The sequence below is a fragment of the Pristiophorus japonicus genome, unplaced genomic scaffold (genome assembly GCF_044704955.1).
Source record: "Pristiophorus japonicus isolate sPriJap1 unplaced genomic scaffold, sPriJap1.hap1 HAP1_SCAFFOLD_755, whole genome shotgun sequence".
Taxonomy (NCBI): Eukaryota; Metazoa; Chordata; class Chondrichthyes; family Pristiophoridae; genus Pristiophorus; species Pristiophorus japonicus.
The window spans coordinates 17,347-89,435 of record NW_027254672.1 but is presented as its reverse complement, the minus strand read 5'-3'; the positions used below and the strand labels follow the sequence as shown (position 1 = coordinate 89,435).

General features: G+C 47.3%; 1 long non-coding RNA gene across 1 annotated transcript; it reads left to right on the top strand.

The window, feature by feature from the left end:
- Positions 1–42,769: 42,769 nt before the first annotated feature.
- On the top strand, positions 42,770–70,536 carry LOC139256767 (uncharacterized). The gene is made up of 4 exons (XR_011592196.1): positions 42,770–42,822; positions 43,986–44,141; positions 59,473–59,547; positions 70,426–70,536. It is a non-coding gene; the product is annotated as an uncharacterized lncRNA (long non-coding RNA).
- The last annotated feature ends 1,553 nt before the right edge of the window (positions 70,537–72,089 follow it).

Sequence of the window (72,089 nt, the reverse complement as noted above, 5' to 3'; positions counted from 1 at the left end):
CGGCAGTACTCGGCAGTACTCGGCAATACTCGGCAGTACTCTGCAGTACTCGGCAATACTCGGCAGTACTCTGCAATACTCGGCAGTACTCGGCAATACTCGGCAGTACTCGGCAATACTCGACAGTACTCGGGAGTACTCGGCAATACTCGGCAGTACTCTGCAATACTCGGCAGTACTCGGCAATACTCGGCAGTACTCGGCAATACTCGGCAGTACTCGGCACTACCGACGCCTTTTCGACAGTCGGAGGATCTGTACTGAAAGGCTGCTTCAAGTGTTTGTGAGGAGAATCAATCTCTGAGTGATTTTTAGGGCCTTTTTGACCCTTGCCAATTATCGAATCACATTTGTATCTGTTGAGGACAAATGAAGGGCATTTCTAGTGATTGATAGTGATGGGCCTGTAATTTCTCAGCCAGTATTGGTCACTAATCACATGCTGCAGACTGACGATGGGAGAAGGTATATTGAAGAGCATTATGTGTCCAATCAAAGAGTTGGCAGACTGGTGCAGAGGAGGAGACCTTACACCCAACGCATTTACAGGGAAAAGTGATCATAGCTGAACTTGTCCGATAACATGTGCGTTAGGAGGCTGCGATTCCGAAAGGAGGACATCAGTGAGATAGAAACATATAGAAACATAGAAACATAGAAAATAGGTGCAGGAGTAGGCCATTCGGCCCTTCTAGCCTGCACCGCCATTCAATGAGTTTATGGCTGAACATTCAACTTCAGTACCCCATTCCTGCTTTCTCACCATACCCCTTGATTCCCCTAGTAGTAAGGACTTCATCTAACTCCTTTTTGAATATATTTAGTGAATTGGCCTCAACTACTTTCTGTAGTAGAGAATTCCACAGGTTCACCACTCTCTGGGTGAAGAAGTTCCTCCGCATCTCGGTCCTAAATGGCTTACCCCTTATCCTTAGACTGTGACCTCTGGTTCTGGACTTCCCCAACATTGGGAACATTCTTCCTGCATCTAACCTGTCTAACTCCGTCAGAATTTTAAATGTTTCTATGAGGTCCCCTCTCATTCTTCTGAACTCCAGTGAATACAAGCCCAGTTGATCCAGTCTTTCTTGATAGGTCAGTCCCGCCATCCCGGGAATCAGTCTGGTGAACCTTCGCTGCACTTCCTCAATAGCAAGAATGTCCTTCCTCAGGTTAGGAGACCAAAACTGTACACAATACTCCAGGTGTGGCCTCACCAATGCCCTGTACAACTGTAGCAACACCTCCCTGCCCCTGTACTCAAATCCCCTTGCTATGAAGGCCAACATGCCATTTGCTTTCTTAACCGCCTGCTGCACCTGCATGCCAACCTTCAATGACTGATGTACCATGACACCCAGGTCTCTTTGCACCTCCCCTTTTCCTAATCTGTCACCATTCAGATAATAGTCTGTCTCTCTGTTTTTACCACCAAAGTGGATAACCTCACATTTATCCACATTATACTTCATCTGCCATGCATTTGCCCACTCACCTAACCTATCCAAGTCGCTCTGCAGCCTCACAGCATCCTCCTCGCAGCTCACACTGCCACCCAACTTATGCCAGCTCATCAAGGGAGATCTGCAGTCTACCAGCACCATCAGGACTGCACTGCCTGTTGAGGTTAAGGTTACTGCGGCACTTTCCTTCTACGCATCGGGCTCCTTTCAAACCTCAGCTGGCGACATTTGCGGAAGCTATCAGCACGCCCGACACACACTGCTCCATTCGACAGGTGACTGAAGCCCTTTACGCACTCAGGATGGACTTTATAAACTTCCCTATGGCCAGGAAGGCACAGATTGAGAGGGCTTTGGGTTTCTCGCAAATAGATAACTTTCTCAAGGTGCAGGGAGCAATAGACTGTACGCACATCGCCCTGCGAGCACCTTTTCAGGATGTAGAGGTACTTTGGAAGCGAAAAGGATTCCACTCCCTGAACGTGCAGCTCGTTGTCAACCACAAGCAAATAATCCTGGCAATAAATGCAATTATCCAGGCAGCATCCATGATGCACACATCTTGCATGGGAGCACTGTCTCTGACCTGTTTAAGAGTCAGCCACAAGGTCACGGTTGGATGCTGGGGGATAAAGGATATGACCTTGCCAGCTGGCTCATGACCCCCCTGCGTAAGCCCCAGATGGAAGCCGAGAAGTGCTACAATGAAAGCCATATAGCGACATGCAATGTCGTTAGAAAGTCAATTGGAGTGCTTAAACAGCGCTTCAGATGCCTGGACCACTCAGGAGGTAACCTACAATACCACCCTGAGCAGGTCGCGGAGCTTAATGTGGTGTGCTGCATGTTGCATAATCTAGCTGTCAGGAGAGGACAACAATTGCAGATGGGACCACCAAAACTATCCGCTCCACGCCCTCCGATATTCGTGTGGACATTGCGGCAGTGTTTCTGGTCAACCCACCAATCGCCTGGAGGAGCTGTCGACCGATATGGACACTGTCCCTGGACAGTGTCACCAGGTCCTCAGTAGGATCTGCCTGTCGCAGTGCATGCCTATCTCGCCGAATCAACCTCCGTGGGGTCAGCGTGGGCACTGTGCACCTTGGAGTGGCCTGCTGCAAGCCGCTTGGCCCCGCTACTTCATCCGCCCATGAAGACGTGGCCGCAGGTACAACAGATGACAATTGGTCATCTTCCTCCTCCTCAGTAGTCTCCTCTGGACCCGTGGTGATGACCACCTGCAATGGCACAGGCTTCCATGGAGGGGCCTCCCTTCGCACCTCGGGAGTCTCGGGACCTGCAAATCATCATTGAGGTTATTAGAACAGAAGGGTAGACAGGAGAATGCTTGCGCTGTACTGGCATATGTACGAGGAGCAACATTACTGCAATAAATGTGAACAAGAGACGTTACATATGATTACATCATTATGGTTGTACATCTATGCCCCAGAGAGCTGTGGAGGCTGGGTCATTGAATATATTTAAGGCAGAGATAGACAGACTTTTGAGCGACAAGGGAGTAAAGGGTTATGGGGAGCGAGAAGGGAAGTGGAGCTGAGTCCATGATCAGATCAGCCATGATCGTATTGAATGGCAGAGCAGGCTCGAGGGGCCGTATGGCCCACTCCTGCTCCTATTTCTTATGTTCTTATGTTCTTTAACTGAGAGTACTACAGAAGCTGCATGCATAACATGGCATTATTATTATATTATAATGAAATGCCATTAAATGACTTTAAATGACTCTGGTTTACCACTGCTTTACACATTAGTCACGCTGTGCAACAACGGGACCTGCACCACCGCGGGTGGCAGAGCGACTGTGACTGCCCACTAGTGCTGCAGCACATTCTGCCAAGTCAGTCAGGGTCTGTATATCCGGTGTTCCTCTGGTCCGCCTGATTCGTGGATATCTTCCTCTGCATGGCATAAACCAATAGACTAGGTACTATTACGGAAAGACAACAAATTCTAAAGTTACATGCTAATACGGTTTCTATCCACAATGGATGCATGGTTATAACATCTACGTTCAGAGAAAATATTTGGACTTGCTAAAGGCTTTTGACAAGGTCCCACACAAGAGATTGGTGTACAAAATTAAAGCACGTGGTATTGGGGGTAATGTATTGACGTGGATAGAGAACTGGTTGGCAGACAGGAAGCAGAGAGTCGGGATAAACGGGTCCTTTTTAGAATGGCAGGCAGTGACCAGTGGGGTGAAAGGTCAAAATTTTTCCATAATTGTCCGAAATCATGGGCCACCCCAAAGGCATACCTGGAGTCGGTATAGATATTGACTTTGAGGTCTTTGGCCAAGATACAGGCTCGGGTGAGGGCGAATAGCTCAGCTTGTTGGGCAGAATTGGCGGTTTCAAAGGCGGCAGATTCCAAGACCTGATTCTCCTGGTTTACTATGGCGTATCCTGAGATTCGTGTACCTTCTGGACTAATAGAAGAACTTCCGTCAACATACATAATACAGTCTGGATCTTCCATTGGTACATCAACTAAATCTTCCCTGACTGATGTGGCCTCTTGAATTAAAGATAAACAGTCATGACTGGGTTCTTCCTCATCTTGGGGCGGCTCAGTAAGAAAACAGGCCGGATTAATTGCAGTACAGTGCCGAAAGGTCAGCTTAGGATTGTTTAGTAGGTAGATCTCATATCTGCTTTGCCTGGCCATGGTAAGGTGTTGAGTCTGCAACTGGCCCAGGAGGGCAGCTACGGAGTGAGAGGTGTTAAGACAACGGTAGCACAGTCTTTCAGGATTGTACAATACAGTTAAAAGGGCCGGTCATAGAGGGGCCGGACCAAAGCCGGAGCTTGCAGCAGGGCTGTCTTTAGTTCCTTAAAGGCTTGGACGTCTGCGGTTTCTATTTCAAAGCTGCCTTCCTTATTTGTATACGGGGTGAGGTGCTTAGTCATCAGGGCAACATTAGGGATCCAGGATCTGCAGTAATTGATCATCCCCAACCACTGGCGCATTTGTTTAGCCGTGCTAGGGACTGGAAACTGGCAAATTGGTTCGACTCGGCTAGCCTCCAGAGCTCGGTGGATACTCGGTATTGCCTGTGATTTCAGTGGGTACTGTCGGATAGAGGGCCAGTCCACATTGCCCTGCACTGGGATCTCAATCGGATCAATGGGAGTATAACCCACTTGGGAGGGGTCCTCTGCCCACACATGAGGATCCACATAGTCAGGTATGTCAGAGCCAGTATGATGCTGCAGAGTTGTTAAGACCTTCTCGGGGTCCCCGTGGAATTGGACTGTTAGGCCATGTTTTACAGTTTGCACATCCCGGCTGGTAGGGTCAGCCTCGTCTATAGCCTGGCGCACCATAACTCCCAAATCTTTAGCGTGGTGGGGAGGTAATACTTCACGAGTAATATGTGGTGCCACCGTTGGGGGCTGTCCATTTCCACAAAATCTGCCTTCCCTTCCGGTCCAGTCACTCTAGCCCTTAATAGAATTTCCTTCACTTCCTCTTCGTGATCCTGATAAAAGTTCTGCAGCTCCTGATTCTTTCCACTGGGATCGTATGCTAGGGTCACGTGATAGGGTGCCTGCGGCAGGTCCAGAGACCACCACTGAGGGGTTCTAGTGGTATAATACTGCCGCTTCAGGGTTCCTTGTTTTACCATAATCCCATCATCTCCACACTCCAAATGCAACTGGAATTTGCAGAGGAGGTCTCTAGCCATCAAGTTACAGTCCAGATTGGTTGTGATAACAAATCGACGTTCCACCGATTCTTCCTGGTAACCCATTTTAACCGGTTCTGACACCAGGAATGTAGAGACTTGTCCTGGGAATCCTGACAGTCCCTGTGTTTCAGTGAAGGCGGGGAGTTTAAGCTTTGATTGTACAGAAGAAATGAAGGCTCCCGTATCTATCAAGAAGGGTTGCCACTCATTCCGAATTTTTAACAATATCATCGGTTCGTCATCCGGGGAGGGTCCCTGCACAATCAAGCTACGTAGTCAATACGAATAATCGGGGGACGGTTGGCCAAAGGGGTTGTTCTGGGAGAAGTTAGTGCAAGATCCCCGTCCTCTTCCCCCCTTGCCCCACTCCTCTTCCTCCTCTTCCTTTTTCGTGCTGACGGGAGGGACAATTTCTATTCCAATGTCCTTCTTGCCCACAAATAAAGCATCCATCTCGTCTTTCCCAGCCCCGACCTCTTCCCATACCAGGCCGGGGACAGTAGGGCGGTCCGTAATTAGCAGGGCCCGGGCCATTTGGGTGTTTGATATAACCGTATCCCTGTTTATCCACCAACCCTGCACGCAACACTGCGGTTCCATCTGGTATCCCCTTGGGTCGGGTTTTGGTCCTTCCACCCGAGGCGGCTCTTCCTTTCTAGTCACGTATTCAGTCTTGACCCGGGTTGGGGGCGCACCTCCCCCCTCTCCTTTCTTTTCCTGCCAATAATATTTAACCGCCCTTTCCATCTGGGCTTTACTGTTATCTGCCCAATTCATATTATTTGTCCGGATAGCGTGAGCAACCGAATAGGGCAGGCACTGAAGTAGGATAGCGCAGAATTGAGGAGAATCCTCTCCTGCCCTGAAGGCATTATCTCCTGATTGACTTCCGTATATTTCAATAAATCTTTCCATGAATTCATCGGCAGTTTCTTCTCGTTTGGGTTTAGTTTCTAATACTGCGGCCATACTGATGGGCTTCTGAAGGGTCGTGGTGAGAGCATTAGTGTTTAGGCGATCCTGGACATCGTTAGGGTGAGCAACCAACAATGCATCATGAGTAGCACGTCCTAGGTGAGTTAGAAATCGGGCTTGCTCAGTTGGGCTCAGGGTTGGCTTTACGAGGGCCCACAGGTCCCTTGATTCTGCATTATATCCATGCATGTCGAGGTCACTCCGTGAAATCGGAGGTCAGGGTTAAGTTGGGTTTGTGGATCCCTTTCAGCTTATTTATCTTAGCCTTTTAACTCTTCAATTTGTTTTGTTTGAGTATCTATTTCTTTATTGTATCAGGCAAGTATTATTACATAAGCTAGTTCTGTTTTTATTTTTATTCTGACTATCGCACCATTCCTCTGTTAGGTGGGTCTTTTTTCTATGAAGAAATCCAAATTGATAATGTTCAGTATGAAACAGCTGTCAATGGAAAGGGTTAACTCCTTTACAGGTTTGTAAGAAGACCTGATGTCATTACGTGACTTCGCGTAACCATCTGAAAAAAAATCTTTTCATCAGGAAAGGCAGCATTTGATTAAACGCCAATATTTTTTAACTTCTTATTCAAGTACTTGCCAAAGATATTTTTTTTAATTGATTTAAAACGAGACCACACATTTTTAATAGCTATTTGTTTACTGAAATTCAATTTTGTCATCAGCCTCAGTGAATGCAAAGCCAACCATTTTAACTACGTAGTCTATCGATACCTTTCTCAGAGGTCCCAGTGGATCTCTGAGTACATTTCTCGTGCATGCACTCTTTCTTTAAGATGTCTACGGTTTTTAATATGTCCTCCTTCTGTCAATGAAAGCCTTAATTTAATGGAGTTTTTCTGCCAACTCGACAGGAGTGATGCATTTTTTTTTAAACTGCAATGGAACTTTTCTCATAATTTAAAATCTCAGAACATTTTTTTTTCAGCACCTATTTAGTACGTTACGTCTTTTTTTTCATCTTTTCCACAACTAGAGGGAAGTCTGGCACGTAGGCTGTGGACTGCTTTTCGTTATCTCAATTGTTCCAGCCTCAAGGTCGTGTTATACTATTTCTTCTAAACTGCAGATTTAATATAATATTTTTTTTTTGAATCCTTTTGAATCCATCTCAGTTGTTTTGCTGTGCCTTCTCTGAATATCTCAAAATCCCGATTCAAACTTTGTAATGTAATCAATCATTGCATGTTTTCTTTCGACAAGTAAGTGAGCATGTCAAATCCTTTTTTAACCACCGGGACCATGTTTTTTTTTCTTTTTTTACTCAACAAACCTATCCTTTGTGCATTTCCTGGCTCCGTAACTTATCATCCGAATATACGTAATTCAATAAGGCTCACACTCTTAAACTTCCCACATACAGGACAACACTACGAAGGGTTAAAAAAACTTTCATTCTGTTTGAAAAAGTGGGTGGAGCTAAAACAAACCACAACTCCCCGGCTTTCTTTTCCACAGTAAAAATCACATAAGCATTTCTCATTTAAAACAGACATTCACAAGAGTCTCTCTTCTTTCCTATTAATTGTTTTGGCCGGCTCTATTTTTGGATCCATGACCTTTCAGGGAATTCGTAGTTTTATCTAAATTACCCATCCTGTGTCGCTGCACGTTGGATCAGGGTCCTAATTAGTCCTGATTGTCTCCACGTCGCCCCGTGGTGGTTTCAGTTATCTTACCCAGAGTCTAGGTGGACCAAGTGATATACAAGATTGACGCCGTACCTGGCGTAAGTACAATTTAAAATTTACACAGTCCCGCGTAGTCCCACGGCTTAATTTTACGTAATTCCCTAACCTCCGCGTTTCCCTACGCGGTTCGCGCGATTCTCTCTCTCTCTCCGCGTTGCCGCGCGGTTTTACTTGGGCCTCGAACCCACACAGACATTGGACCTCGAACCCAGTCAGGCTCTGGGCCTCGAACCCAGGCAGACTTACCTATTCTAACCTATCTTTCCAAGTCGCCGCTTGGTTTGCGTCACCGCGCAATTTCCCTATCTCTATCCCTATTCTAAGTTTGAAAGGTATTCACCAGATTGTCCTGGATCTCGTTCAGACACTACCTGAGAACCAGCGAGTGGCTAAACTTTCCTCAGACTTTTGAAACCGGGGGAAACTGGAGCAGTATTGAAAGTATACTTACTCCAGTGGCCACTTTCCCCTCGTCTCGTCCAAGGCTAGTCTGGCTCTTAATTCGCAAGTTTTCAGCAGTCGTCCATGGAGATCCCACTTCTGACACCAAATGTTGATTTCTGGATTATTTTCCCTCAATCTGGTTCAGTGAAATCACTGAGTCGAATACCGATTGTGCTTTAAACAAAGCAAGCTTTTATTTAAAAAGCAAATCCCGATCGGGGACCTTATCAGACAGAAGGAATGCAACTCTGATAGAACGCACTCACTTCCTACGGACAAAGTGACTTTACATTGTAAAGGGACGAAGGTTATACATTTTCGGTAAAAGATAACAAGATAGGGCTAGAGTGACATCCTAGTTCAGCCTATCCCTTTTGATCCCTCTTTCCCTTTGTCCACTCATAAGCCGACCTAAGTATGGTCTGATTTTAAACAAAGACCTTCTGTTAATGTTTCAGGTTAATAACATGATTTAATAAGACCTTGAGGTTTTTCTGCAAGCTGTGGGTTTTGTTTCAATATGTGTTAGTGTTGTAACATTTTGCAGTCTCGAGTCTGAGATGTCATGGCTATTCCTCCATGAATTCTTTGTTAGCTTATACTGTCCATATATAATTCCCATGTTCTCAACTTCTCGACTTAAATGTCTGTATACATTTAATATCCATGTTCAGTATGTATTCTCACCACCACTCTGCTCATGTTGATTTGTGCAGTGAGAATCACCGAGGTGCTGGTATCTGCACTGGTGCCTGCAATGCATGTAACCTGTGATGGTACATCCTCCGCAGGTATAAGGTCCTCGAGGAATCTTCATCCTCCCTGGGCAGTGGCTCGGGTTCTTCATGTGATGGCACTGGGGCGAGAAGGAAGAGATAATATTTGGAGATGGTACTTTGTAATTGTTGATATGCCCATGAAGCACTTGATCAGGTGATGATGTTGTGAAGCCCACTGTGGGTGATGTTGCTTTGTGGGAGGTGCAGGTATGAAAGATTAAAGCAGTCGCCCTGCTCCGCCAACCTCTCCATCTCCAATGCTCACAGTGCTTGAGATGTCACGGATCACCAGCGCCTCCTCTTAACAATTTCCTGCAGCCCTCCTCTGGTCCTGGCCCTTTCCCTGGCATTCTGCGCTCTCTTCATCCTGCAGCCCTGTGAGTGGCATCCGATGGGTGCACTGCATATGGTGAAGGTGAGAATCAGGCAGATGCATAAGGAGTGAGAATGGCATGCCTTTGAGGAACGTGGTCACGGTGCCACCTCAGGATGTGTAATGAGAGTGGGTGGAGGTGATTTAGGTCAGATGAGATGAGAATTGCGGTTACTGACAGTGGTGGAGTGAGGAAGAGGGTGATGAGCTTGTGAAGGGAGTGAGGATGAGAGGAGGTGTGCGTTGGAGGATTCGGGTGCAGATAGCCATCGACTGACCTTCCCTGACCTAGTCAAGTCATTGAACCGTTAACAGCACTGAATCTACAACCTCCTGGTCACACTCCTGCTCCTGACTTCTGCCGCCTCCACTCACACCTTGAGCTGTGACAGCAGCTTTCCTTTTCCTGCTGGTGGGAACTAGCCCGTCCCTCCTGGCTCTGACAGCCCCCAGCAGAACATCAGGGGAAGCTTCTGTGAAATGGGGGCATAGCGGCAACCTTCCCACTTTCCGCAGCCTCTCACAGTTCCTCTTCTTCTGTCCTCTGTGTAGAAAGCGCGAACCTCTTCCTCCATTTCCGTGCTGAGCTGAACCTTGGAATTGGCGCCGGGAAATTGCATCACGCGGGTCTGCGTCACTTCCACCGATGCACAGAGAAGATGATGAACCCGGGAGCTATATTCAAATGAGGCCCGGCAGTTAAAATCAGCCAGATTTCCTGGTCTGGCGATGCTGCGGGACAGTCGCTCGTTATATCCCAGATACAAGCGTACTATGCTTCAACAAAGGGGACTACAGTGGGATGAGGGCAGAGTTGGCTAAAGTAGACTGGAAACACAGACTAAACGGTGGCACAATTGAGGAACAGTGGAGGACTTTTAAGGAGCTCTTTCATAGTGCTCAACAAAAATATATTCCAGTGAAAAAGAAGGGCGGTAAGAGAAGGGATAACAAGCCGTGGATAACCGAGGAAATAAAGGAGAGTATCAAATCAAAGACCAATGCGTATAAGGTGGCCAAGGTTAGTGGGAAACTAGAAGATTGGGAAAATTTTTAACAACAGCAAAGCATGACTAAAAAACAATAAAGAAAGGAAAGATAGATTACGAAGGTAAACTTGCGCAAAACATAAAAACAGACAGTAAAAGCTTTTACAGATATATAAAACGGAAAAGAGTGACTAAAGTAAATGTTGGTCCCTTAGAAGATAAGAAGGGGGATTTAATAATGGGAAATGTGGAAATGGCTGAGACCTTAAACAATTATTTTGCTTCAGTCTTCACAGTGGAAGACACAAAAACAATGCCAAATATTGCTGGTCACAGGAATGTGGGAAGGGAGGACCTTGAGACAATCATGATCACTAGGGGTTAGTGCTGGACAGGCTAATGGGACTCAAGGTAGACAAGTCCCCTGGTCCTGATGAAATGCATCCCAGGGTATTAAAAGAGATGGCGGAATTATAGCAGATACATTCGTTATAATCTACCAAAATTCTCTGGACTCTGGGGAGGTACCAGCGAATTGGAAAGCAGCTAATGTAACGCCTCTGTTTAAAAAAGGGGGCAGACAAAAGGCAGGTAACGATAGGCCGGTTAGTTTAACATCTATAGTGGGGAAAATGCTTGAAACTATCATTAAGGAAGAAATAGCGGGACATCTAGATAGGAATAGTGCAATCAAGCAGACACAACATGGATTCATGAAGGGGAAATCATGTTTAACTAATTTACTGGAATTCTTTGAGGATATAACGAGCATGGTGGATAGAGGTGTACCGATGGATGTGTTGTATTTAGATTTCCAAAAGGCATTCGATAAGGTGCCACACAAAAGGTTACTGCAGAAGATAGAGGAACGCGGAGTCAGAGGAAATGTATTAGCATGGATATAGAATTGGCTGGCTAACACAAAGCAGAGAGTCGGGATAAATGGGTCCTTTTGGGGTTGGAAATCGGTGGTTAGTGGTGTGCCACAGGGATCGGTGCTGGGACCACAACTGTTTACAATATACATAGATGACCTGGAAGAGGGGACAGAGTGTAGTGTAACAAAATTTGCAGATGACACAAAGATTAGTGGGAAAGTGGGTGGAGGACACAGAGAGGCTGCAAAGAGATTTGGATAGGTTAAGCGAATGGGCTAAGGTTTGGCAGATGGAATACAATGTCGGAAAGTGTGAGGTCATCCACCTTGGGAAAAAAAAACAGTAAAAGGGAATATTATTTGAATGGGGAGAAATTACAACATGCTGAGGTGCAGAGGGACCTGGGGGTCCTTGTGCATGAATCCCAAAAAGTTAGTTTGCAGGTGCAGCAGGTAATCAGGAAGGTGAATGGAATGTTGGCCTTCATTGCGAGAGGGATGGAGTACAAAATCAGGGAGGTCCTGCTGCAACTGTATAGGGTATTGGTAAGGCCACACCTGGAGTACTGCGTGCAGTTTTGGTCACTGGCTTTGGAGGGGGTACAGAGATGATTCACTTGGCTGATTCCGGAGATGAGGGAGTTACCTTATGATGATAGATTGAGTAGACTGGGTCTTTACTCCTTGGAGTTCAGAAGGATGATGGGTGATCTTATCGAAACATTTAAAATAATGAAAGGGATAGACAAGATAGAGGCAGAGAGGTTGTTTCCACTGGTGGGGGAGACTAGAACTAGGGGGCACAGCCTCAAAATACGGGGGAGCCAATTTAAAACCGAGTTGAGAAGGAATTTCTTCTCCCAGAGGGTTGTGAATCTGTGGAATTCTCTGCCCAAGGAAGCAGTTGAGGCTAGCTCACTGAATGTATTCAAGTCACAGATAGATAGATTTTTAACCAATAAGGGAATTAAGGGTTACGGGGAGCGGGCGGGTAAGTGGAGCTGAGTCCACGGCCAGATCAGCCATGATCTTATTGAATGGCGGAGCAGGCTCAAGGGGCTAGATGGCCTACTGCTATTCTTAATTCTTATGTTCTTATGTTCTTATGTTCCCGCCCCACGCGCTCTGTTCCCGTCTCTGCGTTAATATCGGGGTCGGTGATTCAGGACATGACACAATCTGAAGCAATCAAATCACACCTCTTTTTAAAAATCCTTTCAGATACAACCAATCAGAACTTCATAACTACAGCACACAGGACACTAGATCCAGCAACAGAAAAGAACGGTAGGTCAACCAATCAAACCACTCAAAATACTTTTGTAAAACATGTTCCCCTGAGCTCTCTGGTTACACACAGGTAAACAACACAAGTTAAAACGTAACTGATAGAAAAATGCAGGAATATTTTAACCTCCCAATAAAATGGCCCACCCCCTGACTAAACTGCTCTGTGATGATTTTCTGCCTGGGGCTTTGTGGTCGGCCTCTAACTGGGGGAAGCTGCACTGCTCCTGGCCGAGCTCGCCCTGTCGCTCACGCGGAGCCCTGTTGATACCCACCCAACACCAGCACACCTTTTGCCCTTCAGGCCTGCCTCCAACCCAATGTTCCACCCCCTCGATCCCTCCCTGCTGTGTGTCAGCCATGGCTCAGGTCAAGTCCCTCTCCAGAGACTTGAGCACAAGAAGCTAGGCTGACACTGTTGGCCAGTACAGTGTGATGTTAAAGAGCTAAGCTCAGGATATGTTTAAAACAACTAGCTGAAATTCAGGGTCCGTGTAAGGCCGGTTACCGCCGTTTTGCGACGGTCACGTGGTGAAATCGAGTGGCCGCCATGTTGCAGTCCATTGGCCACCCCGACCCAAATTCAGCCACAAGCGCGTCATCAAAGCACGCACCGCCGCTATCCCGCACCTCCATTGCAATCTGCCCCAAAGTTACTTTAAAAAATCCATGAGCCGCTGCATGGTGCCCCCGACAGCTTTTTCTGTTGGTGCACCTTGTTCTGCCTGTGTGCAGCACGACAGCGTGGCGGCCCTTCAAGGGGAGGGCCCACTGCCGCGGCCACCATGTTTTTATTTTTGCCGGCCGACTTCCCGATCGGCCGGCCAATTATTGCCCCGGGTTCAGCCGGGCCGGCAACAGGGTCAGTGGCCTGGCCCCTCCCTGGTGGCCCAGTGGACCGATGTTTCTGAATGCTGAATACTCTCACCTTAAGTGAAGGGTAGAGCGGGGTTACACACACGCGTCGTGACCTCATCGCCACTTCCATTTCAAGTTATTACTTTTTGTTGTTCCTCATCAGTTCTGATCATCAGTTATTTACTATTCACAGGTCTAAAGACAAGTCCGGTTCTTATCCAGTCCCCAGAAGTTGTGACGGTGCCCGAGGGTGGGATGGTGAAGTTTCGGTGTACCCTGGAGAGCAGCAATGTGAATGTGGATAAATATACTGTACACTGGTACCTCTCACAGGATAGGAAACACAAAATATTTACTCATTATGTAGGTGGCAGGGTTGACCGATCACACAGTTTCTCTGAGCGGTTTCAGCTCTCCAGAGATGATGCCAGTAACAGCTACATTCTGACCATCAGAGGTATGCAGCGCAGAGACAGCGCTGACTATATCTGTGGTATTTTGGGGAACAATCTATGGAAATGGAACCCGGCTGAAAGTAACCAGTAAGTACCTTCTATGTTATATTGGTTTTATACCTAATAATGTTATGTACAAGCATCTTGTTTAAATGTTATACAAGCTGTTCCTTTTACAGTAACACTGAGTTTTAACTACAGAATGGAGGGTGAAATCTGGGCCAAACTCAATTTGTTTTTAACAGAACAAATAATTGTGAGCACATGGTGGGACAAAATCTCACACACAGGATTCAACGGTAAAATACATGTTGAGGGAAAAGTGCAGTAATAGGAATAATTTAGAGAGCTCTAAACCATTAAATCGACCCTGATATTAACCCCCTGCCACCCTCTGCCCCCCCCACGCAGTGCGGGAGAGCATCGGAGGGGTGGGTGTTAGTGTTAATTATGGGAAAATTGTCCCCAACATGCCCAAGTCCTCCAGATAGCGCACTCTCTCCTTTCCCTTCCCCCTCCCCCAATCATGCCCTCTCTCTCCCTCCCCTCCCGCACCTCCCCCCACCCGATCGTGGTCTCTCTCTCTCTCTCTCTCTCTCCCCCCCCTCTCCCTCGCCCAATCATGGCCTCTTTCTCTCCCTGCCCGATCGTAGCCTCTCTCTCTCCCCCCCCTCTCCCTCGCCCAATCATGGCCTCTCTCTCTCCCTGCTCGATCGTAGCCTCTCTCTCTCCCTGCCCGATCGTGGCCTCTCTCTCTCCCCTGCCCAATCGTGGCCTCTCTCTCTCTCTCCCCCTCGCCCGATCATGGCCTCTCTCTCTCTCTCCCCACCCAATCGAGCCCTCTCTCTCTCCCCACCTGTTCATGGTCTCTATCTCTCTCCCGCCCAATCATGGCCTTTCTCTCTCTCCCCCCCACCCGATCGTGGTCTCTCTCTCTCTTCCACCCAATCATGGCCTCTCTCTCTCCCTGCCCGATCGTGGCCTTTCTCTCTCACCTGCCCAATCGTGGCCTCTCTCTCTCTCCCCGCCTGTTCACTGTCTCTCTCTCTCTCTCTCTCCCCCTGCCCATTATACTGTTGTTTAAAAAATGAGAAAGGGATAGACCGAGAATTGCAGGCCTATCAGCCTAACGTCGGTGGTGGGAGAATTATGGGAAAACATTCTGAGGGACAGGATAAATCTTCATTTCGAAATACACAGGACAGTCAACATGGATTTTTTAAGGGAAGATAGTGTCTGACTAACTTGACTGAATTTATGAGGAGGTAACAAGGAGGTTTGATGAGGGTAGTGCGTACGATGTAGTATATATGGGTTTTTACCAAGGCTTTTGATAAGGTCCCACATGGTAGACTGGTCATGAAGGGTAAAGCCCATGAGATACAGGGCAAAGTGACAAGTTGGATCCAAAATTGGCTTGGAGGAAGGAAGCAAAGGGTAATGGTCGATGGGTGCTTTTGTGTCTGCAAGGCTATTTCCAGTGGGGTTCCACAGGGCTCAGTACAAGTTCCCTTGCTTTTTGTGGTATATATCAATGATTTAGACTTGAATATAGGGGGTATGATTAAGAAGTTTGTAGATGATACTACCATTTTTTGTATGGTTGATAATGAAGAAGAAAGCTGTAGACTGTAGGAAAGATATCAATGTACTGATCACGTGGGCAGAACAGTGGCAAATGGAATTCAATCCGGAGAAGTGTGAGGTAATGCATTTGGGAAGGGCTAACAATGTAAAGGAATATACAATAAATGGTAGGACAATGAGAAGTGTAGAGGAACAGAGGGACCTTGGAGTGCAGGACAGAGTATAAATTAAGAAATAATGGGGCTTTTAAGAGAGGTACTGCAATAATCGTGGGCAATTTTAATCTTCATATAGATTCAACAAATCAAATTGGCAAAGGTAGCTGTGACAACTAGTTCATAGGGTGTATTCGTGACAGTTTCTTAGAACCATACATTGTAGAACCAACCAGGGAACAAGCTATTTTAGATCTGGTAAGGTGCAATGAGACAGGATTAATTGATTGCCTCATAGTAAAGGATCCTCTCGGGAAGAGTGAGCATAACATGATAAAATTTCACGTTCAGTTTGAGGGTGAGAAACTTGGATCTGAAACTATATCTTAAGCCTAAATAAAGGCAATTACAAAGGTATGAAGTCAGAATTGGTTAATGTGGAGTGAGAAATTAGATTAAAAGGTAAGACAGTAGATAAGCAGTGGCACACATTTAAGGAGATATTTCATAATTCTCAACAAAGATATATTCCATTGAGAATCAAATTGAAAGAAAAGGCAGATATGTTGCAAAGATTAGTGGTAGGCTAGAAGATTGGCAAAATGTTATAAACCTCCAAAGGATAACTAAAAAATGAATAAAGAAGGATAAAATAGATTCTGAGAGTAAACTAGCAAATAATATAAAAACAGACGGTAAGAGCTTCTACAAGTATATCTCTCTTAGGCGGTCCCTCGTATCGAGGATGACCCACTTCCACACTAAAACAGGATGAGTTCACAGGTGTTTCAATGAAAGACCTGATATTCCTGGTCCCGAACTACATGTTAAACGTAGAAACATAGAAACATAGAAATTAGGTGCAGGAGCAGGCCATTCGGCCCTTCGAGCCTGCACCGACATTCAACAAGATCATGGCTGATCATTCAACCTCAGTACCCCTTTCCTGCTTTCTCTCCATACCCCTTATTGACCTATGAGGAGAGACTGGATCAACTGGGCTTGTATCCACTGGAGTTTAGAAGAATGAGAGGGGATCTCATAGAAACATATAAAATTCTGACGGGATTGGACAGGTTAGAGGCAGAAAGAATGTTCCCATTGCTGGGGAGTTCCAGAACCAGTCACTCTCTAAGAATAAGGGGAAAGCCATTTTGGCCGTAAGGGCCATATCTAACTCCCTTTTGAATATATCTAATGAACTGGCCTCAACAGCTTTCTGCGGTCGAGGATTCCACAGGTTAACAATTCTCTGAGTGAAGAAGTTGCTGCCCCAGGGCCCTCGCCTCTGCTGGGCCCCGAACTCACGCCTCTCCTGGGCCTCGATCACATCGCTCCACGATAACTCACCGCTCCTGTGTCCCAAACTCTCCGCTGCTGCTGTACATGCCCACGTTCCAATCACCGACCTGGACCTTGGTGATGTCCAATCCAGTTGCCCGCTGCACTGCTGTTGCCCTCTTGCACCAGCTCGCACTGCTCCCTGAAGTGGCATGTCACCACGCTGCTCCCAGGGTCGCTCGCTGCTCGCCTTTTATGGCCCCGACCTGCTGCTGGTATTTCCTCGCTGGTCGGGGTCACCACGCCACGTATATAAAAAGGAAGGGAGTAGCTGAAGTAAATATTGGTCCCTTAGAGGGTGAGACTGGGGAAATAATAATGGGAAACAAGGAAATGGCAGAGACTTTGAACAAATATTTGTATCTGTCTTTACGGTAGAAGACATGAAAAGCATCCTACTAATAGAAAATCAAGGGCAAAGGGTCGGGAGTAAATAAAAGCAATTATCATCACTACAGAAAAAGTAATCGGCAAACTAATGGGACTAAAGACTGACAAGTCCCCTGGACCTGATGGCCTGCATCCTTGGGTCTTAAAAGAAGTGACTGCAGAGATAGTGGATGCATTGGTTGTAATGTTTCAAAATTCCCTAAATTCTGGAAAGGTCCCAAGGATTGGAAAACTGCAAATGGAACACCCCTCTTTAAGAAAGGAGGGAGACAGATAGCAGGAAATTATAGGTCAGTGAGACTAACATCTGTCATTGAGAAAATGCTGGAATCTATTATTAAGGAAGTAGTAGCAGGACATTTAGAAAATTGTAATGACTCAAGTCTGTTTACTGTAAACTCACTCAGGTGCAACCTGATCCTTCTTTATTCCAGCCCAAGAGTGCCAGCGTGACAAAGACACCCAGCTTATATACAGGTGACCAAGCACACATGCCACATGTGTACAGCCCAATGACCTCTGACCGCGGCACCCTCTGGTGTCTGGTGACCCTCAAGTATTAATACATAACAACATTCCCCTTTTAAAATCTTAACGAGTTTTTTTTTTTACAAATTAAGATGGTCTGGGGCTTTCCTCTCACGAGTTGATCGTCTCAGTTCAACTTTGTCTCTGGGCGAGCGTTCTGAGTCCGTTGAGACTGAGGGCTGAGTAGCTGAGCTGATGGGAGTGGTCATGACCACATCAGAGACTGAAGGTTCAGAGTCAGTAATGTCAGCAGAGTCCTCTGATGGGTCAACAATGGCTGGTTGGTCACTGACTGCATCTTCCTCACTTGGTTCCAGTTCATCCGTGTGCCGCAGTTTAACCTGGTCAAGGTGTTTCCTGCATGTTTGCCCATTCTTGAGCATGACAATAAACACTCTGTTATCCTCCTTGGCTGTAACAGTGCCGGCGATCCACTTTGGACCTTGACCATAGTTCAGTACATAAACCGGATCGTTGACCGAGATGTCACGTGACATGGCAACACGATCATGACACCATTGCTGACTTTGACGTCTGTTTTCAACATGATCATTCAAATCGGGATGAAGTGAAAGCCTGGTCTTGAGATTTCTCCATCAGTAGTTCAGCAGGAGGAACCCCAGTAAGTGTATGAAGTCTTGACCTGTAACTGAGCAATATACATGGCAACCGTCTCTGCAGTGAGCCCTGAGTTACATGTTTCATACTTTGCTTGATCATTTGAATGGCACGCTCTGCTAGACCATTAGAAGTAGGCTTGAAGGAGCTGATCTCACATGTCTGATGTCATTGAGTTTCATGAACTCCTGGAACTCAAGACTTGAGAAGCAAGATCCATTGTCGCTCACAACAATGTCAGGCAAACCATGAGTAGCAAACATGATACGAAGGCTCTCAATGTTAGCTGTAGACGTGCTGGATGACGAAATAACCACTTAGAATATGCATCTACTACGACAAAAAACATCTTTCCTCGGAACAGACTTCAGTAAACTCTCCACAGTCCTCTTAAATATGGCTGCAACTGAACAAATCCCAAAAGGACACCTGTTGTAGACGAACAGTCCTTTATGGGTGTTGATGCAGGTGAGTTTCTTCGAAGTGGTGACAAGTTCCTGGGTCATATAGGCCGACGTCAGATCCAGTTTCGTGGACGACTTTCCACCAGCTAGCATGGCGAACAGGTCATCGGTCCTCGGTAATGGATACTGATCCTGTTTTGAAAATCGGTTAATCATAATCTTGTTGTCTCCACAAATCCTGACAATGCCATCACTCTTCAACACAGGAACAATGGGACTGGCCCACTCGTTAAACTTGACCGGTGATATGATCCCTTCATGCTGGAGTCTGTCAAGCTCGATTTCAACCTTGTCCCTCATCATGTATGGAACAGACCGAGCTTTGTGATAGGCAGGCCTTGCATTCGAGTCCAGGTGAATCTGTAAAATTACCAATGCCCGGTTCAAACAAAGAAGGAAACTTTTTCAATACTTGAGCACACTAAGTATCATCTACCCAGGACAACATCTTGACATCATTCCAATTCAGCTTGATTTTCTCGAGTGAATTCCTGCCGAACAGCGTTGGATAATGACCTGGGATGATCCATAATGGTAGCTCGTGAACCACACCATCATATGACACCTCGATTGCTGCATTGCCGAGCACAGGTATGAGTTCCTTAGTGCAAGTACGCAACCTGGCATTGACTGGACTCAGCTTTGGTTTCGCAGCCTTAGTGTCCCACAGCTTGTCGAATGTCCTTTGGCTCATTATCGACTGGCTCACACCCGTGTCCAGCTCCATTGATACACGCACGCCATGCAGCTTCACATTAACCACTATTCGGCTGGCTCTTGCTCAGGAACGAATACAGTCCATTCACTTCCTCCTCGGGTTGTGTATCCGGGCCATCACTGAACTGATCCTCATCCACCACGTGGTGAGCCGCACCATGCTTGCTCCGTTGTGGACACACCCTGTGAAGGTGCCCCACTTTTAAACATCCATTGCATAAACCGACACTGATGAGGCCGATAATTGCCCCCACATCACCAACAGGGTGAAATCTGGATCGAACCAGTTGGCGGACTCTGAGCAGCGGCAGGTTTCGCGGAAGCAATTCTGCCTGAAGACAACGCCCTCTTGTGTACAGTACTTGTCATGGAACTCCAACTCGTCGATGATATCTGCCTCAAATTCTCATCTGTTGTCATGCATACCTGGGCAGTCGCGATGGCCTTTTTCAAATCCAGCGTATCTGCAGCCAACAGCTTCCTGAGCATCGCATCATGGCTGATGCCTATCACTGAGACATCACGCCGCATGTCTTAGAAACATAGAAAGTAGGTGCAGGAGTAGGCCATTCGGCCCTTCGAGCCTGCACCCCATTCAATATGATCATGGCTGATCATGCAACTTCAGTACCCCATTCCTGCTTTCTCTCCATACTCCTTGATTCCTTTAGTCGTAAGGGCCACATTTAACTCCCATTTGAATATATCTGACAAACTGGCCTCAACTACTACGGTAGAGAACTCCACAGGTTCACAATTCTCTGAGTGAAGAAGTTTCCTTCATGTTGGTCTTAAATGGCTTACCCCTCATCCTTAGACTGTGACCCTGGTTCTGGACTTCCCCAACATCGGGAACATTCTTCCAGCATCTAACCTGTCCAATCCCATCAGAGTTTTATCTGCTTCTCTGAGATCCCCACTCATTCTTCTAAATTCCAGTGAATATAAGCCTAGTTGATCCAGTCTTTCTTCATATGTCAGTCCTGCCATTCCGGGAATCAGTCTGCATTCCCTCAGTGGCAAGGGTGTCCTTCCTCAGATTAGGAGACCAAAACTGCACACAATACTCAAGGTGTGGTCTGAAGTAAGACCTCCCTGCTCCTATACTCAAATACCCTCATTATGAAGGCCAGCATGCCATTTGATTTCTTTACTGCCTGCTGTACCTGCATGCCTACCTTCAATGACCGATGTACCACGACACCCAGGTCTCGATGCAACTCCCCTTTTACTAATCTGTCACCATTCAGATAATAATCTGCCTTCCTGTTTTTGCCACTAAAGTGGATAACCTCACACATATCCACATTATACTGCATTTGCCCATTCACCCAACCTGTCCAAGTCCCCCTGCGGCGTCTTAGCATCCTCCTCACAGCTCACACTGCCACCCAGCTTCCTGTCATCTGCAAACTTGGAGATATTACATTCAATTCCTTCGTCTAAATCATTAATGTATATTGAAAATAGCTGGGGCCATAGCACTGAACCCTGCGGCACCCACTAGTCACTACCTACCATTCTGAAAAGGACCCGTTTATTCCCACTCTTTGCTTCCTGTCTGCCAACCAGTTCGCTATCTATGTCAATACATTACCCCCGATAGCATGTGCCTCAATTTTGCACACTAATTTCGTGTCAAAAGCCTTTTGAAAATCCAAATACACCACATACACTGGTGTTCCCTTATCCAATCTACAAGTTACATCCTCAAAAAACTCTCAAAGATTTGTCAAGCTTGATTTCCCTTTCATAAATCCATGCTGACTTGGCCCGATCCTGTCACCTCTTTCCAAATGCGCTGCTATTTCATCTTTAATAATTGATTCCAGCATTTTCCCCACCACCAATGTCAGGCTAACCGGTCTATAATTCCCTGTTTTCTCTCTCCCTCCTTTTTAAAAAAGTGGCATTACATTCGCTACCCTCCAATCCATAGGAACTGAACCAGAGTGCATGGAATGTTGGATAATGACCACCAATGCATCTACTATTTCTAGGGCCACTTCCTTAAGTACTCTGGGGTGCAGACTATCAGGCCCTTCAATTTCCCTAACACCATTTCCTGACTATTAAGGATTTCCCTCAGTTCCCCCTTCTCGCTAGACCCTCGGTCCCATAGTATTTTCGGGAGGTTATTTGTGTCTTCCTTAGTGAAGACAGAACAAAAGTATTTGTTCAATTGGTCTGCCATTTCCTTGTTCCCCATTATGAATTCCCCTGATTCTGACTGCAAGGGAGCTACATTAGTCTTCATTAATATTTTTCTCTTCACATATCTGTAGAAGTTTTTGCAGGGTTTATGTTCCCTGCAAGCTTACTCTCATACTCTAGTTTCCCCCTCCTAATTAAACCCTTGGCCCTTCTCTGCTGAATTCTAAATTTCTCCCAGTCCTCAGGTTTGCTGCTTTTTCTGGCCAATTTATATAGCTCTTCCTTGAATTTAACATTTTCCCTAATTTCCCTTGTTAGCCACGGTTGAGCCACCTTCCCTTTTTTTATTATTACGCCACACAGGGATGTACAATTGTTGTAGTTCATCCATGTGATCTTTAAATGTATGCCATTGCCTATCCACCATCAACCCTTTAAGTATCAGTCGCCAGTCTATCCCAGCCAATTCACGTCTCATACCGTCGAAGTTTTCTTTCTTTAAGTTCAGGACCCTAGTCTCTGAATTAACTGTGTCACTCTCCATCTTAATGAAGAATTCTACCATATTATGGTCACTCTTCCCCAAGGGGCCTCACACGACTAGATTGCTAATTAATCCTCTCTCGTTACACAGTCTAGGATGGCCTGCTCTCTAGTTGGTTCCTCGACATATTGGTCTCGAAAACCATCCCTTATACACTCCAGGAAATCCTCCTCCACAGTATTGCTACCAGTTTGGTTAGCCCAATCAATATGCAGATTAAAGTCACCCATGATAACTGCTGTACCCTTATTGCACACATCCCTAATTTTCTGTTTGATGCCATCCCCAACCTTGTTACTACTGTTTGTTCCCGAACTTACACGGCTCAGCAAGACGTCACAGGTCGGCGACAAATCCCAACACGTCCTGGCTCTCAGCATGAACATGTGTGTAGAAACGGTAGTGTGATATGATGATCCCCGCTTTTGGTTTCAGATGGTTACCCACCAATGTACACAATTCCTCGTACCTTTTCCACCGGATGTACAGACGAGAGAAGATTCTTCATGAAGCCGTAAATTTTCAGACCACAAACGGTGAGGAGAACTGCCCTGCACTTAACTGCGTAGGCCTCTGCCTCCATGCCATTGGCCACAAAATATTGATCCAGGCGGTCGACAAAATCCACCCAATCCTCGCCCTCCACGAATCTCTCCAGGATTCCAACAGTGCTCATTGTGCATGCGAAGGTTCTTAAATTACCTCGTCGCCAATTGTAATGACGCAAGAGTCTGGTTACTGGAAACTCACTCAGGTGCAACTTGATCCATCTTTATTCCAGCCCAAGAGTGCCACCGTGACAAAGACACCCAGCTTATATACAGGTGACCAAGCACACATGCCACATGCATACAGCCTGATGACCTCCGACGACGGTGCCCTCTGGTGTCTAGTGACCCCCAAGAATTAATACAAAAGTAATAATACAATCAAGCAGATTCAACATGGTTTTATGAAAGGGAAATCATTTTTGACAAATTTATTATTGTTCTTTGAGGATGCAACAAGCAGGGTGCGTAATGGAGAACCAGTAGATATTGTGTACTTGGATTTCGAAAAGGCATTCGATAAGATGCGACATAAAAGGTTATTACACAAGATAAGAGCTCATGGTGTTGGGGGGTAATATATAAGCATGTAGAGGATTAGCTAACTAACAGAAAACAGAGAGTCGAGATAAATGGGCCATTTTCAGGTTGGCAAACTGTAACTAGTGGGGTGCCACAGCGATCAGTGCTGGGGCCTCAACTATTTACAATCTATTTTAATCTATCGTAGTGACTTGGGTGAAGGGACAGAGTATTACAGCCAAATTTGCCGACAATACAATGATAGGTGGGAAATCAAGTTGTGAGGAGGACTCAGAGTCTGCAAAGGGATATAGATAGGTTAACTGAGTGGGAAAACATTTGGCAGATGGAGTATAATGTGGGAAAATGTGAGGTTATCCAATTTGATAGGAAGAACAGAAAAGCAAAATATTATTTGAATGGAGAGAGACTACAGAATTCTGTGGTACGGGGGGATCTGGGGATCCTTGTACTTGTAACACAAAAAGTTAACATTCAAGTAGCAAGTAATTAGGAGGGCAAATGGAATGTTGGCCTTTATGGCAAGGGGGATGGAGTATAAATGTAGGGAAGTCTTGCAGCAACTGTATAGGGCATTGGTGAGACCAAACTTGGAGTACTGCATGCTATTTTGGTCTCCTTATTTAAGGAGGGATATAGTTGCATTGGAGGCAGTTCAGAGAAGGTTCACTTGGTTGATTACTGGGATGAAGGCATGTTATGAGGAAAGGTTGAGCAGGTTGGGCCTGTACTCTTTGGACTTTAGAAGAATGAGAGGTGATCTTATTGAAACATATAAGATTCTGAGGGGGCTTGACAGGGCAGATGCTGAGAGGATGTTTCTCCTCATGGGGGAATCTAGAACTAGGGCACATAGTTTCAGAATAAGGGATCGTCCATTTAAGACGGAGATGAGGAGTAATTTCTTCACTGAGGGTCATGAATCTTTGGAATTCTCTACCCCAGAGAGATGTGGAGGCTGTCAGTGAAGATATTCAAGGCTGAGATAGACAGATTCTTGAACTATAGGGGAGTCAAGGGCTATGGGGAACAGGAAGGAAAGTGGAGTGGAGGCCAAGATCAGATCAGCCATGATCTTATTGAATGGCGGAGCAGGCTCGAGGTGCCATATGGCCTACAACGGCTCAAATGTCTTATGTTCTTGTGTCTACAGATCCCTGAAGGTAGCAGGACAGGTAGATAAGGTGGATAAGAAGGCATACGGGATACTTGCCTTTATTAGCCAAGACATAGAATATAAGAGCCGGGAGGTTATGCTTGAATGGTATAAAACACTAGCTAAGCCACAGCTAGAGTACTGTCTGCAGTTCTGGTCACCACATTACAGGAAAAGATGTGATTGCACTAGAGAGGGTATAGAGGAGATTTACGAGGATTTTGCCTGGACTGGAGAATTTTAGCCATAATGAATGATTGGATAGGCTGGGGTTGTTTTCTTTGGAACATAGGAGGCTGAGGAGAGACCTAATTGAGGTGTCTAAAATTATGTGGAGCTGAGATAGAGTGGATAGGAATGACCTATTTCCATCAGCAGAGGGGTCACCAACCAGGGGGCATAGATTTAAAGTAATTGGTACGAGGTTTAGAGGGGATTTGAGGAGAATTTCTTTCACCCAGAGAGTGGTGGGGGTCTATAAGAACATAAGAAATAGGAACAGGTGTAGGCCATATGGCCCCTCGAGCCTGCTCCGCCATTCAATAAGATCATGGCTGATCTGATTATGGACTCAGCTCCACTTCCCCACCCGCTCCCCATAACCCCTTATCCCCTCACTGCCTGACAGGGTGGTAGAGACAGAAACCTTCACCACATTTAAAAAGTACTTGGATATGCACTTGAAATGCCGTAACATACAAGGCTATGGACCAAGAGCTGGAAAGTGGGATTAGGCTGGATAGCTTTGTCGTCCGGCACGGACACGATGGGCCGAATAGGTCGCTTGTGTGCTGTAAACTTTCCAAGTCCTGTAAACCCATCTCCCCTGTGCTCGCTGACCTACATTGGCTCCCGGTTAAGCAACGCCTCGATTTTAAAAATGCTCATCCTGGTTTTCAAATCCCTCCATGGCCTCGACCTTCACACTCTCTGTAATCTCCTCCAGCCCCATGACCCCCCGCCAAAGAGATGTCTGCGCTCCACTAATTCTGGCCTGTTCAGCACCCCCGACTATAATTACTCAACCACTGGCGGCCGTGCCTCCAGCTCCCTATGTTCTGGAATTCCTTGCTAATCCTCTCGACTCTCTTTTCTCCTGTAAGACGCCCCTTAAAACCTACTTCTTTGACCATTTGTGTCATGTGTCTTGGTATCAAATTTTTTGTCTTATCTTCTCTTCGGCAGTCCCTTGTATCGAGTATGACTTGCTTCCACCAAAAAGGGATGAGTTCACATGTGTTTCAATGAAGGACTGGCTATTCCAAGTCCCGAACTGCAGATTGAAGGATGGATGATGCCAGAGTGTGGATTTTTTTAACGTGTGGTGGCCGTTGCACACCAACCACCACACGGGCTTGACAGAGCTAGGTCTTGGTCCAGTGGCAAGGATTAACCTTGACGACTGGAAACCAGCTCTGCTGCACGGATCTACTGCACACATATTGCAGTGTGGGCTGGCCCGTGTGCCCCTGGGCCTTCGCCTCTTCTGGTCCCCGAACTCATGCCTCTCCTGGGCCCCGATCACGTTGGTCTGCAATCCCTCGCCACTACTTCGCACCTCATCGCTCCTGCTGTACCTGCCCACGCTCCAATCACCGACCTGCATTATGAGGATGTCCATTCCAGTCGCCCTCTTCACAGTCGTTGCCCTCCCTGACTGGCTCGCGCTGTACCTTGCAGTGGTATGCCGCCATGCTGCTCCTCCTTTTAAAGCCCCGACCTTCCGCTGATGGTTCCTCGCAGCTTGAAGGAACCATCTTTTGTCTAATAACACTCCTGTGAAGCACCTTGGGACCTTTTACTGCATTAAAGGCGCTATATCAATACCAGTTGTTGTTCCCTCCCCAGGTCTCCCTTTACCAGTTTCCATGATAGAATCAGACAGCACCGAAGGACACTGATTCGGCCCATTGTACCCGTGCCAACGCCAGCCGGTGAATGAAAAGAAAAAGAACCTTCTCTTATATTGGTGAACTTGTTCAAATAAAAGACAGGGTTCACAACACAGGTTTTCCACATTTTGGATCGGAATCAGTAACTGACTAACCGCACTGCTCCAGGATTGCAATCTTTGATCTCCGTCTAACTTGTACTGCCTGGACTGGCCCTTTAAATACCGGGGACACTTTGTAACCTTCAGACCGGTTTTTAAGTGATTGATATTTTACCATTAAAGGTGCAGTTGTCCCTGTCCTGACCCAGTCTCCGAGCCTAAAACGTGTCACAGAGGGTCACACGGCGCGGTTACAGTGCACCATGTGGAACGCCAGAGTGAGCGACACCGATGTCCACTGGTACCGGCAACTACCGGGGCCAGATACGGAGTGGGTTTTAACACGAGGCAAGTGGCAGCACACGAGGGAGCCCAGGTTCCACTGACCGTCTCCAGCCTTCCAGAGACACCTCCAATAACAGCTTCATTCTGACAGTCACAGACGTGCAGCCCAGTGACACTGTCGCCTATTACTGTAAAGTGTGGGGCGATATCAGCGGGAGCGGAACCCAGCTCAATGTAACCAGTAAATACAGTTTACATTATATTAACCTGAATAGAAGGAATAACCTCTTACACATGGATTTATTGATCAGTATCTGATTAATATCACAAAAACCGCTGGTAAACTTAATGCAATAAGGTGGACGAATTAACTGCGCAGATAGATATTAATGGATATGATGTAATTGGGATTACGGAGACATACTCCAGGGTGACCAAGGCTGGGAACTCAATATCCAGGGGTATTCAATATTCAGGAAGGATAGACAGGAAGGAAAAGGAGGTGGGGTAGCGTTACTGGTTAAAGAGGAGATTAACGCAATCGTAAGGAAGGACATTAACGTGGATGATGTGGAATCTATATGGTAGAGCTGCGAAGAACCAAAGGGCAGAAAACGTTCGTGGGAGTTGTGTACAGACCATCAAACAGTAGTATGGGGTTGGGGATGGCATCAAACAGGAAATTAGGGACGCGTGCAATAAGGTTACAGCAGTTATCATGGGTGAATTTAATCTACATATTGATTGGGCTAACCAAACTGGTAGCAATACTGTGGAGGAGGATTTCCTGGAGTGTATTAGGGATGGTTTTCGAGAACAATATGTCGAGGAACCAACGAGAGAGCAGGCCATCCTAGACTGGATTTTGTGTAACGAGAGAGGATTAATTAGCAATCTGGTCGTGCGAGGCCCCTTGGGGAAGAGTGACCATAATATGGTAGAATTCTTCATTAAGATGGAGAGTGACACAGTTAATTTAGAGACTAGGGTTCTGAACTTAAGGAAAGGAATCTTCGACGGTATGAGACGTGAATTGGCTGGGATAGACTGGCGACTGATACTTAAAGGGTTGACGGTGGATAGGCAATGGCAGACATTTAAAGATCACATGGATGAACTACAACAATTGTACATCACAGTGTGGCGTAAAAATAAAGGGAAGGTGGCTCAGCCGTGGCTAACAAGGGAAATTAGGGAAAGTGTTAAATCCAAGGAAGAAGCATATAAATTGGCCAGAAAAAGCAGCAAACCTGAGGACTGGGAGAAATTTAGTATTCAGCAGAGGAGGACTAAGGGTTTAATTAGGAGGGGGAAAATAGGGTATGAGAGTAAGCTTGCAGGGAACATAAAAACTGACTGCAGAGGCATCTACAGATATGTGAAGAGAAAAATATTAGTGAAGACTAATGTAGGTCTCTTGCAGTCAGAATCAGGGGAATCCATAATGGGGAACAAGGAAATGGCAGACCAATTGAAAAAATACTTTGGTTCTGTCTTCACTAAGGAAGACACAAATAACCTCCCGAAAATACTATGGGACAGAGGGTCTAGCGAGAAGGGGGAACTGAGGGAAATCCTTATTAGTCAGGAAATGGTGTTAGGGAAATTGAAGGGACTGAAGGCCGATAAATCCCCAGGTCCTGATAGTCTGCACTCCAGAGTACTTAAGGAAGTGGCTCTAGAAATAGAAGATGCATTGGTGGTCATTTTCCAACATTCCATGGACTCTGATTCAGTTCCTATGGATTGGAGGGTAGCTAATGTAACACCACTTTTTAAAGAAGGAGGGAGAGAAAACAGGGAATTATAGACCGGTTAGCCTGACATCGGTGGTGGGGAAAATGCTGGAATCAATTATTAAAGATGAAATAGCAGCGCATTTGGAAAGCAGTGACAGGATCGAACCAAGTCAGTATGGATTTATGAACGGGAAATCAAGCTTGACAAATCTTCTCGAGCTTTTTGAGGATATAACTAGTAGAGTGGATAAGGGAGAATAAGTGGATGTGATGTATTTGGACTTTCAAAAGGCTTTTGACAATGTCCCACACAATAGACTAGTGTGCAAAATTAAGGCACATGGTATTGGGGGTAATATATTGACGTGGATAGAGATGTTGGCAGACAGGATGCAAAGAGTGGGAATAAACGGGTCCTTTTCAGAATGGCAGGCAGTGACTAGTGGGGTGCTGCAGGGTTCAATGCTGGGACCCCAGCTATTTACAATATACATTAATGACTTTGACGAAGGAATTGAATGTAATATCTCCATGTTTGCAGATGACACTAAGATGGGTGGCAGAGCGAGCTGCGAAGAGGATGCTAAGAGGCTGCAGGGGACTTGGACAGGTTAGGTGAATGGGCAAATGCAGTATAATGTGGATAAATGTGAGGTTATCCACTTTGGTGGCAAAAACAGGAAGGTAGATTATTATTTGAATGGTGACAGATTAGTAAAAGAGGAGGTACAATGAGACCTGGGTATCATGGTACATCAGTCTTTGAAGTTAGGCATGCAGGTACAGCAGACAGCAAAGAAAGCAAATGGCATGCTGGCCTTCATAGCAAGGGGATTTGAGTATAGGAGCAGAGAGGTCTTGCTGCAGTTCTACAGGACCTTGGTGAGACCACACCTTGAGTATTGTGTGCTGTTTTGGTCTCCTAATTTGAGGAACGTGCTTGCTATTGAGGGAGTGCAGCGAAGGGTCACCAGACTGATTCCCGGGATCCAGAAGAATGAGGGGAGAATCTCATAGAGGCATATAAAATTCTGACGGGACTAGTCAGGTTAGATGCAGGAAGAATGTTCCCAATGTTGGGGAAGTTCAGAACCAGGGGTCACAGTCTAAGGATAAGGGGTAAGCCATTTAGGACCGAGATGAGGAGAAACTTCTTCACTCAGAGAGTTGTTAACCTGTGGAATTCTCTACCACACAGAGTTGTTGATGTCAGTTCGTTAGATATATTCAAGAGGGAGTTAGATATGGCCCTAACTGCTAAAGGGGGTCAAGGGATATGGAGAGAAAGCAGGAAAGGGGTACTGAGGTGAATGATCAGCCAAGATCTTATTGAATGGTGGTACAGGCTCGAAGGGCCGAATGGCCTACTCCTGCACCTGTTTTCTATGTTTCTATGTTTCTATCATTGCTCTGTTCCCTGTTAGGCATTGAAGGAATCGGATCAGTCCATATACAGTGAGCTTAAAGGTATGTTTCTCTCACACTTGGCAAGGGTAGAGGCAAAGCGTGTGATATCTGTCACTTTTTGTATAAATGGTGAAACTGTGGGAAACCTTCACCTAAAATGGATCCATAGCAGCAACACTGCCTGGAATAGACCGAGAGCAATGGGCCCAGTGTGGTAACGGGCCATCAGTAGCCCAGTACGGTGATGGATTGAATGTTGTGTGGTGATGAACAGCTTTTACTAAATCATTAACACCCACAGCCGCACACACACAAATCCTCTCCTTTGTTCACACTGAGTATTGTAACCAGGTTAAAAGTAGCCAGCACATTTCATTTTCTGATTCAACATTTTCCATTGGTTTCAAGGGTTAAGTAAATTATTGGCTCTGATGTTTTCCAACAAGAGCTATGTCACATTAATTCTGGGAAAACAGACCATAATAATCAAGGGAAAGCTACGTATAGAATCATAGAAATTTACAGCATGGAAGGAGGTTATTTTGGCCCATCGTGTCCGCACCGGCCGACCAAGAGCTATCCAGCCTAACCCCACTTTCCAGCTCTTGGAACGTAGCCCTGTAGGTTACGGCACTTTAAGTGCACATACAAGTATTTTTTAAATGTGGTGAGGGTTCCTGCCTCTACCACTCTTTCAGGCAGAGAGTTTCAGATTCCCACTACCCTCTGGGTAAAGACATTTCCCCTAATATCTCCTCTAAACCTCCTCCCAATTACTTTAAATCTATGTCCCCTGGTTGTTAACCCCTCTGCAAAGGGAAACAGGTCCTTCCTATCTATTCTATCTAGGCCCCTCATAATTTTATACACCTCAATCAGGTCTCCCCTCAGCCTCCTCTGTTCCAAAGAAAACAGACCCAGCATCTCCAATTTTTCCTCAAAGCCAAAATTCTCCAGCCCAGGCAACATTCTTGTAAATCTCCTCTGCACCCTTTCCAGTGCAATCACATCTTTCATAGAAACATGGAAAATAGGTGCAGGAGTAGGCCACTTGGCCCTTCCAGCCTACATCACCATTCAAAAAGATCATGGCTGATCATTCACCTCAGTACCCCTTTCCTGCTTTCTCTCCATATCCCTTGATCCCTTTAGCCGTAAGGACCAACTCCCTCTTGAATATATCTAACGAACTGGCATCAACAACTCTGTGTGGTAGAGAATTCCACAGGTTAACAACTCTCTGAGTGAACAGATTTCTCCTCATCTCGGTCCTAAATGGCTTACCCCTTATCCTTACTGTGACCCCTGGTTCTGGACTCCCCCAGCATCGGGAACATTCTTCCTGCATCTAACCTGTCCAGTCCCGTCAGAATTTTATATGTTTCTATGAGATCTCCTCTCATCTTTCTAAACTTCAGTGAATAGAGGCCCAGTCGATCCAGTCTCTCCTCATGTCAGTCCTGCCATCCCGGGAATCAGCCTGGTGAATCTTCGCTGCACTCCCTCAATAGCAAGAACATCCTTCCTCAGATTAGGAGACGAAAACTGAACACAATATTCCAGGTGAGGCCTCAACAAGGCCCTGTACAACTGCAGTAAGACCTCCCTGCTCCTATACTCAAATCCCCTCGCTATGAAAGCCAACATGCCATTTGCCTTCTTCACCACCTGCTGTACCTGCATGCCAACTTTCAATGACTGATGTACCATGACACCCAAGTCTCGTTGCACCTTTTCCTAATCTGCCGCCATTCAGATAATATTCTGCTGTCATGTTTTTGCCACCAAAGTGGCTAACCTCACATTTATCCACATTATACTGCATCTGCCATGCATTTTCCCACTCACCTAACCTGTCCAAGTCACCCTGCAGCCTCTTAGCATCCTCCTCACAGCTCACACCGCCACCCAGCTTAGTGTCATCTGCAAACTTGAAGATATTACTCTCAATTCCGTCATGTTAATCATTTATGTATATTGTAAATGGCTGGGGTCCCAGCACTGAACCCTGCAGCACCCCACTAGTCACTGCCTGCCTGTTCAGAAAAGGATCCGTTTATCCCGACTCTCTGCTTCATGTCTGCCAACCAGTTCTCTATCCACGTTAATACATTACCCCAATACCATTTGCTCTAATTTTGCACATCAATCTCTTGTGTGGGACCTTGTCAAAAGCCTTTTGAAAGTCCAAATACACCACATCCACTAGTTCTCCCTTCTCCACTCTACTAGTTACATCCTCAAAAAATTCCAGAAGATTTGTCAAGCATGATTTCCCTTTCATAAATCCATGCTGACTTGGCCCGATCCTGTCACTACTTTCCAAATGTGCTGCTGTTTCATCTTTAATAATTGATTCCAACATTTTCCCCACTACTGATGTCAGGCTAACCGGTCTATAATTACCCATTTTCTCTCTCCTTTTTTAAAAAATGGTGTTACATTAGCTACCCTCCTTTCCTGTAATGGGGTGACAGAACTGCATACAGTATTCCAGCTGCGGCCTAACCTGTGCTTTTACAGTTCAAGCATAACCTCCTAGCTCTTGTATTCCATGCCTCGACTAACAAAGGCAAGTATTCTCTCTGCCTTCTTAACCACCTTATCTACCTGGCCTACTACCTTTAGGGATCTGTGGACCTGCATTCCAAGGTCCCTTTGTTCCTCTACACTTTTCAGTGTCGTACCAGTTACTGTGTATTCCCTTGCCTTGTTAGACCTCCCCAAATGCATTACCTCACACTTATCCGGATTGAATCCATTTTCCACTGTTCCAACCGCCTGACCAGTACATTGATATCGCCTTGCAATCCGCAGCTTGCTTCTTCATTATCAACCACACAGCCTATTTTAGTGTCATCTACAAACCTCTTAATCATACCCCCAACATTCAAGACCAAGTCATTGATATACACCACAAAAAGCAAGGGATCCAGCACTGAGCCCTGCGGACCCCTACTGGAAACAGCCTTCCAGGCACAAAAACACCCATCAACCATTACCCATTGCTTCCTGCCCATGAGCCAATTTTGGATACAACTTGCCACTTTGCCCTGGATCCCATGGGCTTTTACTTTCGTGACCAGTCTGTCATGTGGGATCGTATGAAAAACGTTGCTAAAATCCATATACACTATATCATACACACCGTCCTCTTTGACCCTCCTTGTTACCTCCTCAAAAAATTCAATCAAGTTAGTCAGACATGACCTTCCCTTAACCAATTTGTGCTGACTATCCTTGATTAATCCATGTCTTTCCAAATGAAGATTTATCATGTCCCTCAGGATTTTTCCCACCACTGAGGTAAGACTGACTGGCCTGTAATTACTTGGTCTATCCATTTCATCCTTTTTAAACAAAGGTACAACATCAGTAGTCCTCCCAGTCCTCTGGTACCACACCTGTAGCCAGAGAGGATTGGAAAATGATGGTCAGAGCCTCTGCTATTTCTTCTTTTGCTTCTCTTAACAGGGATACATTTCATCCGGGCCTGGGGATTTATCCACTTTCAAAGTTGTTAAGCCCCTTAATACTTCCTCTCTCACTATGTTTATCTCATCTAATATTTCACACTCCTCCTCCCTCATTGCAAAGTCTTCATCGCCCCTCTCTTTTGTGAAAACAGATGCAAAGTATTCATTAAGAATCATACCCACATCTTCTGCCTCCACACACAGATTTACTTTATGGTATCTAATAGGCCCCACTCTTTTTCTAGTTATCCTCATGCTCTTAATATATTTATAAAACATCTTTGGGTTGTCCCTGATTCTACTTGCCACGAATGGCAGCAAAACATTCCTGGTTACAGGGTTTTCAGATGAGATAGAGAGGGGGATAAAAAATGGAAGGGGCAGTCGAAATATTGGAAACAATTACAGCTGTGAGGAGGGATAATACGTTAGAAAGATCATCAAATGAGGCCTTATGGGTTGAACTGAAGAACAAAAAAGGGGCAATCACACTGCTGGGAGTGTACTATAGACCCCCAAATCATCAGAGGAAGAGAGAAGAGCAAATATAAGCACATTTCTGAGAAGTGCAAAAACAATAGGGCAGAAATAGTAGGGGATTTCAACTACCCTAACATTAACTGGGATAGAATCAGTGTAAAACGTACAGAGGGTACAGAATTCATAAAATGCATTCAGCAGAACGTTTTTAGTCAGTCGTAGCAAGCCCAACAAGAGAGGGGCGGTTCTGGACTTATGGAATGATGCTGGACAGATGGTAGGGGTATCAGTGGGAGAGCATTTTGGTGTTAGTGATCATAATTCAGTTAGATTTAGTGTAGTTATGGAAAGGAGAAAGATAAACCAAGAGTAAAAGTTCTCAGTTGGGGAAAGGCCAATTTTACCAAGCCGAGATGTGACTTAGCAAAAGTGGACTTCAAACAGCAACGAAGGTAAATCAGTGTTGGAGCAGTGGTGGGACTCCCAACTCTAGAACTCCATGGATGTCAAGGGACATACAGTGGGATAAGGCAAAAAAGGGAAGTGTATGTTGGATACCAAGAGCTAAATACTGCAGAAAGCCTAGAGGAGTATAGAAAGTGCAGGGGTAAAATTTAAAAATTAGGAATGCAAAGATATGAAAAAATATTGGCAAGTAAAATCAAGAATGTTTTATAACTATATAAAGAGCATGAGGATAACTAAAGAAAGAGTAGAGTCTGTGGGAGACCAAAAAAGGAAGATTGTGATGGAGGATATGGGTATGGTTCTTAATGAATACTTTGCATCTGTCTTCACAAAAAGGAGGGACAATGCAAACATTGTAGTTAAGGGGGAGGAGTGTGAAATATTAGATGAAATAACCGTAGTGAGAGAGGAAATATTAAGGGGTTTAACATCCTTGAAAGTAGATAAATCGCCAGACCCGGATGTAATGTATCCCAGACTGTTAGGAGAAGCAAGGAAGAAAATAGCAGAGGCTCTGACCATCATTTTCCAATCCTCTCAGGCTACAGGCGTGATGCTGGAGGACTGGAGGACTGCTAATGTTGTACTATTGTTTAAAAAAGGAGAACGGGATAGAGCAAGTAATTACAGGCCAGTCAGCCTAACCTCGGTGATGGGAAAATTGTTGGAAACATTTGTGAGGCACAGTCTTAATCATCATTTAGCAAGGCATGAATTAATCAAGGACAATCAGCATGGATTTGTTAAAGGAAGGTCATGTCTGACTAACTTGATTATTTTTGAGGAGGTAACAAGGATGGTTGATGAGGGTAGTGCGTTTGTCTACATGGATTTTAAGCAAGGCATTTGACAAGGTCCAACCTGGCAGACTGGTCAGGAAAGTAAAAGTCCATCTGATCCAAGGGGAAGTGGCAAGTTGGATCCAAAATTGTCTCAGTTGCAGGAAGCAAAAGGTAATGGTCGACGGGTGTTTTGGTGACTGGAAGGCTGTTTCCAATGGGGTTCCGCAGGGCTCAGTAGTAGGTCCCTTGCTTTTTGTGGTATGCGTCAATGATTTAGATTCCAATATAGGAGGTATGATTAAGAAGTTTGAAGATGATACAAAAATTGGCCGTGTGGTTGGCACTGAGGCATACTGCAGGAAGATGCCAATGGACTGGACAAGTGGGCAGAAAGGTGGCAAATGGAATTCAATCCGAAGAAGTGTGAGATATTCCATTTGGGGAGGGTTAACAAGGCAAGGGAATACACAATAAATGGTAGAATACGGAGAAGTGTAGAGGAATAGAGGGTTCTTGAAATGCATGTCCACAGATCCCTGAAGGTAACAGGACAGGTAGATACGGTGATTAAGAAGGCATACGGGATACTTTCCTTTCTCAGCTGAGGCATAGAATATATGAGCAGGGAGCTTATGCTAGAACTGCATTAAAACACTTGATAGGCCACAGCTAGAGCACAGCATACTGTTCTGGTCACCACATTACAGGAAAGATGTAATTGCACTAGAGAGTGTGCAGAGGAAATTTACGAGAATTTTTTCATGACTGGTGAATTTTAGCTATGAAGAAAGATTGGATAGGTTGGTGTTGTTTTCTTTGGAACAGAGGTGGCTGAGGGGAGACTTATTGAGGTGTATAAAATGATGAGGGGCCAAGATAAGAGTGGATAGGAATGACCTACAGGCAACTCTCGATTATCCGTACACGGATCCAACGGGAAACCGTTGTATCGGGATTTAAAATTCTGTGGCTAACAAGTGAAAAGACAGCTCCAAATAATTTGGAAAAATCGCCTTCCAAACACTGTGCTCATTTATATTTGCTCATTCTCTCTCGCACACACAATCTCGCACAGTTTCTCTCTCACACACTCTCTCTCTCACTCACCATAAAAATCACCCTCCTCTGCCTTTACTTTGCTGAGGTGTGTGCGCGCTGCTGCAGCCGCTGTCTCTCGCGGCCGCCGCTGACGTTGGGAACGGGGATGGTGCTGGCACCGGGTTCCAGGCACAGAACCTGTACATGCATGCTGGTAATGTCTATCTTTTGTTACTGTTTGTATTGATTCATTCAAGTTTTAACTTATAAATGTAAACTCGCCCTAACGGAAAAATCGTTTACCCGAAATAGCTCAATCCCCGTGGGACCCGGATAATCGAGAGTTGCCTGTATTTTCCTTAGCAGAGGGGTCAACAACCAGGGGGTATAGATTTAAGGTGATTGGTAGGACTAGAGGGGAGTTGAGAACTTTTTCCACTGAGAGAGCAGTGGGGCTCTGGAATTCACTGCCTAAAAGGCTAGGAGTGGCAAAAACCCTCATCACATTTAAAAAGTACTTGGATATGCACTTGAAGTGCCATACCCTACAAGGATACAGACCAAGAACTGGAAAGTGGGATTAGGCTGGATAGCTCTTAGTCCTCCGGCACAGACACGATGGGTCGAATAGCCTCCTGTGCCATGAATTTCCACGATTCTGATTCACACAATCCTGAGACCGACCAGTCTGTATGGCTCAGATATGCCCGGGATAAACTCAATGTCTGAATTGTCACATTTTACACGAGATTACTGCAGATAACTGTTTTTAATTTTGTTCAAAACAGGCAATATCATCATCATAGGCAGTCCCTCAAAATCGAGGAAGACTTGCTTCCACTCTAGAAGTGAGTTCTCAGGTGACTGAACAGTCCAATAGGGGAATTACAGTCTCTGTCACAGGTGGGACAGTCATTGAAGGAAAGGGTGGGTGGGACTGGTTTGCCGCACGCTCCTTCCGCTGCCTGCGCTTGTTTTCTGCACACTCTCGGTGACGAGACTCGAGGTGCTCAGCACCCTTCCGGATGCTCTTCCTCCACTTAAGGCAATCTTTGCCCAGGGATTCCCAGGTGTCAGTGGGGATGTTGCACTTTATCAAGGAGGCTTTGAGGGTGCCCTTGAAATGCTTCCTCTGCCCACCTGGGGCTCGCTTGCTGTGTCGGAGTTCAGAGTACAACGCTTGCTTTGGGAGTCTTGTGTCGGACATGCGGACAATGTGGCCTGCCCAATGGAGCTGGTCGAATGTGGTCAGTGTTTCGATGCTGGCCTGATTGACAACACTGATGTTGGTGCGTCTGTCCTCCCAGGGGATTTGCAGGATCTTGCGGAGACATCGTTGGTGGTATTTCTCCAGCGATTTGAGGTCTCTACTGTATATGGTCCACGTCTCCTGAGCATATAGGAGGGCGGGTATCACTACAGCCCTGTAGACCATTTGCCTTCCCAGAAGAAGGTGTAACCTCCACCTTGTTCTTTGATCTGGCCTTCCCCTACTCACTGGATCTGCTTCGGGCGGCACTGTCGATATCGAAGCCTCTAAGTTCCCGGGCATCGATGGCGGTGCGGCATTCCAGTCTGTCGCTGTTGGGGTTGTCCATGAGGGGCCGGACGTTCCAAGTCACAAACTTCATTTGAAGGGTGGAAGATACATGTGCGTGAGTTTTTTTACGGTGGGGTGGCCACCGAACACCGGCTACCACACGGGCTTAGCAGAGCAAGGTCTTGGTCCAGTGGCAAGGTGGTCCGAGACGATTGGAGACCAGGCACTACTGTATGGGCCTAATTGTCTATAGTGGGGTGTGAGCTGTAAGCTCGGCACTGAGCAGTGCCTTCAGGAGAGGTGGTGGGAGATCTGAGGTGTGATGAGGGAATGGGATGAAACACGCTGGGGTCCTGCTCCATTTTAGCTTCTCAAAGGATCGTGGGAGAAGTCAGAGTGGCCGCCACCATTACCCACGCCACATGCCGAACAGGTGCACCAGGCTCGCGCTGCCTCCGTTGTCCCGGAGACGCTGATGTTTAACTCTCCCTCAGCTGCTCCAGGCTCATGCTGCTGTCTTACGAAGCATCTTACTGCTGTAGTCTCTGGTGGCATCGAGACTGTATCTGCTCTCATGCAGTCTCAGCTGGATGCCAAGCGAGATCTGACTGTTGCCATCGCGGCTGGGTCCACCACGGTCCACGGGGAACTTCCGGTGTCGTGCCACACCACTGACCTGTGCTCCAGCTGATTGGTGGGGGTGGTGAGGTGCTGCCCCGGGGGAGTGGAGCAGGCTCCTCGGACCAGGATTCTGATGTGCTCTCTCAGTAGTCCTGAGCTGAGACCTCTCAGTCCGCCATTGCCATCAAGCATGGAATCGCCCCAGCCAATCCCGACTGAATGCACCGAGGAGAGTGCGGTGCAGTCTGCAGCTGGCACTTCCAGGGAAAGAGCTGGTCGAGGGCGTCCTAGAAGAACATCTGCAGCTTCTACACCTGAAACACAGCAGCCTTCCCAGACGCATGATGCAGCCACAGGCGAGACACTGGGGCATAGTTCAAGAATAGGTTTGTGTAAGAATAAGCAAATGCACAAGGATGATAATTGATGGTGTATGTTTTTTTGCACCATTCTTTCTTGTGTAATAAATCTTTATTTTGTGTTTCAATATCTGTGCAGGTGTCTCATTTCCCTGTGGGCAATGATGTGTGAGAGGGCTCATTGGGTTGGCCATGGAGATGCACAGGTGAAGGGTGAAGTGCGCATGAACTCATCAGAAACGAGCAACAATGAGACGGTTTTGCACTTCCCTTGCAGGGTTTGGATGACGACGCTGCCTCCAGCTTGGCCAGCGACCCGCATCCTGGTCCTCCTCCTGCACCTCCTCCTCCTTCTGTGCATCGTGCTCCTGTGCCTCCTCCTCCTCCTGGTACTGGTACTGGTCCTCCTCCTCCTGGTCCTCCTCCTCAGCTGATACTGGTGCCTCGTCCTCCAATGGTTGTGCCCTCATGATTGCCAGGTTATGAAGCATGCATCAGACGACCACGAATAGGGAGACCCGCTCAGGCGAGTACTGGAAGAGTGATCCAGGCAACGGAACCTCTGTTTAAGGATTCTGATGCACTGCTCAATGAAGCAGCTGGTGGCTGAATGAGAGTCATTGCCGGCTTGCTGCACAGCAGTCCTGGGGTTGTGAAGGGGAGTCAGCAGCCAAGTGCACAGTGGGTAGCCCTTGTCTCCAAGGACCCAGCCGCAATCTTGGCTTGGTCCAACAAACACGTCTGGCGCTGGATGAAAGCAACGAGGCTGCTGCCAGGATACCAGGCATCAGCTGCCATGATTTTGTGGTGGGGTGTCACACACCAGCTGCACATTGAGGGAGTGGAATCCCTTGCAGTTTCTGAAGATCTCGGTATTGTTCTGTGTCGCCCTCATTGCGACGTGGGTGCAGTCAATGGCACCCTGAACCCTGGGGAAGCCCGCACACCTCACGAATCTGGTCTCCACACCAACTGTTTGTCCCTGCTCATCGGGAAGGATAACTAGTCCCTCCTTCTCTTATAGAGAGCATCTGTCACTTAATGATGGAGCTACGCGCGGTGAAATGTGAAATGTTCAAGATGTCTACTGTAGCAGCTTGGAATGATCAAGTCGCATAGAAATGGAGTGCTATGGTCACCTTGGATGCAACGGTCAGCACTGTCCTCAACTTTGTTCGAGGCTGGAGGTCTGACTGCAGGAGATTGCACAGGAATCGAAGTCTCCGGAGACACTGGTCATCCGTCAGGTCCATGTATGAGAACTGCTGTCTGTACACCCTTGGACGATAGGGCCTTCTCCCCGCCATGTCTATGTTCACGTCTTCCGATGGCAGCTGCCTCATTGCCTTCTCCTTCATGCTCTTGCTGCTCCTCACCCTCTGCAGCCTGCTGCTGGCAAGCATCTGCCTCCTGTGCACCCTGCCTTCTCTCCATTTCGCCCAATATCTGGAGTGGGAGGGTCAGTGCAGAATGCTGCTACATGCAACACGCTTTTAAAGGCTGCTGGTGGTCTTGAGCTAGCACTGTGTACCGACCCAAAAAACTGTCGTTGGCATCGACAGGCGGCTGGAAGACTTTTTGAATGAATTTACCTTCCGGGGCGGGTCCGATGCGGTGCGCGCTCGGATGACATCGTTAACGACGCATCTGCTGGAGCGGGGCGGATCTTCACAATGCAGCAAAAACCTTTGAGGGCAATGCCACGAACATCGGCCAGTCCGCCGTGAGTCCCCGGCCATTCCGCGCCGCCCCATAGCCGCTGCTTTCAGGTAGCAAGAGGCTTTATCGGAAGGGGCAATTTCGGCCCCACCCAACGTTAATAAGTGACCTGTTTTAAAATACCCATGTTCTGTCTCTTTCTACAATGAAGTAAGCTTCCTGTTGGTTACTGTGGCACCTCCCTGTACAATCTCTCAATGCTCAGCTCATGGATACTATTTAAAACTAGACTGAAATAAATGACCAGTAACCAGGGCATTTGCCATCTACATGGTCACCAGCTTGAAACTACCGTCAGTCGTAGGGAGAAAAGCCACTTTAAAATGAATCGCTATTTGAAGTTAACGAAAGGTTCATGTATATTGCTCCATAAAACAGAGCATTCTCTGACTTATTGTGAGTAACACAGGACATCCACTGGCAACCTATTAAAAATGGTGCACAGGATGCATTTCCTGTTTGCCTGTCACATTTCCTGTGTCACACTTTGGCTGTCACACCTTCTCATATGCAAAGTTCTCCCAGCCGATAGGATTAAATTTCATATTCATCAACCACCAACAGATCACAACTGCACAGGTGGAGAACGTGAGAATCAGCAAGTAACAAGCAGGAATGAAAAACACCAAAACACGAAGCTCCAAAAACTACAAATTAAGATGTGCAATCAGCAGTCGCTATGATAGGCCCAGGCAAACCAATTCACATCTGGTTTCTTCATCTAACATCAACAGGTTAAAATATACATTGAATCAAATACGTAAGATTTTCAACTTGTGTAAAACTGCTGTTGTGAGCTGACACCCAGTGTACAATCCGCCCAATCCTCATTGCACAAGACAAGGTTCTTTTTAAAAATTAGCCAATCTCCTGTGACGTTGTACATTGTAACCGTAATGTCTTTATGTTGTCCTTCTTGACTTGTCTGCAGACTTTGACATGATTTACCAATCCATCCTCCAAACCCTCTCCACCGTTGACCAGCTGGGTGGGACTGCATTCACCTGGTTTCAATCTTATCTATCTAACCGTTGCCAGAGAATAGTTTCTCTTCCTACTCCTGCATGTTAACTCTGGTTCCCCCCCCAAGAATCTATCCTTGGCCCCCTCCTATTTATCATCTATATTGGCAACGTAAACTTGAGGTCAACCAAAACTCAGCAGCCCGTGTCCTAACTCGCACCAAGTCCCACTCACCCATCACCCCTGTGCTCGCTGACCTACATTAGCTCCCAGTTTAGCAATGCCTCAATTTCAAACTTCTCATCCTTGTTTTCAAATCTCTCCATGGCCTCGCCCCTCCCTATCTCTGTAATCTCCTCCAGCCCCACAACCCCTCGAGATGTCTGCGCTCCTCTAATTCTCCCCTCCTGAGCATCCCGGATTATAATCGCTCCACCATTGGTGGCCGTGCCTTCTGTTGCCTGGCCCCAAGCTCTGGAACTCCCTGCCTAAACCTCTCCGCCTCTCTACCTCATTCCTCCTTCAAGATGCTCCTTAACAACAACAACTTGTATTTATATAGTGCCTTTAATGTAAAACGTCCCAAGGCGCTCCACAAGCTCGGTCAAAGAGGTAGGTTTTAGGGAGAGCCTAAAAGGTGTAAAGAGTAGAGAGGTCCCCCGCAACTTTCCTTATATCTCGGTTCTTTTCTGCTGTTGTCTTTTTTTGTCTGAACTTATTTTTTGTGCACATCAGCTCCCTGCAGAATCTATTCCCTCCTTCACCCTGTCTTGCACTCTTGCTCCTGTTCTGCCCCTCCTGAAAACATTGCAATCTGATGTGTTTATGTTGCACTCCTGCACAATTCCCAGCCAGGTTTGTCAGTGCTGTTAAATCCGTGCCACCATTGTTTCTCATTCCCTCAGTAAGCCCCACACTCCCAGCATTGACAGACTTTATCTTTTGGCCGTATTTAAAGCTGCTCCTTGCCCTTGTTTATCTGTCCAAGCTCACACTTCCTTTCAGGATTGTTGCTGCACACAACTCATTGATTTGATTTCCCGCTTCTATTCCTTCTCATGCTGTGATTGACCACAAATGGTTTGTTTGTATATTTGGGTCATCCGGTTCAAACTTCCCGCGCGCCCAACCGTCCCCGCCCCGCGCGGGGGCCCCGCCCACCGGCCCCGCCCCGCCCACCGGCCCCGCCCCGCCCCGCGCGGCGCTGGGGACCAATCAGAATGGCGAGTGGATGAGGCGGGAACAGCGGAGCGGCGCCGCGGTTGGAGGCGATGGCGGCCGGTGAGCGGAGGCTGAGCCCGGGCCCGGGCGGGCGGGGAGAGGCTGGGGGCCGGGGCCGGGGCCGGGGCCGGCCTGCAGTGAGCGGGGGGCGGACCCGGGCGGGGGATGGATGGATGGGGTTAGGGGGGAGTGGGCTCCAGGGGCCGAGGTGGTGCGGGGTGTGGCGGCAGTGGGCTGGAGGAGGCAGTGAGCGGGGCGGGGCGGGGCGGGGATAAACTCCCTCCAACACTCCCCAGTCAGGGCAGTAACTGCGGCCAATGCCAATAGTTCCCGGGACAACTCCATCTTCCCTCCTGCAGCACACAGGCTCACAGTCCTGGCTGAGAACGTGGGGCCAATCCTTTCAACCCACATCCCAATATGATCGCTTGTATTCGAGCTGTGACAACAATGTGGGGAAGTGAAGTGACATTGAGCCACCTGTGGACCATGGACGGTAACAGGAGACAGCGCGTGTATACAACACATCATCACCATCACAGGCAGTCCCTCGGGATCGGGGGACACTTGCTTCCACTCTAACACTGAGTTGTCAGGTGACGGAACCGTCCAATTGGGGAATGACAGTCTGTGCCACAGGTGGGACACACAGTGGTTGGAGGAAAGGGTGGCTGGGACTGGTTTGCCGCACGCTCCTTCCGCTGCTTGCGCTTGGTTTCTGCACGCTCTCGGCGACGGGACTCGAGGTGCTCAGCGCCCTCCCGGATGCTCCTCCTCCACTTCGGCTGGTCTTTGGCCAGGGACTCCCAGGTGTCAGTGGGGATGTCGCACTTTATCAGGGAGGCTTTGAGGGTGTCCTGGAAACATTTCCTCTGCCCACCTGGGGCTCGCTTCCCGTGTACGACTTCCGAGTAGAGCACTTGATTTGGGAATCTTGTGTCAGACGTGCGGACAGTGTGGCCCGCCCAACGGAGCTGGTCGAGTGTGGTCAGTGCTTCGATGTTGGCCTGATCGAGAACACTGACGGTGCCTCTGTCCTCCCAGGGGATTTGCAGGATCTTGCGGAGATATCGTTGGTGGTATTTCTCCAGCGCTTTGCGGTGTTTACTGTACATAGCCCACGTCTCTGAGCCATACAGGAAGGCGGGTATCGCTACCTCACTGTAGACTATAAGCTTGGTGCCAGATTTGAGGTCCTGGTCTTCAAACAATTTCTTCTTCAGATGACTGAAGGCTGCACTAGAGACGGTGTTGGACCTCGTCATCGATGTCTGCCCTTGCTGATAATAGGCTCCCGAGGTATGGAAAATGGTCCACGTTGTCCAGGGCCGTGCCGTGCACTTTGATGACCGGGACACAGTGCTATGTGGCGGGGTCAGGTTGGTGGAGGACCTTTGTCTTACGGATGTTTAGTGCAAGGCTATGCTTTCGTAGCCTCAATGATGGTGTTGACCATGGCTTGTAGTTCGGCCTCTGAGTGTGCGCAGAAGCAAGCGCAGTACAGTATACTTCATGGTAGAAGACAAAAACATCCCAATAATGGATAATCAAGGAGCTATCAGGAGGAACTGAAAACAATCACTGTCACTAAAGAAGAAGTACTCAGTAAAATAATGGGACTAAAGGTGGATAAGTTCCCTGGATCTGATGGCTTGCATCCTAGGGTCTTAAAAAAAGTGACTGCAGAGATAGTGGATGCATTGGTTGTAATTTAACCAAAATTCCCTGGATTGTGGGGAGGTCCCAGAGGCTGGAAAACTGCAAATGTAATGCCCCTATCTAAAAAAGGAGGCAGACAGAAAGCAGGAAATTATAGACCAGTTAGCCTTACATCTGTCGTTGGCCAAATGCTGGAGTCCATTATTAAGTAAGCAGTAGCAGGACATTTGGAAAAGCATAATTCAATTAAGCAGAGTTAGCATGGTTTCATGAAAGGAAAAACATGTTTGACAAATTTGCTGGAATTCTTTGAGGATGTAACGTGCAGGGTGGTTAAGGGGGAACCAGTGGATGTGTATTTGGATTTCCAGAAGGCATTCGATAAGATGCCACATAAAAGATTACTGCACAAGATAAAAGTTCATGGGGTTGGGGATAATATATTAGCACGGATAGAGAATTAGCTAACTAACAGAAAACAGAGAGATGGGATAAATGGGTCATTTTCCATTTGGTAAACAATAACTAGTGGGGTGCTGCAGGGATCGGTGCTGGGGCCTCAACTATTTACAATCTATAATAATGATTTGGATGAAGGGATTGAGTGCAATGAAGCCAAGTTTGCTGATGATACAAAGATGGGTGGGAAAGCAAGTTGTGAGGAAGGCACAAAACATCTGCAAAGGGATATAGACAGGCTGAGTGGGCAAAAATTTGGCAGGTGGAGTATAATGTGGGAAAGTGTGAGGTTATCCACTGGCAGAATTTTTTTTTAAAAGCAAATTATAATTTAAATGGAGAAAAATTGCAAAGTGCTGCAGGGATAAAGATGGAGAAGGTAGAATATGAGAATAAATTAGCAAGAAATATAACAACATACAGTAAGAGCTTCTACAGGTATGTCAAAAGGAAACGAGTAGCTAAAGTAAACGTTGGTCCCTTAGAGGATGAGACTCGGGAATTAATAATGGAAAAACAGGGAAATGGCAGAGACTTTGAACAAATATTTTGTATCGGACTTTACAGTAGAGGACACTAAAAACATCCCAATAATTGATAATTGAGCTATTGTGGGGTGGGAGGCGGGGGTAGACTTGAAACAATCACTATCACTAGACCATAAGTTTGGTGCCAGATTTGAGGGCCTAATCTTCGAACACTCTCTTCCTCAGGCGGCCGACGGTTGCACTGGAGGCGGTGTTGAACCTCGTCGTCGATGTCTGCCCTTGCTGATAATAGGCTCCCGAGGTATGGAAAGTGATCCACGTTGTCCAGGGCCGGGCCGTGGATCTTGATGACTGGGGGGCAGTGCTGTGTTGCGGGGTCAGGTTGGTGTAAGGCCAATGCTTTTCGGTGAAGATGTCGACGATGACTTGGAGTTCAGCCTCTGAATGTGCGCAGACACAAGCGTCGTCCACGTACTGTAGTTTGATGAGAGGGTGCGAGACCTGCCCTCCTGTATGGTTCATATACAGTACACACCTCATCCAGCGATGCCTCCGCAAGATCCTGCAAATCCCCTGAGAGGACAGACGCACCAATGTCAGTGTTCGCGATCAGGCCAACATCCCCAGCATCAAAGCACTGACCACACTCGACCAGCTCCGTTGGCCGGGCCACATTGTTCGCATTTCCGACACAAGACTCCCAAATCAAACGCTCTACTTGGAACTCCTACACGGCAAGCGAGCCCCAGGTGGGCAGAGCTTTCTCCTAGAGCTTTACTGGACACTGATGCATTTCTAAACAGCCAAACAAACCTGTTGACAAGCCATTGCTCTTTTACATAGAAACATAGAAACCTACAGCACAGAAGGAGGCCATTCCGACCCATCGTGTCCGTGCCGGCCGACAAAGATCCACACGGCCCTCGGTCAGCAGCCCTGAAGGTTACAGATAAACCTATGAACAATGTGGAAAATCTAAAAAGCCTAACCAGTCCACCCCCACACAACCGCGACACCCCTTTCACCGAAACATTCTATATCCCACCCCAACCGGAGACAGGTGATCTCCTGAGCGAGGCAAAAACCAGATTTTAAAATCCAGGCCAATTGTGGAAAACAAATCTGGGAAAATTCTTCTCCGACCCATCCAGGCGATCGAAACTTGTCCCGGAGATCACCCTGGCCATATTCGATTCCCTGCAGTATTTGCCATCTTATCTGCGCCATCCAACAAGAGGTTATCCAGTCTAATCCCACTTAGCAGCTGTAGTTCCGTAACCCTGCAGATTACGGCACTTTTAAGTGCCCATCCAAGCACCTTTTAAATGTGGTGAAGGTTTCTGTATCTGTTACGCTCATAAGAAAGTGATACAATTGAGTACTGTATGCAATGAGTAAGTGTGACCCTAGCTCCTTTAATTAAACTCCAGAGTGTCGGTACAGCATGGGAGGCCTGCTTATATACAGTGCTCCCAAGGGATGCTGGGATTCCTTGGGACTCCGAACAGGTAGGCCCTCTGCTGGTGGTATGATACAGGTTGCCAAGAGTTACATACATAACAGTATCCACCACCCTTCGGGCATTGAGTTCCAGACCCCCATAACCCTCTGAGTGAAGAAGCCTCCCCTCAAATCCCCTCAGAACCTTCCACCAACCACCTTAAAACTATGCCCGCTCGTAATTGACTCCTCAACCAAGGGAAATAGTTCCTTAGTCTCCACTATATCCAGGCCCCTCAAAATGTTATACACCTCAATGAGGTCTCCTCTCGACCTCCTCTGTTCCAAATGAGAACAAACCTAGCCTATCCAATCATTTCTCATAGCTAAAATTCTCCAGTCCAGGCAACATCCTCATAAATCTCCTCTGAAGCCTCTAGTGCAATCATATCTTTCCTGTAATGTGGTGACCAGAACTGCACGCAGTACTCCAGCTGTGGCCTAACTAGTGTTTTATACAGTTCAAGCATAGCCTTCCTGCTCTTGTATTCTATGCCTCGGCTAACAAAGGCAAGTATTCCGTGTGCCTTCTTAACCACCTTGCCTGCTATCTTCAGTGATCTGTGAACATGCACTCCTAGGTCCCTCTGTTCCTCTACACCCTTGTGTCCTACCATTTATTGTGTATTCCCTTGCCTTGTTGGCCATCCTCAAATGCATTACTTCACACTTCTCCGGAATGAATTCCATTTGCCACTTTTCTGCCCACCTGACCAGTTTATTGATATCTTCCTGAAGTCTACAACTTCCTTCTTCATTATCATATATATATGTAAACTTGTATTTACTCTACAGCCATCAGAGGGCTTATCCCCTGGAGTCCCAAGGGATCCCTTAATCCCTTCGGAGCACAGGTATTTAAGGAGGCCTCACAGGTTGGAGAGGCACTCGGGAGACTTGCAATAAAAGACTAAGGTCACACTTTACTTTGAGCTCACAGTGTTCAATCTGACTCTTTCTCCATACATAACTACTGGCGACGAGATACAGATAGCGAACCCAAAGATGCAGAGAACTGGGTATCCTGGAGAAATTCTCGGAGGGAGATGATTGGGAAACTTTTGTGGAGTGACTCGACCAATACTTCGTGGCCAACGAGCTAGATGGGGAAGAGAACGCTGCCAAATGAAGGGCAATCCTCCTCACCGTCTGGGGCACCAACGTATGACCTCGTGAAGAATCTGCTCACCCCAGCGAAACCCACGGAGAAATCATACGATGATTTGTGCACACTGGTCCGAGAGCATTTGAACCCGAAGGAAGACGTTCTGATGGCGAGGTACCGGTTCTACAGCGACAAAAGGTCTGAAGGCCAGGAAGTGGCAAAATATGTCTCCGAGCTAAGACGCCTTGCAGGACATTGCGAATTTGAAGGACATTTGGAGCACATGCTCTGAGACTTTTTCATATTTGGCATTGGCCACGAAAACCATACTTCGCAAACTTTTGACTGTAGAGACCCCAACCTTGAGTAAGGCAATAGCGATAGCCCAGGAGTTCATTGCCACCAGTGACAATACGAAGCAAATCTCTCAGCACACAAGTGCTGCTACAAGTACAAGCAAATCTCTCAGCACACAAGTGCTGCTACAAGTACTGTAAACAAAGCAATGTTGTTTTTGAATCGTAATGTACAGGGCAGGTCACACACACCTGCAGCTGCACGTCCACAGATGTCTGAGTCCACCATCGAGGGTGATGAATGCAACGCCATTAACACCTTGTTGGCACTGCGGGGGTAATCATCTTTTCCATTCATGCCGATTCAAAAAGTACGTTTGCAAGGGCTGTGGAACATTGGGACACCTCCAACGAGTGTGCAGGTGAGCTGCAAATCCTGTCAAACTTGCAAACTACCATGTTGCAGAGGAGGACGGATCAACGGAGGATCACGACGAACCAGAGTCTCAGACCGAAGACTCAGAGGTATATGGGGTGCACACATTTACCATGAAGTGTCCCCCGATAATGCTGAATGTTGAACTAAATGAACTCCCGGTGTCAATGGAGCTGGACACGGGCGTGAGCCAGTCCATCATGGGCAAAAAGACTTTCGAAAGATTGTGGTGCAACAAGGCCTCATGGCCAGTTTTAACTCAAGTTTGCATGAAACTAAGAACTTAAACAAAATAACTTATTCCTGTAATCGGCAGTGCTACCGTAAAGGTCTCCTATGATGGAGCAGTGCGCAAGCTACCACTCTGGGTGGTACCAGGCAATGGTCCCACCCTGCTTAGCAGAAGCTGGCTGGGAACGACATGCTGGAACTTGGACAACGTCCGAGCGCTATCGCCTGCTGACGACACTTCGTGTGCCCAGGTATTAAACAAGTTTCCTTTGCTGTTCGAACCAGGCATCGGGAAATTCCAAGGAGCAAAAGTGCAGATCCACCTAATTCCGGGGGCTCAACCCATCCATCACAAGGCGAGAGCAGTACCGTACATGATGAGAGAAAGGGTAGAGATCGAGCTAGACCAGCTGCAAAGAGAGGGCATCATTTCACCGATCGACTTCAACGAGAGGGCCACTCCTATCGTCCCAGTCCTCAAAGGAGACAGCACCGTCAGAATCTGGCGATTACAAAGTAACTATCAATCGTTGATCCCTGCAGGACCAATACCCACTACCAACGGCCGACGACCTCTTTGCAATGCTGGCGAGAGGAAAGACGTTCACGAAGCTGGATCTGATTTCAGCCTACATGACGTCGGATCTGGAGAAATCATCGAAGGCCCTCACCTGCATCAACACGCACAAAGGTCTTTTTGTTTATAACACATGCCCGTTTGGAATTCGATCAGCGGTGCCGATATTCCAGAGAAACATGGAAAGCTTACTGAAGTCGGTCCCACACACTGTGGTCTTCCAAGATGACATCTTGGTCACAGGTCGGAACACAGACGAGCATCTGTAGAACCTGGAGGAGGTTCTTAGTCGACTCAACCGCGTGGGGCTCAGGTTAAAATGCTTGAAGTGCATTTTCCTGGTGCCTGAAGTGGAGTTCTTGGGAAGGAGAATCACGGCAGGCGGCATCAGGCCCACCAACGCGAAGACTGAGGCAATCGAGAACGCACCGAAGCTACAGAACGTGACGGAGCTGCGGTCGTTTCTGGGACTCCTGAACTACTTTGGTAACTTCTTACCGGGTCTCAGCACACTGTTCGAACCATTGCATGTCTTACTACGAAAAGGGGACGAATGTGTTTGGGGCAAAAGCCAAGAAAATGCTTTTGTATAAGCGAGAAAATTGTTATGCTCAAACAAATTGCTTGTGTTGTATGATCCATGTAAGCGTTTGGTACTGGCATGTGATGCGTCGCCATATGGCGTCGGTTGGGTGCTGCAGAAGCCAATGATTTCGGGAAACTGCAACCGGTTGCTTATGCATCCAGGAGTCTGTCTAAGGCTGAGAGAGCCGACAGCATGATTGAAAAAGAAGCGTTGCGTGTGTCTATGGGGTAAAGAAAATGCATCAATACCTGTTTGGGCTAAAATTCTAATTGGAAACTGACCATAAGCCACTTACATCCCTGTATTCCGAGAGTAAAGGGATAAATACCAACGCATCGGCCCGCATCCAGAGATGGACTATCACGTTGTCCGCATACAACTACGCCATCCGCCACAAGCCAGGCACAGAAACTGCGCCGATGCTCTCAGTAGGCTGTCATTGCCCACCACGGGGGTGGAAATGGCGCAGCCCACAGATCTAGCCGTGGTTATGGAAGCATTTGAGAGTGAGCAATCACCTGTCACTGCCCGGCAGATCAAAACCTGGACAAGCCAGGACTCCTTATTATCTCGAGTCAAAAGCTGTGTGCTTCATGGAAGCTGGTCCAGTGTCCCAGTGGAAATGCAGGAAATGATTAAGCCATGGCAGAGGCGCAAGGATGAAATGTCTATACAGGCAGACTGCTTTCTGTGGGGCAATCGAGTAGTGGTCCCCAAGAAGGGCAGAGACCTCCACTGACCTCCACAGTACCCACCCAGGCATCGTAATGATGAAAGCGATAGCCAGATCCCACGTGTGGTGGCCCGGTATTGATGCGGACTTAGAGTTCTGCATTCACAGATTCAATATATGCTCGCAGTTAAGCAATGTACCCAGGGAGGCGCCGCTAAGTTTATGATCTTGACCCTCCAAACTGTGGTCTAGGGTACACGTCAACTATACAAGTCCATTCTTGGGTAAAATGTTCCTTCTGGTTGTAGACGCGGAGTCCAAGTGGATTGAATGTGAGATAATATCGGCGAGCATGTCTGCTGCCACCACTGAAAGTCTGCGGGCCATGTTTGCCACTCACGGATTACCCGATGTCCTGGTGAGCAACAATGGTACCCATGTTTTACCAGTGCTGAGTTCAAAGAATTCATGACCCGTAACGGGATCAAACATGTCACATCTGCCCCGTTTAAACCAGCATCCAATGGTCAGACAGAGAGAGCAGTGCAAACCATCAAGCAAGGCTTGAAGAGGGTAACTGCAGACTTGCCTACCCTGCATCCTGCTTAGCTACCGCACGAGATCCCACTCGCTCACTGGGATCCTACCTGCTGAACTGCTCATGAAAAGAGCACTTAAGACAAGGCTCTCATTAGTTCACCCTGATCTACATGAACAGGTAGAGAGCAGGCGGCTTCAACAAAGTGCATACCATGATAGGGCAAATGTGTCATGCGAGATTGAAATCAATGATCCTGTTTTTGTATTGAATTATGGACAAGGTCCCAAGTGGCTTCCCGGAACTGTCGTGGCCAAAGAGGGGAGTAGGGTGTTTCGGGTCAAACTTTCAAATGAATTCATTCACCGGAAACGCTTGGACCAAATCAAACTCAGATTCACGGACTATCCAGAGCAACCCACCTTGGACCCTATCTTTTTTGACCCCCCAGCATACACACCAGCGGCAACCGGCACCACGGTTGAGCGCGATGCAGAACCCAACACATCAGGCAGCTCAGCAAGGCCAGCTGCACAGCAGCCCTGCGAGGGCCCAACAAATGATTTAACAATATCAGCTTTTACACCGAGACGATCAACCAGGGCAAGAAGGGCCCCAGATCGACTCACGTCGTGAATAGTTACACTATTGACTTTGGGAAGGAGTGTTATTTTTGTAAACTTGTAATTACTCTGTACAGCCACCAGCGGGCTCATCCCCTGGAGTCCCAAGGGATCCCATAAACCCTTGGGAGCACAGGTATTTAAGGAGGCCTCACGGGTTGGAGAGGTACTCTGGAGACCTGCAATAAAAGACTACGGGTCACACTTTACTTTGAGCTCACAGTGATCAGCATGACTCTTTCTCCATACATAACAAACCACACTGCCAATTTTTGTATCATCTGCAAACTTCTTAATCATACCCCCTACATTAAAGTCCAAATCATTGACATATACCACAAAAAGCAAGGGACTGAGTACTGAGCCTTGCGGTGCTCCACTGGAAACAGCCTTCCAGTCACAAAAACACCCATTGGCCATTAATACACTTTGCTTCCTACATCTGAGATTTTTTGGATCCTTTATTTCTTCCTTTTTCCTCAACCATGGATGCCCCTCTATCATGGTTAACATGGCCCTCAACTGTGTCCATTCTATTTCCCTCATTATTCCCCAACCTGCTCGACCTTTCTTCATGTGACAATCCCTTCATCTCAGGAATCAACCTCGTGAACCTTCTTTGAACTGCCTCCAATGCAAGTATGTCCTTTCTTAAATAAGGAGAGCAAATCTGTACGCAGTACTCCAGGCGTGGTCTTACCAACACCCTGTACAGTTGTAGCAGGACTTCCTTACTGTTATAGTCCATCCATTTTGCAATAAAGGCCAACATTCCATTTGCCTTCCTAATTATTTGCTGTACCTGCATGCTATAACCTTTTGTGTTTCATGTACAAGGACCCACAGATCCCTCTGTACCGCAGCATTTTGTAATCTCTCCCCATTTAAATAATAATTTAATATCCTTCAGGACTGGGGCAGCTTGGTCAGTAGTGGTGCTACCGAGCCACTCTTGGTGATGGACATTGGAGTTCCCCACCCAGAGTACATTCTCTGCCCTTGCTGCTCTCAGTGCTTATTCCAAATGGTGTTCAATATTCAAGAGTACTGATTCATCAGCTGAGGGAGGGCAGTCGGTGGTAATCAGCAGGAGGTTTCCTTGCCCATGCTTGACCTGAAACCATGAGACTTCATGAGGTCCTTAGTCAATGTTGAGGACTCCCAGGGCCACTCCCTCCCAACTGTATACCACTATGCCATCACCACAAGTGGTTCTATCCTGCCGGTGGGACAAGACATACCCAGAGGTGGTGATGGAGGAGCCTGGGACATTGGCTGATAGATTTGATTCCGTGAGTATAACTGTCAGGTTGTTGCTTGACTAGTATGTGGGACAGCTCTCCCAATTTTGGCACAAGTTCCCAGATGTTAGTGAGAAGGACTTTGCAGGGTTGGCTGGGCTGGGTATTCCTTTGTCGTGTCTGAAGCTGGTGCTGAGGTAGATGCTGGGTGGTCTGTCCGGTTTTATTATTATTACTGTTTTTAGAGCCTAGTTAAGAGTTAACCATATTGCTGTGGGACTGGAGTCACATATAGGCTAGACCGGGTAAGGGCGGCAGATTTCCTTCCCGAAAGGACATTAGTTTAGGTTTTTACGACAATCATGGAGTTTCATGGTGACCATTACTGACATTAGCTTTTTATTCCAGATTTTATTTATTTATGTAATTACTGACCGAATGCGATCAAGCTTGACTCCTAAATAGGAGGGTTTTGGGCATGGTTTACCTCAGTGCTGCAAAAGGAGACTTGATGGGTGTTGAGGTGGAATGAGGAGATGTCAGTCTCTTGATTTGTCCGAAGTTGCCATCGGTGGAAGTAAGCCTCCATTCTCTGTAAACAACTGGTAAGGGTCACTTCGGTGATGGACAGCCTCTCCAGCACTTTATAACTAGTACAGAGGAAGGAGATTGGGCAGTAGCTGGAGGCTTCACAAGTGTTCTTCCCCTGCTTCAGGAGGGCAATTAATTTAGTCTCCCTCCAAACCAGTGGAATTTTACCGGTTGCCAGTACCTCAGAGAAGGAGATCAACCATCTCTTCGCTTTGGGTCCCAGTGCTTTTAAGAATTCGGGATAAACACCATCTGGACCAACAGCTTTTCCAGGTTTGATTGTCGACAGGGTTATTTTTGTACTGACTTAAGACTGGATCAAAATTCTGAAACAAAACATAGAAACATAGAAACATAGAAAATAGGTGCAGGAGTAGGCCATTCGGCCCTTCTAGCCTGCACCGCCATTCAATGAGTTCATGGCTGAACATTCAACTTCAGTACCCCATTCCTGCTTTCTCGCCATACCCCTTGATCCCCCTAGCAGTAAGGACCTCATCTAACTCCTTTTTGAATATATTTAGTGAATTGGCCTCAACAACTTTCTGTGGTAGAGAATTCCACAGGTTCACCACTCTCTGGGTGAAGAAGTTCCTCCGCATCTCGGTCCTAAATGGCTTACCCCTTATCCTTAGACTGTGACCCCTGGTTCTGGACTTCCCCAACATTGGGAACATTCTTCCTGCATCTAACCTGTCTAACCCCGTCAGAATTTTATATGTTTCTATGAGGTCCCCTCTCATTCTTCTGAACTCCAGTGAATACAAGCCCAGTTGATCCAGTCTTTCTTGATAGGTCAGTCCCGCCATCCCGGGAATCAGTCTGGTGAACCTTCGCTGCACTCCCTCAATAGCAAGAATGTCCTTCCTCAGGTTAGGAGACCAAAACTGTACACAATACTCCAGGTGTGGCCTCACCAATGCCCTGTACAACTGTAGCAACACCTCCCTGCCCCTGTACTCAAATCCCCTTGCTATGAAGGCCAACATGCCATTTGCTTTCTTAACCGCCTGCTGCACCTGCATGCCAACCTTCAATGACTGATGTACCATGACACCCAGGTCTCTTTGCACCTCCCCTTTTCCTAATCTGTCACCATTCAGATAATAGTCTGTCTCTCTGTTTTTACCACCAAAGTGGATAACCTCACATTTATCCACATTATACTTCATCTGCCATGCATTTGCCCACTCACCTAACCTATCCAAGTCGCTCTGCAGCCTCACAGCATCCTCCTCGCAGCTCACACTGCCACCCAACTTAGTGTCATCCGCAAATTTGGAGATACTACATTTAATCCCCTCATCTAAATCATTAATGTACAGTGTAAACAGCTGGGGCCCCAGCACAGAACCTTGCGGTACCCCACTAGTCACTGCCTGCCATTCTGAAAAGTACCCATTTACTCCTACTCTTTGCTTCCTGTCTGACAACCAGTTCTCAATCCATGTCAGTACACTACCCCCAATCCCATGTGCTCTAACTTTGCACATCAATCTCTTGTGTGGGACCTTGTCGAACGCCTTCTGAAAGTCCAAATATACCACATCAACTGGTTCTCCCTTATCCACTCTACTGGAAACATCCTCAAAAAATTCCAGAAGATTTGTCAAGCATGATTTCCCTTTCACAAATCCATGCTGACTTGGACCTATCATGTCACCTCTTTCCAAATGCACTGCTATGACATCCTTAATAATTGATTCCATCATTTTACCCACTACCGATGTCAGGCTGACCGGTCTATAATTCCCTGTTTTCTCTCTCCCTCCTTTTTTAAAAAGTGGGGTTACATTGGCTACCCTCCACTCCATAGGAACTGATCCAGAGTCAATGGAATGTTGGAAAATGACTGTCAACGCATCCACTATTTCCAAGGCCACCTCCTTAAGTACTCTGGGATGCAGTCCATCAGGCCCTGGGGATTTATCGGCCTTCAATCCCATCAATTTCCCCAACACAATTTCCCGGCTAATAAGGATTTCCCTCAGTTCCTCCTCCTTACTAGACCCCCCGACCCCTTTTATAACCGGAAGGTTGTTCGTGTCCTCCTTCGTGAATACCGAACCAAAGTACTTGTTCAATTGGTCCGCCATTTCTTTGTTCCCCGTTATGACTTCCCCTGATTCTGACTGCAGGGGACCTACATTTGTCTTTACTAACCTTTTTCTCTTTACATATCTATAGAAACTTTTGCAATCCGTCTTAATGTTCCCTGCAAGCTTCTTCTCATACTCCATTTTCCCTGCCCTAATCAAACCCTTTGTCCTCCTCTGCTGAGTTCTAAATTTCTCCCAGTCCCCAGGTTCGCTGCTATTTCTGGCCAATTTGTATGCCACTTCCTTGGCTTTAATACTATCCCTGATTTCCCTTGATAGCCACGGTTGAGCCACCTTCCCTTTTTTATTTCTATGCCAGACAGGAATGTACAATTGTTGTAGTTCATCCATGCGGTCTCTAAATGTCTGCCATTGCCCATCCACAGTCAACCCCTTAAGTATCATTCGCCAATCCATCTCAGCCAATTCACGCCTCATACCTTCAAAGTTAGCCTTTAAGTTCTGGACCATGGTCTCTGAATTAACTGTTTCATTCTCCATCCTAATGCAGAATTCCACCATATTATGGTCACTCTTCCCCAAGGGGCCTCGCACAACGAGATTGCTAATTAATCCTTTCTCATTACATAACACCCAGTCTAAGATGGCCTCCCCCCTAGTTGGTTCCTCGACATATTGGTCTAAAAAACCATCCCTTATGCACTCCAGAAAATCCTCCTCCACCGTATTGCTTCCAGTTTGGTTAGCCCAATCTATGTGCATATTAAAGTCACCCATTATAACTGCTGCACCTTTATTGCACGCACCCCTAATTTCCTGTTTGATGCCCTCCCCAACATCACTACTACTGTTTGGAGGTCTGTACACAACTCCCACTAACGATTTTTGCCCTTTGGTGTTCTGCAGCTCTACCCATATAGATTCCACATCATCCAAGCTAATGTCCTTCCTAACTATTGCCTTAATCTCCTCCTTAACCAGCAATGCTACCCCACCTCCTTTTCCTTTTATTCTATCCTTCCTGAATGTTGAATACCCCTGGATGTTGAGTTCCCAGCCCTGCTCATCCTGGAGCCACGTCTCCGTAATCCCAATCACATCATATTTGTTAACATCTATTTGCACAGTTAATTCATCCACCTTATTGCGGATACTCCTTGCATTAAGACACAAAGCCTTTAGGCTTGTTTTTTTAACACCCTCTGTCCTTTTAGAATTTTGCTGTACAATGGCCCTTTTTGTTCTTTGCCTTGGGTTTCTCTGCCCTCCACTTTTCCTCATCTCCTTTCTGTCTTTTGTTTTTGCCTCCTTTTTGTTTCCCTCTATCTCCCTGCATTGGTTCCCATCCCCCTGCCATATTAGTTTAACTCCTCCCCAACAGCACTAGCAAACACTCCCCCGAGGACATTGGTTCCGATTCTGCCCAGGTGCAGACCGTCCGGATTGTACTGGTCCCACCTCCCCCAGAACCGGTTCCAATGCCCCAGGAATTTGAATCCCTCCCTGCTGCACCATTGCTCAAGCCACGTATTCATCTGAGCTATCCTGCGATTCCTACTCTGACTAGCACGTGGCACTGGTAGCAATCCCGAGATTACTACTTTTGAGGTCCTACTTTTTAATTTAGCTCCTAGCTCCTTAAATTCATTTCGTAGGAACTCATCCCTTTTTTTACCTATGTCATTGGTACCAACGTGCACCACGACAACTGGCTGTTCTCCCTCCCTTTTTAGAATGTCCTCCACCCGCTCCGAGACATCCTTGACCCTTGCACCAGGGAGGCAACATACCATCCTGGAGTCTCGGTTGCGGCCGCAGAAACGCCTATCTATTCCCCTTACAATTGAATCCCCTATCACTATCGCTCTTCCACTCTTTTTCCTGCCCTCCTGTGCAACAGAGCCAGCCACGGTGCCATGAACTTGGCTGCTGCTGCCCTCCCCTGATGAGTCATCCCCCTCAACAGTACTCAAAGCAGTGTATCTGTTTTGCAGTGGGATGACCACAGGGGACCCCTGCACTACCTTCCTTGCACTACTCTTCCTGCTGGTCTTCCATTCCCTCGCTGGCTGTGGACCCTTCTCCTGCAGTAAGACCAAGGTAGATGCAATCCATTATCATTTTATTCTGAAGGGTTGGTTTGATTTGGCTTAACTCATTATATTGACATGAATTGCTATATTGGCATCAATCACTAACTTAGTTTGAATTACTATATTTGATATAGTTACCATGTATGTCGAGTTGGAATCCGCTTGAAGATCACTTGATTTCTGTAATTTAAAACAAATGTTTGGAATCAGACTGAATCCATTAACTGAGTCCATGTAGCTTGTCTGTCTCATCGGAGAACTCTGCAATGGGTGGTGTGATCTAATCTGTGAGACAGGCTTCTGAAATGAAGAGAGTAACTCTCTCTGATATTTGCCGTGATACTTCTCCACATGGCTACAGATTGGTACAGGCAGCTTTCTCCGTGGGCCATAGATGGAATGGCAATATCTGCTCCATCACTCCTCTGAAGCCTGAGGTGGCTCACATGCACCTGATCCTTGGGCCTGAACGTCACTGCGAATATAGCAGATGCTGTAGAGCTTGGTGCCCGATGCAGGGTGTAATAAGCCTGCAGCTGAGCCCTAGTCTGTCAGGTGAGTGAGAGAGGCTTTTAAAATGGATTCTGCTTTTTCACCTACAAAGCACATATATTCTGCTTGTTTCACTTAAAACAGCATGTGTTCTACCTGCTCAAAATAAACCCTGTCCAAGGGCAGTTGTGATAGCTGCTGATGTTGCCCCCATAAAGACATGACATAGGATTACATCGGATATATGGCACAGAAACAGGCCATTTGGCCCAACCAGTCCATGCCAGCGTTTATGCTCCACTCGAGCTTCCTCCCATCCTTCCTCATCTAAATTTATCAATATTACCCTCTATTCCCTTCTCCCTCATATTGTCTGGCCTCCCCTTAAATACATCGATACTATTCGTTTCAACCACTCCCTGTGGTAGCGAGTTCCACATTCTCACCATTCTCTCGGTAAATAAATTTCTTTTGAATTCCCTATTGGATTTCTTGATGGCTATCTTATATTGATGGCCTCTAGTTATGCTCTTACCCACAAGTGGAAACATTCTCTATCCACTCTATCAAAACCGTTCATAAATTTAAAGCCCTCTGAGACTACCCCTCAGCCGAAGTTTTTCAAGAGAAAAGAGACCTAATCTGTTCATTCATTCTTGATAGGTATACCTTGCATTTCTGGTATCATCCTTGTAAATCTTCTCTGCACCCTCTCCAGTGCCTCTTTATTTCCTTGTTATGATATGACGACCAGAACTGTACGCAATACTCTAAGGGTTAGAAATTCAATTTTGTTTTAATACCGCTATGACTCTGCTACTGCTACGAGGCCTAACATTCAGGATAAAATGCGCCCAGGGGTAAAAATCGGCGTTGCACAAGGATTCGTGGCGCAAATCGCAAATTTGCTGCAACTTTCCTCCGAGGCCGATACCGCTACGAGTTGGGCCTAGGGAGGGTGGAAAACACCCCCAAAAATTGCAAAAGAATAAAAAAAATCACAAGATACTTAGCTATCGAAAATAATTTAAAAATAAAAACTGTAACTTACCTTTTTTGCAGGTCTTCATACCTACCGCTGTTCCAAGGGCTGCAACGCAGACGGGAGCGCTGAGAATCAGAGGACACAGATTTAAGGTGATTGGCAAAAGAACCAAAGGCAACATGAGGGAAAGCTTTTTTACGCAGCGAGTGGTTGGGATATGGAATGCGCTGCCTGAAAGGGGGGTGGAGGCAGATTCAGTTATGGCTTTCAAAAGGGAATTGGATAAGGACCTGAAGGAAAAAAAATTGCAGGGCTACAGGGAACGGGCGGCTGTGTGGGACGAGCTTAAGTGCTCTTCCAGAGAGCCAGCACAGGCTCAATGGGCCGAATGGCCTCCTGCGCTTTAACTATTCTATGACTCGAATTGGAAAAACTCAGTGTTTCAACTAGTGTACTGTATAAGGGCTTCATTGGGTTTCCTTTTAAGGTAAGATGTTGACACTATGGTCTAAAGGGATGTGGGCATGAAAAACCTCAAGCCAGCAGAAGTGTTGTATGCAGGATGCAGAGTAAGGGCTCTACTCTGGTCAGGATCTGCAGAGCTTGTATATTGAGACCACGTTCCCAACAAATAGTTCTGTGTATTTGGACCAATGCAGTGGTGGGAATTGGGAGTTCTCTGTATGAAGGGAGTCCTATGTTACCGGCCTGATAGTTACCTCCTTGGAGAGATGAGGTTTAATCTGTCTTTGGTTTGCATAGAGTTCAGAACCAGTCGGTGCCAATAAAGTCTTGTTGCTGGTTGGTGGTGCTAAATTCTTAAAGGGTAAAAAGCGCCTCAGTGATGATTGGTGCTGGTGACCTCTTGGTGCCGACTGATGCTGGTGAGTCCATTGTGTTGGTTGAAGTTGCTGATCCTTCAGTTCTCGGCAATGCTGGTGTTTCTCAAGCACTTGTTCAGTCTTGCTTTGTCCTGAAATGAAGCGTCTAGTTTGGTATTTTCTGGAGGTACATGCTTCTCTGTTGGCAGATCTCAACTCCTTGGGCTTCTGGGAAAACTGAAAAAAGGAAAGCAAGAAATCCAGATAGGTCACTTTAGGCAACAGCATATTTGGTACTTTAGTGTCTCTCAACAATCTAAGGTGTCTGTCTTGGCTCAGTTGGTAGCACTCTCATCTCTGAATCAGAAGGTCGTGTGTTCAACATAAGAACATAAGAATTAGGTACAGGAGTCGGCCATTTGGCCCCTCGAGCCTGCTCCGCCATTCAGTAAGATCATTGCTGATCTTGTACCTCGACTCCACTTTCCCGCACTATCCCCATATCCCTCGATTGCCTTAATATCCAAAAATCTATCGATCTCTGTCTTGAACATACTCAACGACTGAGCCTCCACATTCAAGTCTAGAGAACGATCTCTGTGCTGGAACGGACAGGCCCAAAGCTCACCCAATATCGGGCTTCTCATTTACACCAAACCGACGAGCTGCAGACACCTGCTCGGATCTCCCCAGGCAGCACGGCGTTGAAGAGTATTTGAATTTGTGGTTACTGCATCAGGTATAGGTCTCGGGAGAAGGGGATGTGCCCGGGAGAGGGGGGAATCTGGACAGGTAGGTGGGTGGGCACTCCTGCACCTGTCGGCTCCACATTCATGAAAGCATTTATTTTAAACTTGCCCTTTTGCTGGTGGCCTCCAGCGGCTCCATTGAGGGGCGCTGGTTAGGCCGCAGGAAAACCTGGTTTTCTTGAATGTAGCCGGCCTGGTGCCAGCTGTGTTCAGGCAAACCAGTTTGGTAAAGGAAGCATCAACCAGGCACTCGGCCCCTGATTTGCAAATGCAAAGGACTAATGGCTGTTTCAGACGTGGGCCTTGGATGCCTCTTTTGATGCCTATACCAATATGGTGGGCGGCGCACACCCAACGTGGAATGTACACGTGCTGCTTGACCACTACACTGGACATTTTGGCGCCCGTTTTATGCCTGTAAAATGGATTCAAAGTCATCGAATTTCTAGGCCCTAATGCTTTAAATACTCCAGAACATTAACAAAAGGCTGGCACTGGGCCAACCAACTCGACTCACTTGTGAGCGTCCGGGAAGAGAGGTATTTTTATAATCGCGTGCTGGCAATGTAGTAGCAGTGTGGACAGACGGGGCTGTAAAGGAAATCACAGAATGTCACCAACACCGAGTGTAGATAGGAACACGCAAACATGGAGGTTGGGGAAAGTCCATTGCAGTCCATTGGGTGGTCCCAAAGTTCACAAAAACCCAAACTGTACTGTCGTCCATAGCCCAAAACACTTCTTTCACCAAAAGAATCTACTCAGCTCCCTCTTGAATTCACTAATACTCTCACCTTTCAATGACTCAAACAATAGAAAAATACTAAGCATGCTGGAAATCTGAAATAAAAACAGAAAACGCTGGAAATACTCAGCACCTATGAATGCCCATCTTTCCCTGGCTGTGTACTTGCTTAAAAACTGTCCATCTCTAACCCCTTCCAGTTCTGACAAAAGGTCATCATCCTGAAACGTTAACTCTGTTTCTCGCTGCACAGTTGCTGCTGATCTGCAGAGTATTTCCAGTATTTTCTGTTCTTATCCCTTCAATGACTATGGGCAGCTGATCCAGATGTGGTAGTTACCGTGAAATATTTATTTAAACGTACAGGATTGCAGTTTCCCGAACCATGCCTGTCTGATACAGAAGACAAGAGCAACTCCAGCAATGAGAGTAAGTCCCAGCACAGCCCCCACACTGATCCAGACAATCCTCAGGTCTTCATCCATTTGGACATTAGGATCTGTGAAAGTGAGAGGGACATGTAAGGGACTGGACTAACAGAATAAGATATTTGCCATCAAATATTGGACCTTTACCAGCCCTGATCCACAAGGTGATGTCAGACGCAGATATAATATTATTACAATGTGAACTGTACTTACTGGTTACATTGAGCTGCTCCCACTGATATCTCCCCACACTTTACAGTAATAGGCGGCAGTGTCACTGGGCTGCACATTTGTGACTGTCAGAATGAAGCTGTTATTGGAGGTGTCTCTGGAAGGCTGGAGACGGTCAGTGGAACCTGGGCTCCCTCGTGTGCTGCCACTTGCCTCATGTGTTAAAACCCACTCCATATCTTGCCCCGGTAGTTGCCGGTACCAGTGGACTTCGGTGTCACTCACTCTGGAGTGCCGCATGGTGCACTGTAACCGCGCCGTGTGACCCTCTGTGACACGTTCCAGGCCTGGAGACTGGATAACTACTCCTTTAAGGGGAAAGGAAAGATAGAAATAGCTTGAAGACCATCGGCAGATGGGGAGGTGTCCTACGTGCTTAAATGCAAAGCACAATATTGCATTGTTCAGCAAAATCAATTCCAATAATTAACTCGTAGAGTTAGTTAATTACTAATTCATGAGAAGAGAAACCTTTTAATGCAGAGCTTGTATTGAACTATTGGCACCATTGGGAGATTTGAACTCATGACGGGTTGCTAGTCCAGTCCCATAACCATTAGCCTAGCGGTTACTGTACTGGACAGTCTCCTTCCAATCAGTAGTGATAGAAGGATTCATCTGTAGTGCCATCAAGCGACACCTACTCATTAATAGCCACCTCTCTTTCCGTTGAGTTTCCACTTCAGCCATTCAGCTCCAGATGTCATAACAGCCTTGATGCAAACATGGACACAAGGCAGCTTTCCAATCTGTATGGCACCAAAGAGCCTCAACAAAATTAGGTAAATGGCCTGTAGCTGAGGCCATACCTAACACACAGGAAGATGTTTTGGTTGTCAGAGGACAATCATTTCAGCCCTGGGACATTATGCTTCGTTCCTTTGTCCCAACCATCTGCAGCTGCTTCATCAATGAATTTCCCTCCATCATAATGTCAGAAATGGGGCTGTTCACTTGTGATTTCCACAGCAGACCCTGGACTACATCTAGGCTTGGGTTGACATTTGGCAGGTAACATTTGTGGCCTATCAATTGGCGCATTGAATTTACAATCCTCTTCCTCGCTGGAAGAGGAACCAGTGCTGTGGTGTAGGATTTAAATTCACATCATGTGGGGGGGCGGGCAATGAAAGAACAAGATAAGGAAACAGAAAGGAAAAAAAATGGACAAGGAATGTAGGAATAAGGAGTGGCCGTAGGTTCTATTAAGTCGGCCTGAGATGGCAGGCGGGGCCTCAGTTTAATGTTCATCTGAAAGACGGCACCTCCGACAGTGCAGCACTCCTTCAGTACTGCCCCTCCAACAGTGCCATACTCCCTCAGTACTGCCCCTCCAACAGTGCCATACTCCCTCAGTACTGCCCCTCCGACATTGCAGCACTCGCTCAGTACTGCCCCTCCGACATTGCAGCACTCGCTCAGTACTGCCCCTCTGACAGTGCCATACTCCCTCAGTATTGCCCCTCCGACAGTGCAGCGCTCCCTCAGTACTGCACCTCCAACCATGCAGCACTCTCTCAGTACTGCCCATCCGACAGTGTAGCACTCCCTCAGTGCTGCCCTTCCAACAGTACAGTGCTCCCTCAGTACTGCCCCTCCCTCAGTGCCATACTCCCTCAGTAGCTCCCCTCTGAGAGTGCAGCGTTCCCTCAGTATTGCCCCTCTGACAGTGCCATACTCCCTCAGTACTGCCCTCCCAACAGTGCAGCGCTCCCTCACTACTGCCCCTCCGACAGTGTAGCGCTCCCACAGTACTGCCCTTCCAACAATGCAGCGCCTCTCAGTACTGCCCCTCGGACAGTGCCTTTCTCCCTCAGCTGCTCCCCCGACAGTGCCGTACTCCCTCAGAACTGCCCCTCCGACAGTGCAGCGCTCCCTCGGTATTGCCCCTCTGACAGTGCGGTGCTCCCTCGGTACTGCCCTTCTGACAGTGCGGCGCTCCCTCAGTACTGCCCCTCCGACAGTGCAGCATTCCCTCAATACTGCCCCTCCGATAATGCGGTGCTCTCTCAGTGCTGCCCCTCCGACAGTGCGGCGCTCACACAGTGCTGCCCCTCCGACAGTGCAGCGCTCCCTCAGTACTGTCCCTCCGACAGTGCAGCACTCCCTCAGTACTGCCCCTCCGATAGTATAGCGCTCCCTCAGTACTGCCCCTCTGATAGTGCAGCACTCCCTCAGGAAGGAAGGATGTAATCGGAGATTGATAGTGGGGGAGAGAGGGAGGGAAGCCACGATTGTGTGGCTGGGGGAGAGAGAGAGGCCACGATTGTGTGGGTGGGGAGAAAGAGGTCATGATTGGGCAGGTGGGGGAGAGAGGGAGGCCATGAATGGGCGGGTGGGGGAGAGAGAGGCCATGATTGGGCGGGTGGGGGAGAGAGAGGGAGGCCATGATTGGGCAGCTGCGGGAGAGAGAGGGAGGCCACGATTGGGCGGCTGGGGGAGAGAGAGGGAGGCCACGATTGGGCGGCTGGGGGAGAGAGAGGGAGGCCATGATTGGGCGGGTGGGGGGGAGAGAGAGAGAGAGACCAAGATTGGGTGGGTGGACGGGGAGAGAGGGCACGATTGGTCGGGCAGGAGAGAGTGAGAGAGAGAGGCTACGATTGGGCGGGTGGGGGAGAGAGAGGCTCCGATTGGGCGGGTGGGGGAGAGAGAGGCCATGATTGGGCGGGTGTGGGGTGTTATATTTGTAACCTTGTATATATCTTGTACCGCCACCAGAGGGCTCATCCCCTGGAGTCCCAAGGGATCCCACAATCCCTTGGGAGTACAGGTACTTAAGGAGGCCTCCCAGGCTGGAGAGGCACTCTGGAGACCTGCAATAAAAGACAAAAGTCACACTTTACTTTTAGCTCACAGTTTCCAGTCAGACTCTTTATTCATACATAACAACTGGCGACGAGATACAGATGACAAACCCAACGATGCAGACAACAGTGGCAATCCTGGAGACATTTTTGGAGGGAAATGATTGGGAAGTCTTCCAGGAGCGACTCGACCAATACTTCGTGGCCAACGAGCTGGAAGGATAAGCGAACACTGCCAAACGAAGGGCAATTCTCCTCACCGTCTGCGGGGCACCAACATATGGCCTCATGAAAAAGCTGCTTGCTCCAGCGAAACCCAGAGAGATATCGTACAATGATTTATGCACACTTGGCTGGGAGCATCTGAACCCAAAGGAAAGCGTTTTGATGGCGAGGTACCGGTTCTACACCTACAAAAGTTCTGAAGGCCAGGAAGTGGTGAGTTATATCGCTGAGCTAAGACGCCCTTGCAGGACATTGCGAATTTGAAGGACATTTGGAGCACATGCTCAGAGACTTTTTCATACTTGGCATTGGCCATGAAATGATACTTCACAAACTTTTGACTGTGTAGACCCCAACCTTGAGTAAGGCCATAGCAATAGCCCCGGCGTTCATTGCCACCAGTGACAATACTGAGCAAATCTCTCCGCACGCAAGTGCTGCTACAAGTACTGTGAACAAAGTGATGTTGTTTTCACATCGCAACATACAGGGCAGGCTCCACATGCCTGCAGCTGCACGACCGCAGATGTCTCAGAGTCCATCATCAAGGGTGAGACACTGGGACACTGGGACACTGGGACACTGGGACACAGAGACACTGGGACACTGGGACACTGAGACACTTGTTGGCGCTGCATCATTTCCATTCATGCTGCTTCAAAGGGTACGTTTGCAAGGGCTGTGGAACAATGGGACACCTCCAATGTATGTACAGGCGAGTTGCAAATCCTGTTAATCCTGCAAACCACCATGTAGCAGAGGATGAACAGATCCACGGCAGATCATCACGAACCAGAGCCTCAGACTGAGGAGGCAGAGGTATATGGGGTGAACACATTTAGCACAAAGTGTCCCCCGATAATGCTGAAGGTTGAACTAAATGAACTCCCGGTGTCAATGGAGCTGGACACGGGTGCGAGCCAGCCCATTATGAGCAAAAACACTTTTGATAAATTATGGTGCAGCAAGGCCTCAAGGCCAGTCTTGACTCCAATCCGCACAAAACTGAGACCTTACACAAAGGAAATGATTCCCATAGTCGGCAGTGTTACTGTAAAAGTCTCCTACGATGGAGCGGTGCACAAGCTACTACTCTGGGTGGTACCGGGCGATGGTCCCACGCTGCTTGGCAGGAGCTGGCTGGGAAAGATACGCTGGAACTGGGACGTCCTCAGCGTGCTCTTGCCCGCTGACGACACTTCGTGTGTCCAGGTCTTAAACAAGTTCCCTTCACTGTTCAAACCAAGCATCGGGAAGTTCCAAGGAGCAGAAATGCAGATCCATCTAATTCCAGGGGTGTGACCCATCCATTACAAGAGAAGAGCAGTACCGTACATGATGAGAAAAAGGGTAGAGATCGAGCTAGGCCAGCAGCATCATATTGCTGATCGAATTCAATGAGTGGGCCAGTCCGATCGTTCCAATCCTCAAGTGAGATAGCACAGTCAGAATCTGTGGTGATTACAAAGTAACTATCAATCGTTTCTCCCTGCAGAATCAATACCCACTACCAAAGTCCGACGGCTTTTTGCCAGGCTGGTGGGAGGAAAGATGTTCACGAATCTGGACTTGACCTTGGCCTACATGACGCAGGAGCTGGAGGAATCATCGAAGGGCCTCACCTGCATTAACACACACAAAGGTCTCTTCATTTATAACAGATGCCATCCGCCACAGACCAGGCACAGAAAACTCTGCCCATGCTCTCAGTAGGCTGCCATTGCCCACCACGGGGGTGGAAATGGCACAACCCGCAGATTTAGTCATGGTAATGGAAGCATTTGAGAGTGAGCAATCACCTGTCACAGCCCAACAGATTAGAACTTGGACAAGCCAGGAACCCTTACTTGCCCTAGTTAAAAACTGTGTGCTGCACGGGAGCTGGTCCAGTATCCCAGTGGAAATGCAGGAACAGATAAAGCTGTACCAGTAGCACAAATATGAAATGTCTATACAGGCAGGCTGCCTTCTGTGGGGCAATCGAGTAGTGGTCCCCAAGAAGGGCAGAGATACCTTCATTAGTGACCTCCACAGCATCCACCCAGGCATCGCAATGATGAAAGTGATATCCAGATCCCATGTGTGGTGGCCCGGTATCGATGCGGACTTAGAGTCCTGCATGCACAGATGTAACACATGCTTGCAGTTGAACAATGCACCCAGGGAGGCGTCACTAAGTTTATGGTCTTAGCCCTCCAAACCGTGGTCTAGGATCTATGTCAACTATGCAGGCCCGTTCTTGGGTAAAATGTTTCTTGTGGTTGTAGATGCGTTCTCCAAATGGATTGAATGTGAGATAATGTTGGCAAGCACGTCCGCTGCCACCACTGAAAGCCTGCGGGCCATGTTTGCCACGCACGGACTACCCAATGTCTGTGTGAGCGACAATGGGCCATGTTTTACCAGTGCCGAATTCAAAGAATTCATGACCCGCAACGGGATCAAACATGTCACATCTGCCCCGTTCAAATCAGCATCCAATGGTCAGGCAGAAAGAGCAGTGCAAACTATCAATCAGGGCTTGAAGAGAGTAACTGAAGGCTCACTGCAGACTCGCCTATCCTGAGTCCTGCTTAGCTACCGCCCGAGACCCCACTCGCTCACTGGGATTCCACCTGCTGAACTGCTCATGAAAAGGGCACTTAAGACAAGGCTCTTGTTAGTTCACCCTGATTTACATGAAGCCGCCTGCTCTCTTCCTGTTCAACAAAGCACATATTATGATAGCTCAAATGTGTCACGCGAAATTGAAATCAATGATCCTACATTTGTATTAAATTATGGACAAGGTCCCAAGTAGATTCCTGGCACTGTTGTGGCCAAAGAGAGCAGGGTGTTTCGGGTCAAACTTTCAAATGGACTCATTCACTGGAAACACTTGGACCAAATCAAACTCAGATTCACTGAGCAACCCACTTTGTACCCTACTTTCTTTGACCCCCCCCCAACATACACACCAGTGCCAACCGACACCGCGGTTGGCCACGAAGCAGAACCCATCATCCGCAGCAGCCCAGCAGGACTCACCATACTAGGCAGCTCAGCAAGGCCAGCTGCACAGTAGCCCAGTGACGGCCCAACAGATAATTCACCAATACCAGCGTCATTTGTACCGAGACGATCAATCACGGCAAGAAGGCCCCCAGATCGACTCACCTTGTAAATAGTTACACTGTTGACTTTGTGGGGAGTGTTGTTATATATGTAACCTTGTATATACCTTGTACAGCCACCATATGGCTCATCCTCTGGAGTCTCAAGGGATCCCACAATCCCTTGGGAGCACAGGTACTTAAGGAGGCCTCCCAGGCTGGAGAGGCACTCTGGACACCTGCAATAAAAGTCTAAGGTCACACTTTACTTTGAGTTCACAGTATCCAGTCAGACTCTTTATTCATTCATAACAGGGGGAGAGAGAGTGAGAGAGAGACCACGATTGGACGGGTGGGGGAGAGAGAGGCCATGATTGGGCGGGCGTGTGAGAGAGAGAGAGAGAGAGAGAGGCCACGATTGGGCGGGTGGGGAGAGAGAGAGAGAGAGAGAGAGAGAGAGGGGCCATGATTGGGCGGTGTGAGAGAGAGAGAGAGGCCACGAGTGGGGGAGAGAGAGAGGCCATGATCGGGCAGTGGTGGGGAAGTGAGAGAAGCCACGATTGGGTGGGGGAGAGAGAGAGAGGCCGCGATCGATGGGGGGATAAGAGAGAGAGGCCACGATTGGGTGGGGGGGGAGAGTGAAAGAGAGAGAGGGAGGCCACGATCGGGCGGGGGGCAGAAAGAGAGAGGCCACCATTGGGCGGGGGAGGGGGGGGAGAGAGGACACGATTGGGCGGGGGGGGGGAGAGACTACAATCGATGTAGCTGATGGCGGGGGGTGCAGTCCTGCCCCTCTTGCCCCAGAAGCAGTGCTGGAACATGCACTTACCTTGTGGATTGGGCCGCTCCCGCCTCCCTTTCACTGCCGGATTACCCGACTCCCGGGAAACCTGCGCAGGAGCTGCCTTGCTTCATTTTCAGTTCTGATCCCGAGCGCCGCACTTTCCAGAACCTCTCCCCATTATTCACCTAATCCCAGACACTGGGTGTTGTCAGGCTCTTGACTCTATAGGCCTTGTCGCCAAGCCTGATCCTGGTCCTCTGCCAGTGTCCACACACACACACACTTTCCGGCAGGGACCATGGGTTAGTCATTTAGTGTGGGAACCATGGCTGCCTTGTCCTTCCCCACTGCAGAGTTGCTAAAGTCAACGTTAACGTGCCAACTGCTGGCCTCATTAGCAGATCCTCAGGACAGCCCAACCCTGGCATTTCCCCTTGTGATGAACACATGATTCACATTTGGAGCCACTGCTGGCTCCTATTTAAATGCCACATTAACACACACACCCTTTCAGTTGGGTCGCTTTTGAATTCAGGCAGGAGCTGACTTTGGCTGTCTTTGGAATTTTAATTTCTTATGTTATATATGTAAACCTGTAAATACCTTGTTTAATTATTAGAGGGCCCATCTGGAGTCCCAAGGGATCCCACAAGCCCTTGGGAGCAGCTGTACTTAAGGAGGCCTCACAGGCTGGGGAGGTACTCTGGAGGCCTGTAATAAAAGACTACGGTCACACTTTACTTTGAGCTCTCAGTATCTGGTCAGACTCTTTATTCATACACAACATTATTGTTCTATTAAACCAACAACTTCTTTGTGAAAATAAAACCCTTCCCATCTTGGACAATCCATCCTTTCCCCCTGCCCTGCTGTGGGTCGGATACAGGTCCCAGTGCGGTCTGTTCCTGTGAACCTGCGAGTGATAGCTAACATTTACATACCGATGACATTCAGCTGGGTTCCTGCTCCATCGATACGGCTCCACACACTGCAGATATAGGCAGCGGTGTTTCTGTGCTGCACGCCTGTGACGGTCAGAATGAAGCTAATACTGGTGACATCCCTGGAAGACTGAAAATGGTCAGCAAAACCCCGCTACTTTTTTAATGTATTATTTGTGTAATGAAGTATCATCTCCTTGTGTGTACCAGGGAGCTGTTGGGACCAGTGAACATCCACTTGCCTGACGTTGTCTTTCTTCATGGTGCAGCGTAAGCTCACAGTCTGACGCTCTCTCACGCTATAGACTGTCGGAGACTAAACCAGTACTAGTTCCGCCACTGCACCTGGGAATGTGATTGGTAAGTAAATAAATATAACTTAACGTAAGAATGACTTGCATTTCTATAGTGCCTTTCACAACCTCAGGACGTCCCAAAACGCTTTACAGCCTGGTGTGTAGTCATTGTTGTAATGTAGGAAAGGCGGCAGCCAATTGCAAGCTCCCACAAACAGCTTTGTGATAAAGACCAGATAATCTGTTTTACAACAACAACTTGTATCTATATAGCGCCTTTAATGTAGTAAAATGTCCCAAGGCACTTCACAGGAGTGTTATAAGACAAAAATGTGACACCGAGCCACGTAAGATGGGGCAGATGACCAAAAACTTGGCCAAAGAGGTAGGTTTTAAGGAGCATCTCAAAGGAGGAAAGAGAAGCAGAGAGGTTTAGGGAGAAATTCCAGAGCTTAGGGTCGAGGCAGCTGAAGGCATAGCCACTGATGGTTGAATGATTATAATCAGGGATGCTCAAGAGGGCAGAATATGAGGAGCACAGACATTCTCGAGGGGGGGGCGGCGGTTGTGGCATTGGAGGAGATTACAGAGATAGGGAGAGGCGAGGCTATGGAGGAATTTGTAAACAAGGATGAGAATTTTGAAATCGAGGCAAATGTTGATTGAGGAATAAATATCGGCCCAGGACACGGGCGATAACCCTTCTTCTTCGAACTCTTCTACGAAATAGTGCCAAGGGATCTTTTACATCCATCTGCGAGAGCAGACGGGACCTCGGATTAATGTCTCCCCCGAAAGACGGCACTTCTGACACTGCAGCACTCCCTCAACACTGCAGTGGAGTGCCAGCCTAGATTTATGAGCTCAAGTCTCTGGAGTGGGACTTGAACCCACAGCCCAACAGTGCAATATATCCCAACAGTGGATAGTCAAGGGGCTATAATGGAGGAGGAACACAATCACAATCACTAATGAGGCGGTACTCATTAAATAATGGGACAAAAGGTGTAGAAATCCCCTGGACCTGATGGCTTGCATCCTAGGGTCTGATTAGTGGATTAGTGGATGCATTGGTTGTAATTTACCAAAATTCCTTGGATTCTAGGGAGGTCCCAGCAGATTGAAAAACTGCAATTGTAACACCCCTATTTAAAAAAGGAGGCAGAAAAAAAGCAGGAAACTATAGACTAGTTAGCCTGACATCTGTGGTTGGGAAAATGTTGGATTCCATTATTAAAGAAGCAGTAGCAGAACATTTAAAAAAGCAGAATTCAGTCAGGCAGAGTCAGCATGGATTTATGAAAGGGAAGTTGTTATATATGTGGACTTGTATTTACTCTCTACAGACACCAGAGGGCTCATCCCCGGGAGTCCCAAGGGATCGCATAATCCCTTGGGAGGACAGGTATTTAAGGAGGTTTCACAGGTTGGAGAGGCACTCTGGAGACCTGCAATAAAAGACTAAGGTTACACTTTACTTTGAGCTCACAGTGTTCAGTCTGACTCTTTCTCCATACACAATAACTGGCAACGAGATACAGATAACAAATCCAAAGATGCAGAGAACAGTGGGCATCC